General features: G+C 33.0%; 3 protein-coding genes and 2 non-coding genes across 5 annotated transcripts; 2 read left to right on the plus strand and 3 right to left on the minus strand.

The window, feature by feature from the left end:
* Nucleotides 1-6,909: 6,909 nt before the first annotated feature.
* On the minus strand, nt 6,910-8,756 carry LOC107919689 (aspartic proteinase CDR1). Its single transcript, XM_016849086.2, has one exon. It carries the CDS (start codon nt 8,411-8,413, stop codon nt 7,115-7,117), a length of 1,299 nt encoding a protein of 432 aa, XP_016704575.1. The 5' UTR covers nt 8,414-8,756; the 3' UTR covers nt 6,910-7,114.
* Nucleotides 8,757-30,409: 21,653 nt separating this feature from the next.
* Nucleotides 30,410-30,516, plus strand: LOC121225970 (small nucleolar RNA R71). Its single transcript, XR_005923872.1, has one exon. It is a non-coding gene; the product is annotated as a small nucleolar RNA R71 (small nucleolar RNA).
* Nucleotides 30,517-43,845: 13,329 nt separating this feature from the next.
* Nucleotides 43,846-45,262, minus strand: LOC107919715 (aspartic proteinase CDR1). The gene has a single exon (XM_016849103.2). It carries the CDS (start codon nt 45,260-45,262, stop codon nt 43,883-43,885), a length of 1,380 nt encoding a protein of 459 aa, XP_016704592.2. The 3' UTR covers nt 43,846-43,882.
* A 4,422-nt stretch (nt 45,263-49,684) lies between these two features.
* On the plus strand, nt 49,685-55,462 carry LOC121224952 (uncharacterized). The gene is made up of 3 exons (XM_041108605.1): nt 49,685-49,709; nt 54,695-54,821; nt 55,149-55,462. Exons 1-3 carry the CDS (start codon nt 49,685-49,687, stop codon nt 55,297-55,299), a joined length of 303 nt encoding a protein of 100 aa, XP_040964539.1. The 3' UTR covers nt 55,300-55,462.
* An 8,653-nt stretch (nt 55,463-64,115) lies between these two features.
* Nucleotides 64,116-64,222, minus strand: LOC121225993 (small nucleolar RNA R71). Its single transcript, XR_005923893.1, has one exon. It is a non-coding gene; the product is annotated as a small nucleolar RNA R71 (small nucleolar RNA).
* Between the last annotated feature and the right edge of the window lie 6,959 nt (nt 64,223-71,181).

Below are 71,181 nucleotides of genomic sequence, written 5' to 3' on the forward strand. Positions count from 1 at the left end.
ATTGATTTGTGCCGCACCGAGGAAGAATTGTGCACACTTTTAAATCCTACTAGCACAAGAAACAAGAAGGTGTTAAATAGTGTAAAGGAAGAATAAAAGAAAAACAAATCAAAACCTACAGCTAAGAATCAATAAAAATTGCTGACACCCAAAAAAACTGCGGAGTAACTTGACAACTTCGTTCGAGGTGTTCCTGATCTCCAAAAATCACGAAATTTAAACTAGAAGGTCCTTAAATATTGTATATTTGATCTGGAAAGATTCAGCACTAAACTCAACCCGCTGATTTTTTACTTTTTGTTTGATTTCATCTTTTTCAGTTTTTTAACTTTTTCTACTGATTTTTTTGCTGGAAATATGTTTTAATATTCTATCAAAGTGCCACAAATATGCATATAAAATTTCAGACCAATCAGACAACGTTTTCCCACTCAAATGATTTTTTTTCCAAAAAATTTTCTGGGTAAAAAACTGCTATTTACTATTTTTAAAAGGCGATCAGTTTAGAAATCAACCAAGAAAACCCAAAATGCCAAAAATCTGATACCAAATGATAGAGAGTTGCGCGCGGCCCAAGATTGAATTGTCAAGTCACGGGAAACTCCTACGAGAATGATAGACACTTGGATCTGGAATGAAACAGAAAATTAACTTAGAACTAACAGATCTGAAACAAAACACCCAAAACAAGAAAGAATCAGCCAAGAATCGAAACACTTATTAATATCGTTGATTGGAAACAAAGAAACAAATATTTAGTTTCAAGAAAAGACTCACCCAAGCCGAACTGCAAAGGAGAACACAAAACAGAGAAATAAACTCAAAACCCAGCAAACCGAATTGAATCAAAATTAGGAGGCTTGGGCGGCAAGATCTATTGAAGAGTATGACTAAGGGACGTTTCTTTAATACCAAGAATGGTGCCAAACAGATTCTTGAAGATTGGAATGGCTAAAAATGCAACAAGAGAAATTAAATCAAGTTAATCAACCAATCGGCATAAACAGAAACAACTAAAGAAGAAAGAATAGCAAGAAAGATGAATAAAGTCCTAAGAAGCCTTGAAATCAAGAAAGATTTCACAACTCCCTTCAAACGGCTCTAATCTCCCCTCCAATATAGGACAATGGCAAGAAGAAGACTGAAGATGGCTCCCACAATCAAAAAGATTGTTAAAACTACTTCCAAAGAAAACTCAAGAGAAAATTCTTGGAGAAACTCAAAGAGAATTTTCACTCAACAAAAATCTAATTTCAATGTGTAATTCAATGTAATTGTATATAAGGTGGCCGGCCATGCCTTATTATAGGCCTTCTATCTATTTTCCTAACCCTATTAGGAAAACTAAAAAAAACCTAATTATTAACTTCAAGGGAAATTCAGCAAAGGCTTTTAATGGGCTTCTTGGGCTAAATTTTTTTACATAGGAATTTAATCATAAAGTCTAAAAATTAAACTAAGTATTAAAAAAATAAAATTTTACAAATTGGGCCACTTTGACAATTTGGCCTGATTTCAACTAAGTCTAATTTAAATTTCTTGATTGGGCTTGAACATCTTATTGGGCTGTTTCTTCAAGAATTTGGGCTTGTAATCCGTTCTCTCCCGAAATTGGTTCGTTGATGCTCGTAACTGAGATCCAATGCGCCTTAGCTGTAAGATTCAGTTTCTTGGGCCAAGATTTCCAAGATTTGAAATATTGATTTTCTTGATTCTTGAAATCGCTCAAAGCAGCAAGATTGGACCAAGATTCGGTTTCTTGATTTTTTTGAAAACAAGAAAGTGAATCTTGATTTTCTTTTTCCTTTGTATACGCATCTAAGGCCTTGCTAATGAAGTCTTGAATGATTCCATTTAGTTTCGTACGCATTTGCCTAGCCTTTGACCTCGTTATTGGGCTTTGTGGTAATTTGAGCCCATCACGTTCTTGAGCTTGAGTTGGGCCTTTGTGACTCGTATCATTTATGCTTTTATCACAAACAGGTATCTGCAAACAAAGTCTCGCATATTCATAGTGAGACCAGCTTGTAGAACAATACTTCTTTTTATGTTTTATTTTGAGCATGCTGTGTTGTTCCTGTATATTCACTGAGTTCTTAAACAACTCACCCACTCCTCTCTCACTTCGCAGATAAGTAGATCGTGTGGAAGGCAGTGGTAAGGTGAACGATCCAAGTGAGGCTAAAATCAGGATAGTTACTAGTAAACCCGGTACAAAAGGTGATGTGAATATCTCCTTGGGATTAGTGATAAATTGTTTAATGACTTTGCCATTGTACTAGGACTCAATTTTCCTTATGTTTATTTTATTTGCTAACCAATAAAGTTATGTAGTACTTGTTTGTTTGCTTACGTTAATTTTCTTTCAGTATGAAAGAAGTACCAAGTTACATCACTCTTCCTTGCATGTGTGCTCATGATAATGTTTTTAAAATCTTATGTAAAATATAAATTAACCCCATAAGCGAGCCTAATTATTATAAGGTACTTAAGCATATGAACCCCAATAAGTTTGTGACGCTAATATAAATTTGCATCCTTGTAAATAGAACCTTTATTTGTAAGCCCGGTTAAATTTTGTGAACCCTTATATGAATGTGTAACACCCTAGGTCTGGTGGATCTAAGGTTTTGGCGTATAGTAGTAAATAGTCTGTCTGGCGAAGTGTAATTCGCCCAATTTCATATTGTGGCATATATGTTCAAGCGTATAGTCATAGCCACATAAGTATGTAAGTATTTTATTCCATGATATTCTGTTGTATTAAGGAGAAGTCTATGTTAAGCGATAAAAGGGTATGTATGGTATGAGTTTTCGCCATAAGTATAGTGCACTTTGTTTTTCTGGAGTATTGTGTTAGTTAGATTATAAGTCATCTGGTTAAAAATCAACTGGATAGTCTAGCCTGATAATTATGAATGCAGGGTACTTATTTATGTTTATCTTGCAAACTATAGACCATTAAGAAGGCAAATTCTTAAACGTGTGGCACTTGTTAAGTTCCACTAAGTAGGTTGGGTCATATATATATATGTGTGAGATGGGTTCTGAAAGAGATTTTTCTTCTTCTTTACATGTTGTTCTCTAATTATTTTTCATAAATCAAATGGTATATATTCCTTCTTAAGTTGGAAGCTACAATTCTGAGTTTAATCAGTGGTTATTTCATTTTCGGGTAAGTGTTTCAGCTTTGCATGTTAAGTTCTAAATGAGTAAGATTGTAAGAGTTATATGAACAATAAAACTTTAAGTATAAGGTTTTTACATGAGGTTGTTAGCGATTGAGGTGATAAGTAAATTGTTTGTAAAAGAGTTATAATAGTGAATTTATGTCTCTAAGCAGTGGTTGTCGCTAGTTTGAAAGGGATGTCTGAGCCTGAAGCTTAGAACTGTAGTAGGTGAGAATTAAGTGAGTGTCCATCCTGACTCTTTTATATGAACTACTCAAATAAGAAGTATAAATATATATACACATACATAAATGGGATGATGATGTCTACGGAGAATGGTAGGGGTATGAGTGCATTAAAGATGAGAGGTGTGATGTATTAGTATGTATAAAGTTCGTGTGTGTAAGACAATATGGTTAAGACCCATGGCATGATATGATATGTTTGTATGTATTGTTCATGGTGTAGCCTTCGATAATGTATAGATCGAAATGGCAAATCACGATACATGAAATTTTGTGTAAGTCCATAAGGGAAAAACCCATGGCATCCTATGTAAAGCCCGTCGAGACAATAAATATGAGATTTTGTATGATGCATTTATGACTTGTTTTGTTTGGCCCTTGTAATGTGATTTGTCATTTATGTTTGGTAAGATGTGTATATATGTTTTTATGGTAAATTATAGATAAATTTTGTTAGTTTTGTAATAAAGTATGTCTATGATAAGATACTAATATGCTCAGGGTTAAGGGTTGAGCAAGATTTGTGAAATAATTGAATAAGTTTTGAAAAGAACTGTGTATCTGTATGTTAATAAAGGTATTCGCCATGATGGTCTGATAATGTTGGATATGGATATATTCGTCTCTATGTGTGACCTAAGAAATTGTCATTTTGGGTTAGTTTGTGTTATGAAATGGTTAAATCAAAGTTATTTAGAATTTTTCATTTTTAGGTGATATAATGAATTCATCTGAAATCATATGAAATCTTATATGATTATTGATTATTTTAAGCATCTGGTGTTCTGAAGTAAAATACCATGAAAGTCATCTTATTGATTTACGTAATATATTATCGGTATGGGTTGTGTGGCACTGCTTTAGATTATGATTTGATTAATAGCTTGATGGTACTCAGATCTACATATGTATTCGCCAAAATATGTATTTGCCCATGAATTATGTTTGTGATCAACTGTTTTGAGATAAGTATGGGTATTAGGATATGGTCTGTGTGAAATATATTTTGAAGGTATGTTCTGTTGATAAGTACTTATGTAATAAAGAGAATTAAGAAATGTATGAAAGAATCTTCAATTAGTTCTATAAGAAAGAATTAGTATGTAAGGGTATGCTAATTGGTGTATATGTGTGTATCAAAACTGTAATGGTATCCACCTAATATAAGTGGTTCAGAATGATGGTTGACGTGTAAATTTTCTTCCAAGAATATAAAGTATTCACCAAGGTATGATGTGATGAAGCTCACTAATTACTCTCGTACTCATAAGGTTTGTTATTGTTTTCAGGTGTTTGGAAAAAGATAATGCCAGGAGTACATTAGAGTAGTAGCGAAGTGGGTCATTGTGCATACAGTGAAAGTGTGGCGTAGTTAGGATACGTCGGTTGTGTCAGTAGTTAACCAACTTCTATATTGTAATGATATGTATCAAGACTGATGTAATAAGTTATTTTAAACACCTCCTTGTATTTAGATATTAAGCTTTTCATTTAAATTAATAAATAAAATGTTTTAAAGAAGTGAGAAATTATAAAGTGTTTTGTTAATTTGTTAAGTATTGTGTGTAGTAACCTCCTGAGATCTGGACCCGGTGAATTGGGTCAGGTTGAGGGCATTACATTACGAGCCTTTCCATTCGCAAAGCTCATATTATGTATGAACATATGTTGTTATATGAACCTATATTGCTATGCAAACCTTAGAGGAAAGTTCTAGGTACTTTTGTAATTATGTATAAATATGTGAACCCTATTGTTTTTCTGTTTAATGTCACACGCAAACCCTTCTTACCTATCTGATATGTATGTTGTGAGTTCGCATGTCTTGCCTTGTGTTCTTATATGCATGTTTGTGAGTTTGCTACTCAGTGATAACTCTTTGCATACTTTCTTTATGAAATTAATACTGTGAACTCGTATGTTCTATGTTTCTTGCATGATAATATGTTATTCTGCTGCACTACGATAATTTAGTACATTTTTGGTACTAAAAATTATGGTGTGTTGGAGGTAAGGTTGGGAGTTAATGGATAGTCCTTTTGGTGGATAATTTGGCACGCCAGATTTGGGTCAAACCAACTCAGCCGAGTTTGGGGTGTTACAATTTATGTTATTAGGCTTAGTCACATGTTTATTAGAAGTGGTTTAATGTAAAACTATTTTATTATTCTTATTGCGAGTCACAAGTTGATTAGAGGTAGAATAAGATAAATTTTCTTCTTCTATTTCAACAAAAATATGTTTTTTTTCATTTGTTAAACTTGGAGAATTGAGTTTTTTTTTCTTCCAAATCTTATATTCTACGTAATCAATTATATGCATTTTTCTTTTCAATTCAACAACTTAAAGAACCTTGTATATGTATGAAAAAAAATGTCTATGGCAAGGGTGAGCTAGACTCAAGACATTTATTTTTACTTACACAATTTGGACTACCTAAATTTATAAAATTTCATTTTAGTTTGATCAATTGATAAATCCAATAGATAGATCACAAAATGAATGGCTTAAAAGTAGAAATTTTGAGGTTTCGTTAAAAGAAATAAACGGAACATTAATCACAGTTATCTCAAAGCAGCAACATACTATTTCCCATTTTTTTACTATAAGGTTGCATAATGTTTCTTATAAGATATATGCCAAAGTGAATGTCAATCCCCTTAAATAGATTATGAAGAATCATATCACTTATTTCACATAAATAACATGATTGACACTAAGCTTAATGATGTGTTGAATAATGGATTAAAAAGTAGTATTGTGTCTCAGGACATCGAATGTAAAGTCTATCATTTGGGTTCGAATTCGATTTAGGTTAGGGGTGTTACAAAGATAGCCTAAAAAGCCATCGTTGGTGGGAGCGCCTCATCAGGTACCTAAGTAGACGAACCATGTGCACATGATTGTACTTAAGCTCGTGCCTTATAATATATAGGACAGATACAGGTGAGAATGCTAGCTAGCCCAAGTGATAACATTCTTACCTAACAAAGCCCTATATGTTATAATGCATTGTTTCAAATCCAACCAAGCGTGAATATGAAAATTTCTTGGTGAATGGCCATGAACAACGTGTACAGTTCACCTTCTCAGACACCCCCTAACAAGGTATTCCTGCTTTCTAAACCCATCGCCTCTTCAAGCACTTTGTCTCTTGGTAGAGTTGAGAGATAAAACCCTCTCCAAAGCTAATACGAACCCGTTGAGGGGTCTATCGACTCCCAACATTACATTTCATAAGCTTCTCTTGACAAAGTTGACCTCCCCTCAACATATATTATCATTATCTTAGCTTTTTATCGAAACAAATTAGTTTTTACTTTACTTTTAAGTAATCTATTTTATTCTCATCCATAATTCAATTGTATTATTTAAAAGGCTTTATAATTTATTCCAAACCTTATTCAAAATAGAATTATGTCAAACCAAAAGAAAGTTAAAGAAAATAAAAAATCAATAAATAGAGAAAGGATCCTTAAAAGAATAAATAGATCTTACACGAAATACTTCAACAAAGACAAAATACTCAAAAAAAAAAAAACATGTTACATTATTGGAAATAAAATTTTAGATTTACTGAATGCCAGCTCTTAAAATAATTGCGTAAAGCAATTAAATTAAGTTCCATGTTCATAATTATGTGTGTTCAAAGTAATAAAAGTAAAGTCATACCAGAAATTGCAGGAAACAATTGTCAGACTAATTGTTGGAGCAATCCGTGGACTTGAACGACACCGTCTGCTTAATAGTATCATATCCAACCAAGAAATTCATCTGAGCCAAGTTACCATAGATGGCGAAATTTGGAAGGGGACTGAATGTAAAGCAAGCAACTGTTTCAGAAATCAAGACGAAGGTGTTCAATGGCTGTAATTTTACATCGGCACCACTGAAATGAACTGTAATATCTGGCACTGCAAACTCTATTGTAGCATCGTAACATAAATTCAGACCCTCGGGACCATTAACCTTCGTCGCATTGATCATGCTAGACACCACTGATTCGAGGTCCGAGTAAAAATCATCTGGTAAAAGAGTCAATGTCGTACCGGAATCGATGATGATGTTCCCTTGGTCTGTTCCAAAAGGTTTATCCGTATACTTTATTCGGTTGGTTCCCACACTGATTGCTTCCAAGGTGAGGAAGTAGAAAGTTTGAGGGGATTGTTTGGTTAATGGAGTCGACACAACTCCGTTACCAGAAACAATGGCATCGGAACCGAAGTTCATCTTGCTTGAATTTCCAGCTTCGGAAAAGGGCAATAAGCAGTAGGAGAATTTGCCATCAATTGTAAATCCCAATTGGGAAATCAGCGAAGAGTCGCCGCCTCCAAGGCCGATGATGCCAGATGTATTCTCGTCGAAGCTTCCATCATTATCATGTCCGCAACCCATAATAACGTTCGGAATCACGACTGGACTACCCGTTGTCGAATCCAAGGTGAGTGTATCAGCAGCAACTTCGCCATTTGAATAAGATCCATCGCCATAAGAGACTGAATATTGGCAAGAACCGTTACTTGAACAAGATGTTCCTTCAACATCGCCACATTGAGTTGTTCTGCAAGAAAACGTTTTATATGTTGATGATGCGGTAGGGTCGAAAAGAGGGGCGTTTTGCGGGAAACACTGAGAACAGGGCTTGCATTGAGTCCAAATAAGATCACTTCCAGTATCAGCAATGGCGACAATATCAAAAGCTGGAGTTCCAATTGATATATTCATCAAGTATTCACCCGAATCTGCAATAACATCGGCTTCGGCTTCCCTTGTTGACACAGAAGTCGGTTTGAAACGATGAACTCTATTAAAAGAACGACGCAAGGCATTGGTTACACGATTGTAGGTAGTATCTAAATGATTGTATAAGGGAGATTTCGGGGAGTCACGGTGGATTAATTCAACACTGAAACCACCCTTTTGAGCTTGAATAAGGGAAAGATTAGAGAGACCAACAATGGCAAAAACAAAGGCGAAAAGAGAGACGATGGCAGCCATTGTTAGAGGAAGAAGGTGAGTTAGTGATGGTTTGAGTGTTTAGAATCATGGTGAATTTATGGGGTTAAATGAGAGAATGAGACAAAACAATTCAAAGGCCTAGCATATAATTTATGAATATACGAATAAATTTTAATTTTGATTTAATATGTAAAGGGTGGTCGCATGAATTTTAATTAATGTAATTATAGGTATAAAATTTTGATTTAATTACTTCTACAAGGATGGAGCATTAGTTTTGATTTATTGTACATATTTAATCTAAATGTTTTCGTATATAATTAGTAAACCCTAAAAGCTATCACATTGGTATCAGTATTAAAATTAAATTTTCATTTACAAAATTATACAAAATCGTCTTCAAATATTACAACAGTCATCGAAGCAAAATCATATATGATTATTCCAATAATTATATATATATATTCTATTATAAAGTATACAAATATTTAAAGAAATTTTTTACCTGACATAGTTATTTTTGTTAAATTAATGTAATCCTTATTGTTGAAAAAATAAGAGAAATTATTTAAATCATAAAAAAATTTAAATAATTAATTACACTTTAACAATTTAACTATTTTACTATTATAAATTAATCGACCTGAAATGTATAATGTAAAAAAAAAGAATTTTAAGTAATTAATTATATGGAGTTATTAAAAATATTTCATTTAATTCTAAAATATTTTATCTATGAAATATTATGTGTAATTTTTTTACAATGTTTTATAAGAAATTTATATAAAATTTATAAAATGATTTAACATATTTTAATTAATAGACACAATTAATTAGTGCATTGAAGAAATTAGTTTACAATAAAATAAACGAAACGTTTTCCATTTTCAAATTGAATATTTAATTTTATTAATTTCAATGTGTCCAGCTATTGTAATACAAAAATGGGGATTTAAAACCAAGATAAAACAGTTTGGAAATCAATTTTGATTCCGGTAAATTAATTAAAAGGGAATATATATATATCTATATAGATATAGATATAGATATAAGAAAAAGGAAAAGGAACATAATTGAAAAAAGAAACAAAAAATCAATATACACGTATATATTTGGAAGGATATAAAGTAGGTCCAACGAAGACTTTCCTTGGAAATAATCGCTTACAAAAGAGGAGATACTCACAACGAATGCCGGCTTTTGGCGATTTATAATCATATATACCTACGAGGGAAAATGACAGAAAACAAATGCAGTCATGTTTTGGTTAGTCTAAGAGCCAGCTGCCATCCGATTGAAAAATAACAAAGGTAATGATAAAATTAATTTAGAGTAAATTCTATCATTAATAGACTATACCTTTAATGGTTTTAAATAGGAGTTTATCTTATTTTGGCCATTTTAAATTTTTATTTGTTAATTTGGTTATCTCAATAAATAAAATGATTAAATTGGTCACACAACCGTTATATGACAACAGGAGACTAACAACCATTATATGGCAACAAGAGACTAACCGTGCATTTGTTTTAAAAAAAAATTGAATTGACCAAAATAGGGACGACTCCTATTTAGAGTGACTAACAGATAATTTACCCTAATTTTAGAGTGACTAATGTGGAAATGCACTGTTACACTTCTATTACTATTTAAGAGTTGAGTGAATAATTTGATCATTTTTTTTGGGTAACCAAATTAACAAAAAAAATTAGGTTGATCAAAATAAAAACAATCCTTATTTAGATTGACCAATGGGGTAGTTTACCCATGCTATACCTTGTGTAATGGGCTCCATAGACCTTACAGCGTACCTCTCAAACCTGACCATGTATCCAAAGAAAGCTGAACATGTGTCTCCTGTCGCGTGTGAATGCGTAAAGCGAATGTGCAAGTATAGACATCAAAATTAAGTAATAAAGTGATGAGTGAGTATCGTCTCCACAAGGATCGGAATTATTAAAATAATTGGTTATTTATTATGAAATTGACTAATTAAACTGCACAAAAGAAACAAATGACAAATTAATAAAGAAATTTAATGAATGACTTAATAAAATCAATTATGAATGAAAATATGATATGGCAATTTAAATGTTGCGGCAATTCTCAAAGAATAAGTAGGGAATATTTGTACTATTGAATGATAAAGGTTAGAATTACTCAAGCCTTATTTTTATATCAGAATTATACCATGGTAAAATCTTGACCATTATACTATTCAATGACTTTCTATTGTAGTTTGCTTCTTTCAAGAGCTAGACTTTAAGCTATCATTCTAAGTTTTTGTATGTTTACAAAACTCTAGAATGAAATACAAATTGTTCTTCCTTTCCCTATACAGATTGGAACTTCTACGTCTAGAGTGTTGCAAATATTCTTTCATATACTTGCCTATATCATCTGATAATAATCCAATCTATTTAATCTTTCAAGAATTAAATCAGATCTAATAACCTAACATACAATCATCTATGTCTAGAGCTTTCATCCATGCATTTAAAGTAATCACTAATCGAATGAAATAATAATCTACTCAAAATCAAACCATGGGCATTAAAGATAATAAGAATTCACCCAAATAATTCCAACCTAATGAGATTTAGCTCATGGGTTGGACATCCAAGTCCAAAAACAAAACCATTCAATTTCTTCATTTAAGTTTATGAATCACAAAGTTCAAATCAAAAAATAAAGGCAGAACTACAGGAATCTCTCACTACTCCAGCTTTCACTTTAACAATGAGATTTGATGTAAAATTTAGGGCAGATTTCTCTTCCCTTTCCTTGCGTCAGTGACTACTCTGCTTTGTAAGCTGCTACCCTCTCCTCTCTTTCTCTCTGAGATTTTTCACGAGAATTTGATGTAGAGAGAAAAAATTGCTCTCCAATTCTTTTCTCTCTCCGGGTCCCCTTTTCTCTTCTCTCTTTCCTTCTAAATAGGGTAGGTCCCTCCCTCTCAGCACACACCTTTTGCTTCCTCTTTTTCAGGGTGGTTTATCTGGTACAAGTACAGCTGGCTAAGAGTGATGTGGGCTGAGTGTTGCATCATCTTCTTGGAATTGCCATGGCGTTTTCGGTAATTTAACCATTATTTTGTCATGGCAATATTTCACTTCATTTTCCTACTTTTTTTTCTCTTTTTTTCTTCATCCTGCACCTGCTGCCAACCACAACCAACACCTTTCTTCCCCAATAATAAAAGTAGCAAATAATAACATGTATAGCACAATCCAAGCTTTGTTATGCAATGTTCTAAAAATATCTAAAAATGCAAACATATTTACTTAATTACAAATAATTAATTCAATCTAGAAGCTTGAAGTATAACTCTTTTCAAAAGTTATCACACCCCCAAACCTAAATTATTTCATGTCCTCAAGCAAAATATATATGAGTATGCATGAATGCATGAAATTTCCAAAACATACAGTTACCATTTGCACTGTTGAATCATATGAAGTATATTTAATACATCCATTCTCAGCAATATTCTATTAAAAAAATTGGTTTGAGTTTTATAGGCTTGTTTAGCGAATGAAGTGTAGAAAACATTTTCTAAAAATAAAAGTTCCTAAATAATTATGCAATTCTGACTATAGCAAACCTCTCCTAATGTATTTAGGATATCTTTCCTCTAAACTCAATTTCTCTATTCTCACTTATTCATTCATTTCAAAATTTTAATTACAGATATTATTTTTTCTAAGGAATTCATCTTGTCACATGGTTTTTTTCCTTGACAATCTCAATGGAGCATACACTAGATTACCAGGTAGTATATCATGCCACAACTTGAATGTATTTAACTCATGAAGCTAAGGCTTTTAACTAAAGAGATGGATGGAGCAAACAACTAACTCATTAGCTAATCAGCCTATTACTACAGTGGAGTGTCCTTAAATTATTATTAATAAGATTTTTTTACTCACTTTTATTTGAACTCATTTTTCTGATCAATAATACGATGGATCAAATAAGGCATTACTGACCTACTCAACAGTTTCAAACATTGAAGTTTAAAACTATTGCTTGCATATTTCTTATTATTCATAACCAAATTATTGAATTTAGGTTTAAGAAATTCTAAATGCATTAAAAGAACCCTACTACAGATTAAATTGGATTGATACTTAATTTCTTCTACTTTTATGAATCAATTTTCAAACAACTATCCTAAGCTAAACATGCTTAATCAATTGTCACAATTTTCTAAATTAATCGAAGAGTTATTATCCTCATCGAACATCACTGATAACAATGTACTCAGCATAGTTTGACAGTTATTTGGCATTTGTATGTAATGGCAAAATGAATGACAAAATGTTTAAATATTAAAGCATCTATTTACAGCGCACTATATTTACAACACAACACGCCCCCAAACCTAAGGGATGTGTTGTCCTTAATGCATGAACAATGAAACAAGTCAAAATGAAAAAACAACAGTTGAAATTATAAAAATGCAATGACAACCAAATATGAGTGTATAAAACATATGTTATAAAATGAAAGAAGAAAAAAAAAAGCTTGAAAGGAATTGTGGTTACTCTAATTGGGGTGGGTTGATTTTTTGTAGCACGTTTGTAACACTGTTTCCTTTCTACTTCACCAACATCATCTTGAATGGATTTTCCAGCAGCTCTCTTACAGCGCTTCCGTTTTAGCTTATTAATAGCCATCTCTTCATCATCATCAGTATCTGACTTCGTGAGATCATCAATCAATTGATGAACTGTACGTTCTTGTTCGGTCATAGGTGTAATAGTTTGTGACAGCCCAAAGTTGACCCTAGTCGGGAAGTGGTTTCGGGACCGCTAAACCGAGTCACCGAAATGTTTGAATGTGATACTTATTGTGTAGAATATGTAATTATGAATGTGTGAAAATTTCAAGCTTCAATTTGGTTGATTTCATGTGAATTTAGTCAATAGGACTTATGTGAGAAAATTCTAAAATGTGATAGGTCAATGTGTGAGGACCTATTAGTGCATGTGGACAAAGGGGGGGACTTGCATGTCAAATTCCCCCCCCTAATGAGTAGTGGCCGGCCATGACAAGGAAGGATGGGTAAAACATGTCATGAAACATGTTTTGTTAGTGGAAGAATAAAATAAGGAGTATGGGTAATAAAGAAATGGAAAACAAAAGAAAAAAAAATGTGTGTGTAGTGTTTGTCCCCCCATTGCCGTGAGCTAAAGAAGAGAAAGGGGGGATTTTGTTCATCCTTTTCTCATCTTCATGCTTGCCAAAAACTAGAAAGAAAAACAAAGAAAAATTTTCTCATCCTTTCGTTCATCCTTGGCCAAAAATTTTAAGGAGGAAAGAAGAAGAAAGGTGAAGAGATTCGGCCATGCATGTAGCTAGGCTAAGGTATGTTTGATGATGTTCCATGAGAGGCATGCATGTTTTAGTTGTTAGCTTGAGTTCTACCTAACCCATGGTCTAAATCTTGCTATGTGATGGAAATGGCACTTGACCATGGATGAATCATTCTTGGTTGATGTTTGATGTTGTGGTGATGAGGCATGAGGATGAGTTAAGATTCGGCCTAGGTGGAGGTTGTGTTAATGCCATTGCATGCAAAATATGAAGCTTGTTAATGATGCATGTGATGATGGCTTGATGATTCTTGAACCTCCTTTTTAGCATTTTTTTGTGTGAGCACATATGTGCATTGGTTGCTAAATGGAGAAGAATCGGCTAGCAAGATGTGTGCTAAGGCCGAATGTAACTTTGCATGTTAATGAGCAATGCATGTGTTAAATTGATGAAAAGGGGGAGGATGCTTTACTAGTGTGTATATGTGTGTATTAAGTGTTGAAATCGACCCCAAAAATGGACATGCATATTCGGCCAAGGGCAAAGAAATTAGCTAATATGTTGTGTTGATGCATGATTTTTGCATGTATGAGACTTTAATGTCTAATGTATAAATATGGGCTAAGTGCCTTGTGTTCATCTTTTGATGTCTAAATGATGAAATCAATTTATTTGTTTGATTAAGCTCAAGAGCAAAGGGGAAATAAAACCGATAAAGGGAAGGAAAAAGTGGTTGAATAGCTAGCGGAATCGTTCGACAACACCCGAGGTAAGTTCTTGAGTAAGAGAGCTTAAATTTCGATGTGATTAAATCATGCTCTATGTGTGGCTATTGAGCCGAATGTGCAAGGACAATATGTGCCTTGTGTTTGAGTTTCGTAAACGAAAATGAAATATGAATGTACCATGAATTATTGTTAGATGTGTATGATTAATTGAATGCTGTCCGGGCTAAGTCCCGAAGGCTTTGTGCTAAGCGAATATATCCGGACTAAGATCCGAAGGCCTTTGTGCGAGATACTAAATCCGGGTTAAGTCCCGAGGGCATTCGTGCGAGTTATTAAAGCCGGGTTAAGTCCCGAAGGCATTCGTGCGAGTTGTTAAATCCGGGTTACGTCCCGAAGGCATGGTGTGAGTTACTAAAACCGGGCTATGTCCCGAAGGCATTTGAACGAGGAGCTATATCCGGTTAAATCCCGAAGGTACGTGAATTGGTAACGAATGAGCTTGCTGTAAAATTCCAGTGAATACTCGAAAAACATCCCAATATGGGGATATGTTACGTATGTGTTGAATTAAATCGAGCCCTTACAAATAAATGTTCGCTCAGTTGATAAACGAGCTATCGGCCTTCGGCTAAGTTAGTCTATTGTGTATGTGCATAAGGGTTGTTAATGTTGTGAAGCAAGTTTAATATCGATAAATTGCGTATTATGAAATATTCCGTTTAGCTAAATGTGTGATATTCTTGTTTATGCTGGAATTCCTTGCTCAAACTTACTAAGCATAAATTGCTTACTCGTTACATTGCTCCTCTGTTTTATAGATTTTTGGTTCTCCAGCTATCGGACTCGGGATCTTGAAGTCGAAGTCGCCCACACTATCAAAGGCTCTTTTGGGTACTATTTTGGTTGAATTTTGTTATGGCATGTATAGGACTACCCATTGTTGTCTTTCGAGTACTTTATGAAATGTATAAGTGTACAGCCATGCGAAAATGGCTTGTAGAAGTGGAGTATGGCATTAGACCATTCGTATTTATGAATGTATAGATGGTTTCATGATGTAACTATGTTGGAATGGAAGTGTTGAGCAAATGATCAGCCACTAGAATGGCTAAGTATGATCATATGTGGGCTTATGTATGACAAGGCCCTAGTTGGTCCATGAAACCCCAAATTAGGTAAGGTTCACTTTGAAAACAGAAGCTGATAGCAGCAGTGGTGTGGATTGGAAAAATCACAAAAATTCGTAGGAGTGGAATTAAATAGTGAATAAATTATGTAATCGAACTTTGATGAATCTACTTTCATATGGAAGTAACGAAACAATTATAGGAACAGTACAGAAAGAGATATTCGGGTTCTTGTGGAACAGGGCCAGAACAGTTTCTGGATTCACTGTTCCGCCTTTGGAAATTCACTATAAATTGACCAGAGATAATTAGGGGTCATACCATATATGTATGGATTCCTCTCTGAGTCTAGTTTCCATAGAAACAAACGGCATCAGTATTGAAGCTCTGTGCAGAGAGATATCCCAGTCGTAATGGGAAAAGGTCAGTGTAGTCGACCCCTGTAACATGGGAGACTTTGACTAATAAACTGTACTAATTGGCCCAACCAAAAATTCTAGAAAAAAATCCATAGGTGGGAACATGAGTCTAGTTTCAGGGAAAAATCACAAAACTGATTTTTGAGTTGTGAAACTCAAAATATGATTTTTGAAGCGACTAGTACTCAGACTGGGCAGTGTCTGGAAAAATTTTTCAAAGTTTGTTAACATCTCGTGTCCGACTCCGGTGTCGGTCTCGGGTTCGGGGTGTTACATTTTATTGGTATCAGAGCTACGGTTTAGTCGATTCTAGGACTACCGTAATGTTTTGGGTCTAGCTATACATGCCATTTTATGTGATTACTTGATAGTGTGGTGATTTCTGACAATCGTAAATGTGTTTATTTATAGTAATGGATCCCGATCGTGACCGAGAAGTAGCTGATGATCTTGAGAGTGTAGCGCCTGCTCCCGCACAAGGGACAGTGCCGGCGGACTCTCAACCTAATGCTAGTAATCAGAATGATGAAGCTAAACAAGCATTCTATAGCGTGATGAATGATTGGTTTAACCAATACATTCGAACTAATATGGCTGTTCCACAACCTCCATTCCCGACAAATACTACCCCCGCACCTACAATACCACCGGTAACGGACCAAATAAGGTCAAATAAGCCCCCAGTTGACAGAATCCGAAAACATGGGGCTACTGAATTTAAGGCTATGGATAGCGATGATGCCGAGCAAGCTGAATTTTGGCTGGACAACACTATCCGGGTACTCGATGAGCTATCTTGTACACCCGATGAATGCCTAAAGTGTGCTATCTCCTTGCTACGTGATTCTGCCTACTATTGGTGGAGTACTCTGACTTCTATTGTGCCCCGAGAGCAAGTAACTTGGGAGTTTTTCCAAACTGAGTTTCGGAAAAAGTATATCAGTCAGAGATTTGTTGATCAAAAACGGAAGGAATTTCTTGAGCTTAAGCAAGGCTCCATGTCGGTTACTGATTACGAGCGAAAATTTGTTAGACTTAGCAAATACGCTCGGGAATGTGTTTCGTCCGAAGCTATTATGTGTAAACGCTTCGAGGATGGGCTGAATGAAGATATAAAAATGTTCGTTGGCGTTCTTAAAATACAAGAGTTCGTGGTACTTGTTGAACGAGCTTGTAAAGCCGAAGAGCTTAGAAAAGAAAAGCAAAGAGTTGATGAGGGAACTGGAGAGTTTCGTAAAAGATCCTCGGGGAGGTCTCTTCAACAGACATCGAAGAGATTTCGAGATGATGCGGGCCAGTTTAGAGGCACTTCGGGCCTTTTTGGACGAGATCGTGATCGACCCCCTGTGGGTACACGAGGCACTTCGGTCGCCAGTGTTGGGAATGAACGTCGAGACAGGATGAAATGCCGATATTGCGGTAAATGGCATTCGGGGAGTTGTAGATTTCCTGACCGCTCCTGTTACAAATGCGGATCAGTGGACCACTTCATTAAAGATTGCCCGAGGTTGTCGGGGCAGAATGCAAATCAGAGTGGGAGACCGGGTGCTACCACTGCTCGAGGTAGACCATCTGGAAATATGGGCAATGCTGGTGGTGGTCAGAGAGGATCTAGAGATGATATAACCAGATCCGAAGCCCGTGCGCCTGCTAGAGCTTATGCTATACGTGCCCGCGAGGATGCTTCTTCGCCTGATGTTATTACCGGTACATTCACCCTCTTTGATACTAATGTAATTGCTTTGATTGACCCCGGTTCTACTCATTCTTACATATGTGAAACCTTAGCATCCAGTAAGACTTTACCTATTGAGTCTACTGAGTTCGTAATTCGGGTGTCAAATCCCTTGGGTCGTTACGTGCTTGTCGACAAAGTGTGTAAGAAATGTCCCCTGGAAATTCGAGGTTCCTGTTTCCCGGCGAACTTGATGCTCTTGCCGTTTGATGAATTTGATGTTATCCTTGGTTTGGATTGGTTGACCACGCATGATGCGATTGTGAATTGCAAGAGCAGGACTATTGATTTGAGATGCGCAAAATACGAAGTAGTCCGAATTGAGTCTGCGGACTTAGAGGGGATGCCAGCTGTAATATCAGCAATGTTGGCACAGAAATATGTAAGAAAAGGGTGCGAAGCATACCTTGCGTATGTACTTGGTGACAAAGAATTAGAAAAGAAACCCGAATCTGTGCCGGTGGTTTGTGAATACCCGGATGTTTTTCCGGAAGAATTACCGGGTTTACCACCTGTTCGGGAGGTAGAGTTTGGTATTGAGCTTGTACCTGGGACTACGCCGATTTCGATAGCTCCGTATCGTATGGCACCAACCGAGTTAAAGGAGTTGAAAGCTCAGTTGCAAGAACTGACGGATAGAGGTTTCGCTCGACCAAGTTTCTCACCTTGGGGTGCACCAGTATTGTTCGTGAAAAAGAAGGACGGAACCATGAGGTTGTGCATTGACTATCGTCAGCTGAATAAAGTGACGATAAAGAACAAATATTCGTTGCCTCGCATCGATGATTTGTTCGACCAACTGAAGGGAGCCTCAGTGTTCTCAAAAATAGATTTGAGATCGGGCTATTATCAGTTGCGAATCCGAGATTCAGATATTCCTAAAACTGCCTTCAGAACGAGATATGGTCACTACGAATTCTTAGTGATGCCGTTTGGGCTCACTAATGCCCCTGCAGTATTTATGGATTTGATGAATCGGATCTTCAGACCGTATTTGGATCGGTTCGTAGTGGTGTTCATTGATGACATTTTGGTCTATTCAAGAGACGAGACCGAACATGCTGAGCATCTGAGGCTAGTGCTGCAAATTTTGCGGGATAAGCAGTTATATGCTAAGTTCAGTAAGTGTGAGTTCTGGTTAAGAGAGGTTAGCTTCTTGGGTCATGTGGTATCCGCGTCGGGTATTCGAGTTGACCCGAATACAATTTCAGCCATACTTGACTGGAAACCTCCGAGAAATGTTACTGAAGTTCGGAGCTTTTTGGGGCTCGCCGGTTATTACCGACGATTTGTGAAAGGTTTCTCGATGATAGCCACACCAATGACGAAGCTACTTCAAAAGGATGTTAAGTTCGAGTGGACGGAGAAATGTCAGAAAAGTTTCGACCAACTGAAAACTCATTTGACTGAAGCTCCAATTTTGGTGCAACCCGAATCAGGTAAAGAGTTTGTCATTTATAGTGACGCATCCCTACTTGGGTTGGGTTGCGTATTGATGCAAGAAGGTCGAGTCGTGGCCTATGCGTCGAGACAATTGAAGCCACACGAGAGGAATTATCCGACCCATGATCTCGAACTAGCTGCCATCGTGTTTGCTTTAAAAATATGGCGACATTATCTGTTTGGTGAGAAGTGCCATGTATTTTCAGATCACAAAAGTCTCAAATATTTGATGACTCAACGAGACTTGAATCTGCGACAAAGACGTTGGCTTGAGTTGTTGAAAGATTACGAGCTTGTCATTGATTACCACCCGGGAAAGGCTAACGTGGTTGCGGACGCCTTAAGCCGGAAGTCATTGTTTGCTTTACGAGCGATGAACGTGCATTTGTCTGTTCTACCAGACAGTGTGTTAGTAGCTGAATTAAAAGCTAAACCATTGTTGACTCACCAAATTCGTGAAGCTCAGAAAGTCGATGATGAATTGGTTGCAAAACGGGCTAAGTGTTTTCCGAACGAGGAATCGGAGTTTCAAATTGATGATGATGATTGTTTGAGGTTCAGAAATCGTTTGTGTGTTCCAAGGAATTCGGAACTCATTTCGATGATTCTGAACGAAGCCCATTGTAGCCGAATGTCAATTCACCCGGGGAGTACGAAAATGTACAATGATTTGAAACGTCAATTTTGGTGGCATGGTATGAAACGGGACATCTCTGACTTTGTTTCGAGATGTTTAATATGTCAACAAGTGAAAGCGGAACATCAAGTGCCTTCAGGATTACTCCAGCCGATCATGATACCCGAGTGGAAATGGGATCGAGTCACAATGGACTTTGTGTCCGGACTGCCCTTGTCAGCAAGTAAGAAGGATGCGATATGGGTTATTGTTGATAGACTGACTAAGTCGGCTCATTTCATCCCCGTACGTACGGATTTTTCATTGGAGAAACTAGCTGAATTGTACGTTTATCAAATTGTGAGATTACACGGGGTACCTGTTTCTATCGTGTCGGATAGAGATCCAAGATTCACCTCACGATTTTGGAAGAAATTGCAAGAAGCTCTGGGTACCAAGCTGCATTTTAGCACTGCTTTTCACCCCCAAACCGATGGTCAATCCGAGAGGATAATTCAGATACTTGAGGATATGTTGAGATGTTGCATCCTCGAGTTCAGTAGTTCATGGGAACGGTATTTACCTTTGATTGAATTCGCTTACAACAATAGTTTTCAATCAAGTATTAAGATGGCACCTTACGAGGCTTTGTACGGTCGTAAATGCCGTACACCATTGTTTTGGACCAAGCTCGGTGAAAGCAAAATTTTCAGAGTTGATTTGATTAGAGATGCTGAACAGAAAGTAAAGGTAATCCGTGAAAGTCTGAAGGTAGCCACGGATCGTCAGAAATCGTACGCAGATTTGAAACGAAAAGACATCGAGTATCAGGTGGGAGACAAAGTGTTCCTTAAGGTTTCACCTTGGAAAAAGATACTCAGGTTCGGCCGTAAGGGCAAGTTGAGCCCAAGATTCATTGGGCCGTACAAAATCTCCGAACGAGTTGGTCCGGTTGCGTATAGATTGATTTTGCCCCCGGAGCTTGAAAAGATTCATGACGTCTTTCATGTTTCGATGCTTCGACGCTATCGATCTGATCCATCGCATATAATTAGCCCATCAGAGGTTGAAATTCAAGTCGACATGAGCTATGAAGAAGAACCGATGCGTATCCTAGCTCGTGAAGTGAAGGAGTTGCGAAACAAAAGAGTTCCGCTAGTAAAGGTGTTATGGCTCAAACACGGGATCGAGGAAGCAACTTGGGAGACCGAGAGCTCGATGAAACAACGATACCCAAACCTATTTACCGGTAAGATTTTTGGGGACGAAAATTTCTTAAGTGGGGGAGAGTTGTGACAGCCCAAAGTTGACCCTAGTCGGGAAGTGGTTTCGGGACCGCTAAACCGAGTCACCGAAATGTTTGAATGTGATACTTATTGTGTAGAATATGTAATTCTGAATGTGTGAAAATTTCAAGCTTCAATTTGGTTGATTTCATGTGAATTTAGTCAATAGGACTTATGTGAGAAAATTCTAAAATGTGATAGGTCAATGTGTGAGGACCTATTAGTGCATGTGGACAAAGGGGGGACTTGCATGTCAAATTCCCCCCCTAATGAGTAGTGGCCGGCCATGACAAGGAAGGATGGGTAAAACATGTCATGAAACATGTTTTGTTAGTGGAAGAATAAAATAAGGAGTATGGGTAATAAAGAAATGGAAAACAAAAGAAAAAAAAATGTGTGTGTAGTGTTTGTCCCCCCATTGCCGTGAGCTAAAGAAGAGAAAGGGGGGGATTTTGTTCATCCTTTTCTCATCTTCATGCTTGCCAAAAACTAGAAAGAAAAACAAAGAAAAATTTTCTCATCCTTTCGTTCATCCTTGGCCAAAAATTTTAAGGAGGAAAGAAGAAGAAAGGTGAAGAGATTCGGCCATGCATGTAGCTAGGCTAAGGTATGTTTGATGATGTTCCATGAGAGGCATGCATGTTTTAGTTGTTAGCTTGAGTTCTACCTAACCCATGGTCTAAATCTTGCTATGTGATGGAAATGGCACTTGACCATGGATGAATCATTCTTGGTTGATGTTTGATGTTGTGGTGATGAGGCATGAGGATGAGTTAAGATTCGGCCTAGGTGGAGGTTGTGTTAATGCCATTGCATGCAAAATATGAAGCTTGTTAATGATGCATGTGATGATGGCTTGATGATTCTTGAACCTCCTTTTTAGCATTTTTTTTGTGTGAGCACATATGTGCATTGGTTGCTAAATGGAGAAGAATCGGCTAGCAAGATGTGTGCTAAGGCCGAATGTAACTTTGCATGTTAATGAGCAATGCATGTGTTAAATTGATGAAAAGGGGGAGGATGCTTTACTAGTGTGTATATGTGTGTATTAAGTGTTGAAATCGACCCCAAAAATGGACATGCATATTCGGCCAAGGGCAAAGAAATTAGCTAATATGTTGTGTTGATGCATGATTTTTGCATGTATGAGACTTTAATGTCTAATGTATAAATATGGGCTAAGTGCCTTGTGTTCATCTTTTGATGTCTAAATGATGAAATCAATTTATTTGTTTGATTAAGCTCAAGAGCAAAGGGAAAATAAAACCGATAAAGGGAAGGAAAAAGTGGTTGAATAGCTAGCGGAATCGTTCGACAACACCCGAGGTAAGTTCTTGAGTAAGAGAGCTTAAATTTCGATGTGATTAAATCATGCTCTATGTGTGGCTATTGAGCCGAATGTGCAAGGACAATATGTGCCTTGTGTTTGAGTTTCGTAAACGAAAATGAAATATGAATGTACCATGAATTATTGTTAGATGTGTATGATTAATTGAATGCTGTCCGGGCTAAGTCCCGAAGGCTTTGTGCTAAGCGAATATATCCGGACTAAGATCCGAAGGCCTTTGTGCGAGATACTAAATCCGGGTTAAGTCCCGAGGGCATTCGTGCGAGTTATTAAAGCCGGGTTAAGTCCCGAAGGCATTCGTGCGAGTTGTTAAATCCGGGTTACATCCCGAAGGCATGGTGTGAGTTACTAAAACCGGGCTATGTCCCGAAGGCATTTGAACGAGGAGCTATATCCGGTTAAATCCCGAAGGTACGTGAATTGGTAACGAATGAGCTTGCTGTAAAATTCCAGTGAATACTCGAAAAACATCCCAATATGGGGATATGTTACGTATGTGTTGAATTAAATCGAGCCCTTACAAATAAATGTTCGCTCAGTTGATAAACGAGCTATCGGCCTTCGGCTAAGTTAGTCTATTGTGTATGTGCATAAGGGTTGTTAATGTTGTGAAGCAAGTTTAATATCGATAAATTGCGTATTATGAAATATTCCGTTTAGCTAAATGTGTGATATTCTTGTTTATGCTGGAATTCCTTGCTCAAACTTACTAAGCATAAATTGCTTACTCGTTACATTGCTCCTCTGTTTTATAGATTTTTGGTTCTCCAGCTATCGGACTCGGGATCTTGAAGTCGAAGTCGCCCACACTATCAAAGGCTCTTGTGGGTACTATTTTGGTTGAATTTTGTTATGGCATGTATAGGACTACCCATTGTTGTCTTTCGAGTACTTTATGAAATGTATAAGTGTACAGCCATGCGAAAATGGCTTGTAGAAGTGGAGTATGGCATTAGACCATTCGTATTTATGAATGTATAGATGGTTTCATGATGTAACTATGTTGGAATGGAAGTGTTGAGCAAATGATCAGCCACTAGAATGGCTAAGTATGATCATATGTGGGCTTATGTATGACAAGGCCCTAGTTGGTCCATGAAACCCCAAATTAGGTAAGGTTCACTTTGAAAACAGAAGCTGATAGCAGCAGTGGTGTGGATTGGAAAAATCACAAAAATTCGTAGGAGTGGAATTAAATAGTGAATAAATTATGTAATCGAACCTTGATGAATCTACTTTCATATGGAAGTAACGAAACAATTATAGGAACAGTACAGAAAGAGATATTCGGGTTCTTGTGGAACAGGGCCAGAACAGTTTCTGGATTCACTGTTCCGCCTTTGGAAATTCACTATAAATTGACCAGAGATAATTAGGGGTCATACCATATATGTATGGATTCCTCTCTGAGTCTAGTTTCCATAGAAACAAACGGCATCAGTATTGAAGCTCTGTGCAGAGAGATATCCCAGTCGTAATGTTAAAAGGTCAGTGTAGTCGACCCCTGTAACATGGGAGACTTTGACTAATAAACTGTACTAATTGGCCCAACCAAAAATTCTAGAAAAAAATTCATAGGTGGGGACATGAGTCTAGTTTCAGGGAAAAATCACAAAACTGATTTTTGAGTTGTGAAACTCAAAATATGATTTTTGAAGCGACTAGTACTCAGACTGGGCAGTGTCTGGAAAAATTTTTCAAAGTTTGTTAACATCTCGTGTCCGACTCCGGTGTCGGTCTCGGGTTCGGGGTGTTACATAGTTAGCAAGTGTAGTAGCTTGAGTCACATCAGCTTCATCCTTATCAAATTCAACATGCACAAATTCAATTTTTTCCGCTTCTCCTTATTCTATGGTTCTCTTCTCCGTAGTGGCTTCTTCACCATCTTCATCATCAGCATTTGGCACCAACAAAAATTCTGTAGAAAAAATAGGAAATGTAGGCATAGGTCAGGTAAAGTTCTTCTGAAGAGATTTCTTCATGGATTTATCTTTTCATCAGACATACCCTCAAAATAGAGCCATTTCCACTTAAGCTCGACCATGATCAGTGGCTAGCCTTAGTTGGTGTTTCACTATCATTCAAAATTGTTGTTGCAACATCTCAAGTGCATCAATCACTTTCTACTCAAAGTTACTGTGAGATGTTGATAAAGTAGCATCAGTATTCATAGGTGGCGACGATGTAGATGTGGAACCCGGATGCCTTGGCATTTCCTCCCCAGAAAATCTTAGGGCGAGTTGCATTGATATATATCCTTTGTTGGGGATTGTGTCTTCATTCGCTTGAATAGGAACCTTCGCCATTTGACAAAGTGTTGTAATAAGTGACGAACAATTTAAGGTATCGACATTATTTTGAGAGCAACGGTAGACTTATATAAAGATAATGCTTCCAATATTGATCTTTTTGCCCATCATAATCGAGTGCAATAATAACAGATTTTTTTTTTTGAAACATTTGAGTTGTGAGTAGAAGGGATGAGGCGAGTTTTAAGGAAATGATACCAAACTCTGTAGTGAGGCTTCAACAATACACGGCCAATGATATAGCAATCATTTTAAGAAATTGTCCACTTCGTGCCCTTGACACATAAATCTGTCAGAACTTGGTGGAGTCCTTCAGTTGTCATAGTCTTGACAAATTGGGCGTGTTCATCAGGGCTATCAGATAACCCATATTGTGCATTGATGGAGTCTTCATCGAACATCACTGAGGCACTGCGCACATATATAAAAGCATTATCAGGAGAGGTGAGATAAGTACAAAATTCCTTCACTACTTTGGTGAGAACATCATCGGGGTGGAGATAGAAAATTTGCCATCCATGTTTCTCCATTATAGAAGAGATTATTTCAGAATAGCCCATAAATGGTACATCTTGGAAAAGGAAACCTTTTTCCAGACAAAATGGCCTCTTTGATATGTTCTGGGTATACTTTTCTTCTGCGATTTTGCTAAAGAATGTTCGAAGGCACAAAAGTGGAAGAAGATGGTGCTTAGCAAGCCATTGGAGAGACAATAGTGACTGGAAAATAAAAAAAAAGTGATACATTTATATTTTTATGGAGTAAAGTAGAGAAAGTTGAAGAAGATGAAACGAAAAATAAGTTAGAAAAGAAGTGAATCGACTAGGATAAAATGTGAGAGAAAATATAGCAATGACGTGGAGGCTAAGATTAACCTAAGATTGTGCCCTGGCATAGAAAAAATAAAAATTGAGCGGGAAAAGAAAAATAATGGAAAAATTAGTAAATTAAAATTAACTAATATATTAAATGGGCTGATTTCTACAAACCTAGGCCACAATGTACCTGTAACAAAAGAAAATAACAGTTAAGTAAACTTATTGAAGAAACTAAACAAAGAAATTAAAAGAAAACTAAATGAATAAAACAAAATAGGAAAGAAATATTAAACAATTCAAAACATGATGGAATTTTTATCACAAATTATAAAGGCTCCAAAGTAGTGCTTTAACCGTTGGCCATTAACTTTGAAAATGGAACCAGTTTTGTTGTCTTTAACTTCTACAGCTCCATGAGGATAGACATGCACTATCTCGAATGGGCCAGACCAACTAGATTACAATTTGCTAGGAAACAGTTTAAGCCTGGAATTGAATAACAAGACCTGTTGTCCAGGTGTAATTGTCGTGGAAAAATTTTATGTTTGTCCCATCATTTTGTGTTTTCTTTGTACAGCTTGGCATTCTCATAGGCTTGTGCTTGACATTCTTCCATCTCATTCAACTCTAATAGGTAGTTAGTACTAGCAGCATCCAATCCATATTCAATTTCTTAATTGCCCAATATGTCTTGTGTTCAAGTTCAACGGGCAAATGATAGGGTTTCCCATAAACAAACTTGAAAGGCTACATCCCCAATGGTGTCTTGAATGCAGTGTGATATGCCTATCAAGCTTCATCCAATCTGGATGACCAAATCTATGCGGCTGGGATTAACTACCTTATCCAAAATTTGTTTAATCTATCTATTAGAGACTTCCACCTATCCATTTGTCTTTGGGATGGTATGTCATGACAATTTTATGTTTAACTCCATACCTGTTTAGAGCATTAGCAACTAATGTGCAATCAAAGTATGAACCTTCATCACTAATTAGAGCATGAGGGGTACTGAACCTAGTAAAAATATTCTTATCTAGAAATTTGAGTACCGATCTAGCATCATTTATTGGTAAAGCAACATCCTTAACCCACTTGGAGACATAATCAACAGCTAAAAGTACATATACATTGCCCCAAAAAGGTGGGAATAGACCCAAAAAATCAATTCCCTAAACGTCAAATAGTTCCACTTCTAAAATAGTTTGCAAGGGCATTTCATACCTCCTCGATAGATTTCCAATTTTTTGACAGCAATCGCAAACTTGGAAAAATTCATGAGATTTTTAAACATGGTTGGTCAATAAAAATCAGATTGGAGAACTTTTGCAGCAATTCTCATGCTCCCCAAAGTGTCCTCCATACGGTGCTGAATGATAATGAAATAAAATACTTTGAATCTCGTCATCTGGAATACACATTTGAATTACCTGGTCTGCACAATATTTGAATAAAAATGGCTTATCCCAATAATACTACTTGGCATCATGGAAAAATTTCCTTTTTCTTTGATTGGTTAGGGCAGGTGGCAACTAACAGTTGCTCATCTAAGAACTCATCCTAAATGTGTTGAATTTTACCGTATTCATTTCTTGCTTCAGTTTAAGACAAGTGATTAGCCACTTGATTTTCTGTGCCTTTACTATCTCTAATTTTCAAATGAAATTCCTGCAGTAGTAGTATCCATCGAATTAATCTAGGCTTTGTGTCTTTTTTGGCCACCAAGTATTTAATAGCAAAGTGGTTTGTCTACACAGTAACTTTGGTTCCTACTAAATAAGCTCTAAATTTGTTGAAGGTAAATTCCACAGCTAAAAACTCCTTCTTAGTGGTGGTATAATTTAGTTGTGAATCAGTTAATGTATGGCTTACGTAGTAGATAGCATGAAATACCTTGTCCTTTCTTTTCCCAAGTACTGCCCCTACGTCAAAATCACTAGCATCACACATAAGTTCGAAAGGTAAAGTCCAATCTAGTGCTATGACTATTGGTGCTGTGACTAGCCGCTTTTTCAACTCAAATTCTTATCAGCACTGCTCATCAAAATTGAAAGATCTATTGTGTTCTAACAATGTACGTAAGGGTTTTGATATTTTTGAAAAATCTTTGATGAATCGTCGATAAAATTCTACATGGCCAAGAAAACTGTGAATACTTTTAACTGTTGAGGGTGGTGGCAATTTCTCAATAACTTCTATTTTTGCTTTGTCAACGTCAATCTCTTGCTAGGAAATTTTATGTCTGAAAACAATGTCTTCACAGACCATGAAGTGGCACTTCTTCCAATTGAGAACAAGGTTGGTTTCTTCACACCGACAAAGAACTAACTCTATATTTTTTAAACAATCTTCAAAAGTATCGCCAAACACCAAAAAATCATCCATAAAAACTTCTAAAAATTTCCCCACTATGCCCAAAAATATTGCATTCATGCAATGCTAAAATGTTGCAGGGGCATTGCATAATCTACATGGCATTCATCAGAATGCAAAAGTTTCATAAGGATATGTGAATGTGGTCTTCTCTTGATCAATAGGAGCTATGGCAATCTGGTTATACCCTAAATTACCATCTAGAAGACAATAGAATGCTTTCCCTAATCTATCTAACGTTTGGTCGATAAATGACAGAAGAAAATGGTCCTTCCTTGTTGCTTTGTTGAGTTTCCAATAGTTCATACAAACCCTCCATCCCATGACAGTACGAGTAGGAATGAGTTTGTTGTTATCATTGTTTACCACGATGACACCCCCTTTTTTAGGTACACATTAAACAGGGCTCACCCAAGAACTATCTTAAATTGGGTATATGATTCCAGCATCCATCCATTTGATAATCTTCTTTTTGGCAACTTCCTTCATATTGGGATTCAGTCTTCTCTACTGCTCGATAGATTTTCCATGGCAATCCTCTAGTAATATCTTGTGCATATAGATTGATGGACTGATTCCTTTGATATCCATAATCATCCATCTCAATACTTTCTTAGATTTCTTTAAAACTTTCAATAATTGAGCTTCTTGATCAAATGAGAAGGTTTAAAAAAATGGTCTGATAAATTTAATGGTTCGAAACTTCTCCTTGATTCATCCTCAATTTGCTTAACTTCCATTAGTTCACAAAGCTCTTCAATCATTTCTGCTTTAATTAACTCAAATGAGTCTACATCATCATTACAATTATTGTAATAAACTTTTGAAAATTCTTCCTGAACTATTGTGTCAACAATCTCAAAAGCGTGTTTTCATCTATATCTGCACACTCCATAGCATCGAAAACATTAAAAATTATCTGCTGATCATTAACTCTCATAGTTAGTTCACCTTTTTGTACATGAATTGATGTTCTACCGGTTGCTAAAAAAGGTTTCCCGAGTATGATTGGTACCTCTTTATCAGCCTCACATTCCAAAATACTAAAACATACTGAAAAAATAAATTTGTCAACTCTTACCAACACGTCTTCTATTTTACCTTCTGGATGTGCATATGAATGATCAGCTAATTGTAAACTGACAGTTGTAGGTCTCGCCTTCCCTATTCTTAGCTTCTTGAAAATAGACATAGGCATTAGATTTATACTTTCACCTAAGTCGCATAATGTTTTGCCTACATAATGGTTTCTAATAGAGAAAGGTATAGTAAAACTTCCTAGATCCTTCAGTTTTGGTGGCAATTTATTTCTCAACATTCTTGTGCATCCTTCAGTGAGAGCAACAATTTCAAACTCCCCTAACCTTCTTTTTTTTGATAAGATATCTTTCATGAATTTCACATAGTTGGACATTTGTTTCAATGCTTCTAGCAACGATATGTTGTTATGTAATTTCTTTAGAACTTCCAAGAATTTCTTGAATTGAAAATCTTGCTTAGATTTTCAGAAATGCTGAGGGAAGGTGGCAGTGCCTTCCTTCCATTTATTCAGGTTGTTGTGCCGTGGCATTTTTATTGGCAACACAAGATGAACCTACTTCAACATTTTTTTGGTTACTCTTTTCCTTTGCAGCCTGCTCCACTACTGGTTCTAAATTATTCTTATTTGTGAAAACTGAAATACATTCTTCAATAGTGGTGTCATTAACAACTCCTAATAGTTGCGTACCACTTCTGAGCGTAATGGCTTGGCACTATTTCTTTCCTTAAGATCATGAATTTTTGGTATCACTCGGCATTGCTCCTTGTAGTCTTGAGCTTAATGATTTGGCAATTTGCCCCACTTGATTCTCTAAAGATCTTAAAGATACAGCTTGACTTTGAATGATAGTATCATTCTTGGTCATGTATTCCTTCAATAGATCTTCCATCGATGAAGAACTCGAAGCTAAATTTTGCAGAACATTTTGTCGTGGCATGAGTTGATCGTATCCAGGTGGTACACTCGCAACAATCTATTGAACAACATTGCTGGAATTTCCCACCCCTAGATTACTCCAACAGAAGTTGGGATGTTGCTTCCACCCCGGATTATATGTGCTAGAATATGGGTTGTTGTTGCGATTAAAATTTCCTATATAATAAACTGAGGCTAGATTCAATGGGCATTCATCAAAAACATGATCTTTTCCCCAATAAACACATGCTAACTTGGTTGTTTTTATTTCCTCCACTGCAGCTAGTCTTTTCAGTGTTTTAATCAAATTCATTAAAGATGATACCTGAGTTGTTAGGGAAGTAATCATGTCAAGTTCCATTGCTCCAGAAACTCCTCTAACAGTCCATACTCTTGTAGTAGGGTATTGATAATCCTTGTTTGCTATCCTTTCCAGAATTTCTTATGCCTCATTATATGATTTATTGAGCAAAGTCCCATTGGCCGATGCGTCAACCACCATCCTTGTGTGCGCATTCAATCTATTGTAAAAAATTTCCATTTGAGTCCATTATTAAAAGCCATGCAACGGACATTTTCTAATTAACTCCTTGAATCACTCTTATGCTTCATATAATATTTCATCCTCAAATTATCGAAAGAACATAATAACGTTCCTTATTTTCGCATTCATGTTCAAAGGATTATATCTCAGCAAAATCCTCTAACAAAGTTCATTCCAAGATGCCACCGTACCTAACGGCAATGCATTTAACCATGCTCTGGCACGATCTTGCAATGACTAATATGCGGCCTAACAATTCCTAGATTCAGATCATCTACGATCGGCACTACATGTTCTCTGATGGATTTGTCTTTGTCATCTATTATTCGAGGAATATCAACATCCCTTCCTTCCTGATGTAATGACTCTTCTCTAACTTGATCATTTCTAATTCTTTCAATTTCTAAATCAGAAGAATACTCTTCAATTGCTAAAATATCTGTACTCATGCACCAACAAACAAAAGAAATCAAAACAACTAATTAGGCTAAACTAACAAAATAAAAAAATAAAAACACACCAAACTTTTTCCAATGTTGTCGATCCCCAGCAACGGTGCCAAAAATTTGTCGCATGTGAATGTGTAATGCGAATGAGCAAGTATACACGTTGAATCAAGTAATAAAGTGATGAGTGAGTATTGTCTCCACAGGGATAGGAATTTATTAAAATAATTGGTTATTTATTATGAAATTAACTAATTAAACTGCATATAAGAAATAGATGACAAATTGATAAAGAAATTTAATGAATGACTTAATAAAATCAATTATGAATGAAAATATGCTAGGGCAATTTAAATGTTGTGGCAATTCTCAAAGAATAAGGAGGGAAGATTTGTACTGTTGAAGGATAAAGGTTAGAATTACTCAAGCTTTTTTTTATATCAGAATAATGTCATGACAAAATCTTGACCATTATACTGCTTAAGGACTCTCTACTACAGTATGCTTCTTTCAAGAGCCAGACTTTAAGTTGTCATTTTGAGTTTTTGTATTCTATAGAACTCTAGAATGATATATAGATTGTTCTTCCTTTCCTTGTACAGATTACAAATTTTATGTCTAGAGTGTTGCAAACATTCTTTCGTATACTTACCTATATCATTTGAAAATAATCCAATCTATTTAATCTTTCCGGAATTAAATCAAATCTAATAACATATAACATACAATTATCTATGTCTATAGCTTGCATGCATGCATTTAAAATAATCATAAACTGAATGAAATAGTAACCTACTCAAAATCAAACCATGGGCATTAAAGATAATAAGAATCCACCCAAATAATTCCAACCTAATGAGATTTAGCTCATGGGTTGGACATTCAAGTCCAAAGCAAAACCATTCAACTTCTTTATTTAAGTTTATGAATCACAAATTCAAATTAGAAAGAAAAGGCAGAGCTATAGGAAGCTCTCGCTACTCCAACTTTCACTTTAATAATGAGATTTTATGTAAAATTTAGGTCTTATTTCTCTTCCCCTTCCTTGCGTCTACGACTACTCTGCTCTGTAAGTTGCTATCTTTTCTTCTCTTTTTCTCTAAGATTTTTCATGTGAATCTGATGTAGAGAGAAAAAATTGCTCTCCAATTCTTCTCTCTTCGGATCCTCTTTTCTCTTTTCTCTTTCCTTCTTTATAGGGTAGGTCTCTCCCTCTTAGCACACACCTTTTGCTTCCTCTTTTTCAGGGTGATTTATCTGGTACAAGTACAACTGGCTAAGAGTAACGTGGACTGAGTGTTGTGTCATCTTCCTGGTATTGCCATGGCATTCTTATTGGCAATCTAACCATCATTTTGCCATGGCAATATTTCACTTCCTTCATTTTCCTACACTTTTTTTCTCCTCTTTTTCATCCTGCACCTGCTGCCAGCTACAACCAACACATTTCTTCCCTAATAATAAAACTAACCAATAATAACATTTATAGCACAATCCAAGCTTCGTTATGCAATGTTCTAAAAATATCTGAAAATGCAAATTTATGTACTTAATCACAAACAATTAATTCAATCTAAAGGCTTGAAGTATCTTTTCAAAGGTTATCATCTCCCAATTGAACCAACCACATTGTGAGCCTAGGCTAGTTCAAAAACCCTAACTTTGCAAACTTTGAAAAGGGATAGCTCTACTAAGACTATGTGAGGACCATGTAGAGACCTAGAGTATTTGATTGCTAGTCGCTCTAACATGTCACATCCTAGGACATCACATCATTGTCATTTTCAAGGGTATTAAATTACACTTCCACTCAACGGTCATAGGACTCCTACCTAAGCTTGTCCCCCACTATTAAAGGATCATACAAACAACTCACAAGCGATTTCTTCATCTCCTGAATCTCTAGACTCTCTCCAAGAAAAATATTGATCTTTTCTCAACTTTCATCCTTCTCTTTCATATCCTACCTTTATCTTATTTCCTTGTTCACCTCACTGGTTAACAACCCACTAAACTATGGGTAAGTTTTCTTTTTGTTCTTTTAACTAAAAAATTGCAATTTTGTCTCTAATATTTTTAAATTATTTTTTTGTCACTTGACTGTTAAGTGGTTTTTTTAGTTGTTATAATAACAATTTTAGTCCTTAACTTTTATATTTTCTATCACTTTAAATTTGATTCTATATAAAAAATTATGAAGAAAACTCAAAATTATTTAAAAATAGAAAATTCTATATAAATATTGTAGAGAAATAAATTCTTGAATATGTTGTTAATATGGAAAAAGAACTTATCATTTAATAGAATTCAATAACAAATTAAAAACAGAACAAAAAAAAATAGATCATTATGTACTTTTCAAGTTTTTCTCGAAACCATATTAGTAATATCTTCAAGTCAACTTCCATGTCCTTGAAGAACATCTAAATTTGATATTACAGAGGCTTGTGAAATCAATTCTAATATCATTTTTTAGGCAAAAAATACAAAATATACTTGAATGTTTTTTCAAACTCAATTTATAATTCCAATTCATTTAATATATTTATCAAAACTCAATTTGTAAAAATAATTTATATGCTAAATTTTTTTTTATTTTCTTATAACGAAAAAGCCATGTCAAGAGACAGAAGAGATAAAACTAAAACAAAAACAAAAAAAGTAAAACAAAAAAAGTAATAATTTTTGCTTATGTTATGAATATCTAATTAAGTGGATGTTCATCAAAATCAAGATAAGTTTTGATTTACTTTAAACTCTAATAGTAATTAGAAGTAGATCTCTACTTCATTTATACTTCTTATGCCTATAAATAGAGATTTTGGAGAAGTTTTGAAAATATCCCAATTGATCAATAAAAATACGCTCTCTCTTTACTCTCCATTCTCTTTATTCTTTACTCTCTGGATTTTATTTTATAATATGCTATCAGCACGATTCTCTCTTAATTATCTTAGTTGTGGATTAAATCAGCGGTAACTTTGCAAACCATTAAGCCTCATCCATAATACGAAAATTTAGCCTTCGACCACTAAAATTACCCTTATTTTTTTGTTTCGTTGGCTCCTTTGCTTCTTTACATGGTTATTTATTGCTACTGTTGCTATTCAAATTGAGTGCTTACTTCCCTGATTCTCCATTACTTGTTGCTTTTCGCCTGCTGTTATTTGTAACTCTTCGTAGAAAATTTTTATCTATTTAGTGTTTTATATCTAGATTAATTTTCAACTAAGTTAAATTAATTTGATATTATTTTAATTAACTTATTTTACTTCTTATTAAAGTTGGTAAAAGCATCTTACTCCGGATGAAAGGTTTGAGTATACAGAAAGAGGCTCAACACCAAGATGGACACTGTAGTCCATTGCTTTGGATAGTGAATTTTATTTTATTTTTTTACCTCAACATGGATTTTGGATTTATAGAGCATAATTTAAATTGGTAAGGAGCTTCAATATTTTTGAGGTATAATTATTATTTATTTGTTTTAAGTCTAATCAAATTATTAAGTTATATTATTGAATATCGATGGGTTCATAAGGTTTTCTAATAAAATTTTATAATAAATTATTTTTAAATGATTGTTTAAAGATATATTAATTATCGACGTAAAATATAAGTTTTTATGATATTGGTCCCCTTTAAAGAGATTTTTTATTATTATTTATGAATAATTGGATTATACCTTTTAGATTGAATTATGAAGTACAAACAATATATTAAAGCATCATAAGATTCTATAAGTTATATGTAGTATGTTCTTATGAAAGCATAGTTATTTTAGTACTAGTAATAGTGCTCATGATAATAGCCAAGGTGACGACGATGGTGTTAAAGATCTTCAGGTATGTTTTACTATGATTTATTTATTATATCATGTTTATTATAATTGAAGACTAATCATGACAAACACAAATAGATAGGTTCTGATTTGAAATCCATGTATGTTTGCGATGGTGATTATGAAATAAAGAATCAATGGATGTATTTAGAAGTCTGTCCTACTAGATTTGTTGCATTCCCTGAAGTGAATGCAAACATAAAGAAAATAAAAGATATAATCATGAACCACTAAAAGTGGGAACATAGTAATAAATAAGAGAACAATGAGAGTTCTCAAGATAACTATTCAAAGGGTAAAGATAACTTATGTTATCAATGTGATATGAAAGATTATTGGCTACATATGTGGCGTATGCCCAAATATTTTGTTTTTGTTAATATTCTTTGAGGAAGGATATGATAATGTAATAATGAATTCTATCATTACAAATAGAAAATATTTATCTTATTTGGTAGTGAAACAAACAAATATTATTCCAAAATTTAATAGTACAAAATTAGTTGAAAGCTCTAGAAGAGCTAATATATCAATACCTAAAAAACACAAAATTTGTGATGGTTAATGCATTAGTTTTAAAACATATTCATTATAATGGATATCATATTGAGATTGTGAATGAAGAAAAGATTATATTTCATATGAATCACTATTACTATAAATATCTATTTTGAAAGGATGAAAAAAGGGAGGATTGAGTTATTGATTACTCTTGTTATTAAATTGAATTGATTGTGACTATCTTTGTGATATTTTTTCATCATTCCCGTTAAAGGGTTGAAAGTAAAAAAATTTGACTATGAAAGATCTACTTATGAGCAATAGAATATGGTAATTCTATCTAAAGCACGTTATGGTTGGATGCATCTGAAGTTGCAAGTTTTTTTTTCTTAATTGTGAGTATAACTCTATAGTATTCAGAATAAGTTCTCAATTAAAATTACATGGAAAAATATTAGTGATGAGAACTTGCAAGAGAGAAAACTTATATATGAAAAATCATTGGTTATGTACCTGTTGTATACCTGGAAAATAAGATTCACTCTCAAAGTTTGCTATTAATATATTTTTAATGGACTCAAAGTCTACTACTGGAGTTTAATTTTCTTACTTCTTGATAAAATCGTCAAGACTCAATAGAGAAAAAAAAGGGTACATCTTTAAATATTAAATCTACTTGATATATGGTTTAAATATTTAAGATGGTCTTCTTTTTAAGTTTTGATTACATGGGTTACATATTGTTTTAAGCATCTCATTTGTTCATGAAAATGAATATTAACTAATTTAGTTATGTCGCTATAGTAGGTTTTATAATTAAATAATATATTTGATTAAAACATATCTAGTATTCAAATTTGTGTTAATAAACCAATGAATTTTATGGTTATTTGATTTGATTTAGTTCAAAGAATTGTTAAAAATAGTAGTTCATAGTTTTTTATATTATTTTATTTGCTAATTATTTAGAGAAATGACATGAGCAATTGTAAATGAAAAGTTTTATGAGCATGAATGGTCGAATTTTGAATTAAATTTCATGCATGTTTGAGATGTGACTTTTATTGATATATTTAGTATGGGCTTGTTTCTATACATGACCTAGGCAGTCATTCTTGAAAGTTAACTGATTATGCAAAACTCTTGTTAAAAGGGTTTTAAAAGTATTTTGAATCGAACTTGGGGCTCTTGCACCTGAAGTGAGAATCATACCACTAGACCAAATGCCCTGCATTTAAATATTTTGGCATATTCTCTAAAGAGAACATTGCATATAATTATTTGAAAATTATATTTATTGACTTAATGGCAATATAGACTTCACATTGTTTTAGACATTTCCAGTAGTAAATGTCACAATAGTACTTATATGTGGATACAAAGTAAAATGAGTGATAGTAAAAGTATCAATTTGTTACAAATTAGTACAATTAAAATGCATATTAAAGTAAACCAGAAGTTTACTGATACAAATACATTTACTACTTGGTGTGACCAATTAGACCATCCTGGATCATATACGGTGCATAAATAATTGAGAATTCATATGGACATTCATTAAAAAACCAAAAGATTCTTTAATTTAAAGAATTCTCATTTGTTGCTTGTTCTCAATGAAAATTGATTGTTAGAAACTCACTAGCTAAAGTTGAGATTTAATGTCTTACATTTCTGAAATGAATATGAGCTCATTCATCCATCATGTAGATGGTTTTGATATTATATGATTTTGGTAGATGCATCTACAAAATAATCACAAATGTCTTATCAACTTGCGACCTGTCGCTTGCAAGATTACTTGTTTAAATAATTAATTTCAGATCATGCAATTAAGATAATTCATCTTGTTAATGCTGATGAGTTTATATCTCAGTCTTTTATTAATTGAGTTTGAAATTTTTTTGTAAAAGTCTGTTATTTATAATGCGCATAATGGTTTAGAGAAATTATTGATTGAACGCCTCTAGTTAATGTCTAAACCATTACTTATGGGAACTAAACTTCCTATTTCAACATGAGATTATGTTGATCTACGTGTTGTACGCATCAAGCCAATAAGTTATAAATACTCCCCATGACAATTGATTTTTGGTCAATAGCTAAATATTTCTCATCTTTGAATTTTTGTATGTGCGTATATGTTCCAATTGGTCCACCACAACCAAGATGAGTGAATACTCAAAGGAAGTTGGGAATATATATTAATTACGAGTCTCCTTGTATTATTATATGTTTTAAATGTATTGAAGATTCAATTATGACATGATTTGTGATTACTATTTTGATTTGATAGTTTTCATGACATTAGAGGGAGAGAAATAATAACTTGTAATGAGTTAGGGGGACAATAATTTGAACCAGAAGTTAAATAAGGACAACTCATTACAAGCTCCAAATATAAAAATTCTCAGAAAAGAAAATAATAAATCTAGATGGTCATATAGTGAAGGCGGGTGATCCAAAAAAGAATCAAGACATAACTAATAAGTAAAATTTCAAAAGAGATTCAGGTACCTAAAACTGAAGATTAAAATAGTGAAAATAAGATATCTCGATAAGTTATGTCAATTTGAGAAAATGTCGAACCGATAATAACAGTGGTCGACAATGATTTTGCATGCAATATTATTGTTGAAATAATAAAATATAAGGAGGATCTTGAATAAACCTATTGAGAAATATAGGTATGGGATAAATTGGTCAAAATAGAAAGACGCAACTCAAGTACAATTAAATTTATGGAGTTTTAGACCATTAGTCTAAATATCTAAAGGTATAATAAAGCTAGTGAGGGTGCAAATGAAGTAGTTTTGCAAAATGGAATAAATATGAAATTTTTGCTAACTCTTGACATTGATTATGAAAAGATATAATATTCTTTTGTAGTGGATACCATAACCTTTAGATATATTATTGAACTAATAGTTCATAAAAGATTTAACTTGCATCTACTGGTTGTTGTTACAACCTTTTATGAATCACTATATAGTAAACTTTATATTAAAATCCATCAAGAATTTAGAATGCTGGAAGCATATTGAAATTAATGAGAAATTTTTCATTTATATGAATTGAAAATAATTGATCATATGTGATAAATTTGACTTAGTCAATAGTAGTTGAAAGAGGATTATAAAATGATCCAAAATTCATATTTTTATTTTTATAGAGAGATCATGATTAAAGTTTGTTATGATTATTGTTGAAGCTCCTAAAGAGATCAAAATATATTTCCCCCAAAATTTTCCCTCATTCATGACTTTCAAAAAAATGTTGATATAAATGCTTAGCAAATAAGTTCAAATGGTCCTTTGAAAAGCTAGTATTAAAGATTGAATACATAGAATATGAGATAGTATGTGATGTTTTCATGAGGGGGAGTAAATACACGTTGGACTCTGTTTTCCTTAACCAAGATTTTGTCCCATTGGGTTTTCCTGGTAAGGTTTTTAATAGCATATTATGCATATTATAGATATGTATACTCTTTTTCCTTCAATAGGAATTTTTTTCCCACAAGTTTTTTATCTTAGTAAGATTTTAACAAGACATATTATCTACCAATGGAGACATCCAAGGGGGAGTGTTATGAATATATTATTAAGTGGACGTCCATCAAGATTAAGATAAGTTTTGATATGCTTTAAACTCTAATAGTAATTAGAAGTATATCTCTACTTCATTTATACTTCTTATGCCTATAAATAGAAACTTTGGAGAAGCTTTGTAAATATTCGATTGATCAATAAAAATACGCTCTCTCTTTACTCTCCCAATCTCTTTGTTCTGTATTCTCTATCTTTTATTTTATAACAGCTTAATGTTTTTATGTTTTTTCTATGTTATTTTAAGGATTGAGTATTGGATTTTTAAGGATTGAGTATTGGATATTTCTATACATATAATATAGAGAGAAATTTTGGAGGGTTTAAAATAATTTTCCCTCATTTTCTCTCTCATTATTTATTTTTAAATTTTTATTTACTCTTATATAATTTTTAATTTTAATGATTTTTTAAATTTTTAAAAAGAATTTCATTTTTTATCATTTTATATATAATTAGGGTCAAATTGGTATAAAGTATAGAAACTGATGACTAAAATTGTTATTATACTAACTCAAAAAGTCCACTTAACAGTCGGGTGACTAAAAAAATCAAAAACATTAGCGACTAAATTGTAATTTTTTTAGTAAAGTGACAAAAACAAAATTTTACCCATAGTTTAGTAACTAATAATATAATTTACTATATAATTAAATGTTTATATGTTTTGTTAAATTCGCTTTTTTTTTTTAGCAAGAGAAATTATTGTGCCTGATTGAGATTATAAATAGTGTTGGACATTTTCATTACAAAGATTAAAATTATACATAGTAATAATATTTTTCCAATGGACGTGTGATGGGTATAATTAATTAAATTATATTTTAAATGACTAAAAGATGTAATAAGTTACTATATTTTTTGTATTTGAAATTTAGTTTTTTATTTTTATTTTAATAAATTTAGTCGCTCTATTAAGGTAGTATTTTTATTTTTTTGATAAAATTAAAGTAGTATTTTTTTAAATTTTAAAATGTCATACTTGTAAAATTAACAGAAGAATTTTAATGATGTTACAGTTGTACTTGAAATTTTAAATATAAAAAATATAAGGACTAAATTTAAAAAAAAAGTTGAAAAATTAAATTCCAAATATATAAAGAATATAGAGGCTCGAAACATATTTTAATATTTTTAAAAATATAAAATTTATATAAAAAATTCTTGTTAAATAATGATAAATATTTTTGTAATAAAGTTTTAAAACAAATAGATGTAGTTATTTAATTTAAAAAATTATAAATTAATTAAAATTATCACTATAAAAAATTAAAATTACCTTAAATATAAATTGAAATTATAACCAATGTTTTAAGAAATATATCATACGCACAAAAGAAAGCCTTTAACTTCTACTTCCCCGTTTTTCCCTTCCGTCCTCCTGCTAAAGCCGCTCATTTGAGAGAAAAGTACTCTCCACCGTTCAGTTCATCCACTCTTCACCGTTCAGCTCTCTACCGCATCTCATCAACTCTTCATCATTCAGCTCATCATTTCTCCATGTACTTCGTTGATTTTTAAGCCCTCTTTTTTTATATGAGTTCTTTACGTCTTTGTTTTTTTTTTTTTTGGGAAGGTTTTCGTTGTTTTGTTTACTGACGATGGGAGTTCTGCTATTTTCATTGGGTTGTTCTTTCTTCGTGGAAGCTATTGAATATTGATTTCAAGAGCAAAACTTTTTGAACCAATTATATATTTTTAGACCATAGAATAAATACATGAATATATGAATTTTTTTAATATCTTTACCTGGGAAATAATTTAGCGATGGATTGGTCCCAAACTCCCAATTTCCTTTAACGTCGGTGAACAGTGCTAATGTCATGCACATGCAGGGACGCAAGTTGTCCCAGTTTTTTGCCGCTGATTATTTTCAACTTTGCTCTGCAATTTCCCCCAAGAATGTTGCAACGTTTTTAAAATATATATAGTATTCTAATAGTTGTAAATGAAAAATTACAAGCAATCAAAAGTTATGCCACTTGATAATTATTAACAAATAGTCATAATTATTCAAGTAGTTATGTCCTTATGAAGAGATATGAGACCTCGTATAAATAGAATTGAAATTTCATTTATATGACACACAAAAAAACATAGAAACAAAGTTTCTTTCTATTCTTCTACCATCTTTTATATTCCTAAATTGTTCTATAAATGATTATTGGAGAAATTCTTTATAGAAACTGATATCCTTGCTATGCTCCACTTAGTGCTCAAAGAACTATTTTTGACAGTGCAAAACGTAAATAGTCATTGGATTTTATTGTATCCCCGAAGATCATTTGCCAGTAACTCTTTTGCACAACATAATATATGTGGTGCGAATAGAACCTTAAAGAAATTGACATTTATACATGCATTGAAATCTTTGTTAATTTCACATAAATTTATTTGTATCCCCACATATCAACAATTTTAAGGTTCTATTTTTTGTAATTTATGAGAAATTAAAGAAGGCTTATCTATAATTTAAGGATGGATATCGGAAAATGTGGTCGCATGAAAGTCAATGATCTTGTTAAATTTTGATTTAGAAGAAACCTTTATCTCAAGAGAAGGTATGTTAAATTTATTGTTTTACTCTTATTGCATGAATTATATTTCAATTGTTATGTGTTTATTGAATTGCACTACGCAAAAGATGTGGGTGTCTTATGCATCAATTATTTCACAAAAATCAAATGCTAGTTTATTGTGTGCATGTCATTTTAAGATGCATGATTATTATTGGTATAGAATTATATAATATATATTATATATCATAAGAAAGAAAGAAAGAAAGAAAGAAAGAAGATGGATGGAATGAAAATGTATGGTTTGGAAATGATTTATTACTGGATCGAAATAATATTTTTGTTTTGAATGGTGACGACATGGTTCAAACATTAGTTGAAGACTTCTATCCAATAGAAGCATTATGACCATTCGAGACAACCTTCCTAAGCCAAAAAGTAGTGCTATTGAATCCAACAATTACTTTTAAAAGGTTGAATTGAAATGGTTTCTTAAAACAATAAAATGCAACTTGAAAAGTGATTTTTTTAAAGAGTCACTTATGCAGTACATTATAAATAAACAATAAGTTTGGAGAATTAAAATTTAATTCATTCCATCCAATTTGTGAGTGAATTTTTTAGTCCAAAAGTATTATTTCTTTTTTATGATATATATATTTAATTTGAGATATAATATTATTTATTTATTTAAATCATGATATTAGTAACTAGCATTTTGGATGATATTGATGAAACATCATTTTCATTGCTAAAAATGAAAGTTTGTAGGTGATCATGTAATATAAAATAATTTTGGTTATTTTTTTGTTAAATAACCTTAAGCTAAATGAGTTTTATATATGATTACACATTTTTTATTCTATGTTATAAAATTTGGAGTAAAAGTGATTTTGATTAGAAATGAAATAAGCTATATGCATAGCATGGTTAATTTTTCTAGTACATGTAGAATAGTAGAAAGTATTGACTTATATAATAAAACCACTATTCTGGTATAAAATTTCCTGGTGAGAATATATAATGTGATAATAATATATTTGAAATCGAGATCATATTGTGCATATTTACGATGTGTATGTCATTTTTTATATATGGCTTGGATATTATCTATAATCTCGTGGTTCTATAAAATTTTGATATGTAGTAAATTTTGAAATTTACTTTGGAAGCCATGAATAAAAGATCTCGTGAGTATTAAAATAGCAATATGAATGCTATTTGACCCATTTAGGTGATGGACATGATTTTGATCATAGTTAGTTTATAATATCCATGGTGAAGGGTGAATAAATGTGTAATTTTATAGTCACTTGATTGGACAATTGATTATCCTCTAATATGACTGTATATGTTATACCATTATACATGCATGGTGTGTTAAAACAAATAATGTTATTTAACTATGAATGCAAAAAAAAAGGTTTTAAAGTCATGTATTGAATTTGAAAAGAAGCTATAACAAATAGCAAATATGTTGTCTAGTTTTACCAAGGGATTCGAGGCCTCTTTACAGTAACTTACTTGCTGAAAAGGACATGATGTATGGTTTTATATATTTGGTGTTTGTGAAATTAATTTCTTGGATATCAAGAAACAAAAATAAAGTAGTCAAATATGAAATTGTCATAATTTAGAAAAGATAAAGTGATCACTATAATTTGACAATAGTAGAAAGGATATCCTTGATAGCATTCTTTTGCAAAAAAATGGGTAATTGAACATGGTGCGGATGCTGGTCTTGTGAATTTTAAAAACACAAATAAATATAAAGTTTTACTATTTTGTATTGATAATTAACATAGCTATTTTGAAAATTCGGAAATTAGGGATGAGGGACAAGCCAATAATATTTGAATTACTCATGATTTAAACTCATCCCAACGCTTGGTATAACATCAAGTCTTAAGTTCAATGAGACAAATTACATCATCGGTATGTGACTACTAGCACTATAAAATAATATATAATTATCACAAGGTAAAAGTGTTAGGTACCCGTAATGATAAGGGGAAGGATGAGTATTATACTCTTAATAGACCCATAACATAAATATGTTAGAGTGTTATAATTACGGGAACACTCTTGATGGGATCTACTTATGTGAGTGGAAGTGTGGTTGCTTCTAGAAGCTCAAGGGCTTGGCTCTAATGACACTTATGAAAAGAAGTTACAAACACATGACCATAATAACGTCTCTAGATATTGTGCATTGACTGGTGTTGGCATTTTTGTGTACGATTTGTTTGGTAAATCAAATACAATAGTTGGTTCAAAGCATAGTCTACCATAACATTTCGATTAAATGTTTTCAATCAGTGAAGGTTCAATTGTAAGACACCTTCATTTATGTAATTGATTTCAAGAAATATCAAAATCTAGAATATTTTAAAAATGGGGGAAGATTGTTGGAACAATTTTAGAATATATATAGTATTCCAATAGTTACAAATAAAAAATTATAAGTAACCAAAAGTTATGTCACTTAATTATAAAACCCTCAAGTTATAAATAATCAAAACTTACACATATTTTGGCACATACTTTATTTAATAACTAAAACTCAATAAACTTTAACTAAATTAAATCACTTTTAATTTGAGTTAATAAATAATAACATATAATTATGCTTATTATATATGTAATGTCTATATTTTTCCAACAATTAGAGCAAACCGAAGGTTTGAACCACACCGTCTGTTTAATAGTATCATATCCAACCAAGAAATTCATCTGAGCCAAGTTACCATAGATGGCGAAATTTGGAACGGGACTGAATGTAAAGCAAGCAACTGTCTCAGAAACCAAGACGAAGGTGTTTAATGGCTGCAATTTTACATCTGCACCACTGAAATGAACTGTAATATCTGGCACTGCAAACTCTGTTGTAGCATCGTAACATAAATTCAGACCCTCGGGACCATTAACCTTCGGCGCATTGATCATGCTAGACACCGCTGATTCGAGTTCCGAGTAAAACTCATCTGGTAAAAGCGTCAATGTCGTACCGGAATCGATGATGATGTTCCCTTGGTCTGTTCCAAAAGGTTTATCCGTATACTTTATTCGGTTGGTTCCCACACTGATTGCTTCCAAGGTGAGGAAGTAGAAAGTTTGAGGGGATTGTTTGGTTAATGGAGTCGAAACAGCTCCGTTACCAGAAACAATGGCATCGGAACCGAAGTTCATCTTGCTTGAATTTCCAGCTTCGGAAAAGGGCAATAAGCAGTAGGAGAATTTGCCATCAACTGTAGTTCCTAATTGGGAAATCAACGAAGAGTCGCCACCTCCAAGGCCGATGATGCCAGAGGTATTCTCGTCGAAGCTTCCATCATTATCATGTCCGCAACCCATAATAACATTTGGAACCACGACTGGACTACCCGTCGTAGAATCCAAGGTGAGTGTATCAGCAGCAACTTCGCCCTTTGAGTAAGATCCATCGCCATAAGAGACTGAATATTGGCATGAACCGTTACTTGAACAAGATGTTCCTTCAACATCCCCACATTGACTTGTTCTGCAAGAAAACTTTTTATATGTTGATGATGCGGTGGGGTCGAAAAGAGGGGCGTTTTGCGGGAAACACTGAGAACAAGGCTTGCATTGAGTCCAAATAAGATCACTTCCCGTATCAGCAATGGCGACAATATCAAAAGCTGGGGTTCCAATTGATATATTCATCAAGTATTCACCCGAATCTGCAATAACATCGGCTTCGGCTTCCATTGTTGACACAGAAGTCGGTTTGAAACGATGAACTCTATTAAAAGAACGACGCAAGGCATTGGTTACACGATTGTAGGTAGTATCTAAATGATTGTATAAGGGAGACTTTGGGGAGTCACGGTGGATTAATTCAACACTGAAACCACCCTTTTGAGCTTGAATAAGGGAAAGATTAGAGAGACCAACAATGGCAAAAACAAAGGCGAAAAGAGAGACGACGGCAGCCATTTTTAGAGGAAGAAGGTGAGTTGGAGATGGTTTGAATGTTTAGAATCATGGTGAATTTATGGGGTTAAATGAGAGAATGAGACAAAACAATTCAAAGGCGTAGCATATAATTTATGAATATATGAATAGATTTTTATTTTGATTTAATATGTAAAGGGTGTTCACATGAAATTTAATTACTGTAATTATAGGTATAAATTTTTGATTTAATTACTTTTATAAAGATGAAGCATTAGTTTTGATGTATTGTACATATTTAACAGAATAAATAAATCTAAATACCACATTGGTATCAATACTAAAACTAAATTTTCATTTACAAAATTATACAAAATCATCTTCAAATATTACAACACTCAATGAAGCAAAATTGTATATAATTATTCCAATAATTATATATATTATATGTTTTAATGTATACAATTATATAAGGAAATTGTTTACGTGACATAGTTATTTTTGTGATACGAGAATAGTTTCATTACTTGACACATCATCATCTTTTATGTTAAATTAATGTAATCCTTATTGTTGAAAAAATAAGAGAAATTATTTGAATCATAAAAAATTTTAAATAATTAATTACACTTTAACTATACTATTTAACCATTATAAATTATTAATCGACCTTAAATGTATAATGTCAAAAAAAAATTAAGTAATTAACTATATGGCGTTAGTAAAAATATTTCAATTAATTCGAAAATATTTGATCTATGAAATATTATGTGTAAATTGTTTTACAATATTTTATAAGAAAATTATATAATTAATAGTGCATTGGAGAAATTAGTTTACAATAAAATAAACGAAACATTTTCCATTTCCATTTTCATATTCAATATTTAATTTTATTAATTTCAATGTGTCCAGCTATTATAATTCAAAAACGGGGATCTAAAGCCAAGACAAAAGGGTTTTGGAAATCAATTTTTATTCCGGTAAATTAATTAAAAGGGAATATATAGAAAGGAACGTAATTGAAAAAAGAAACAAAAAATCAGTATACACCTATATATTTGGAAGGATATAAAGTAGGTCCAACGAAGACTTTCCTCGGAAATAATCGCTTACAAAAGAGGAGATACTCACAACGAATGCCGGCTTTTGGCGATTTTTAATAATATATACCTACGAGGGAAAATGACATTAAACAAATGCAGTCATGTTTTGGTTAGTACACGAGCCAGCTTTTAGTAAACTATATTGTAATCTATATTGTAAATTGTTTTAAGTAGGAGACGTTTTTATTTCGGTTACTCCAACTTTTTAATTATTAATTTAATTATCTAAAAAAATTTAAATTGATCACATCACTGTTAAATAATAACAGGAGAATTAACAATGCATTTGTATGAAATAATTTTGGATTGACGAAAATAAGGACGACTCCTCCTTAGAATGATTAACAAGTAATTTACCCTAATTTTAGGGTGACTAATGTGGAAATGCACCGTTAGACTTCTCTTACTATGTAACAATGGAGTGACCAATTTAGTCAATTTCTTTTTTTGGTAACCAAATTAACAAAAAAAAATTAGGGAGGTCAAAATAGGAACGACACCTATTTAAAGTGACCAATAAGGTGGTTTACCCATGCTATACCTTGTGTAATGGGTTTCACAGACCTTACAGCATGTATTGTGAACCTGGTCGTGTAGCCATAGAAAGTTGAACACATGTCTCCTAATGGAACCAACCACATTGCGAGCCTAGGCTAGTTTACAAATCCCAACTTGGCGAACTTTGAAAAGGGATAGCTCTACTAAGACAATGTGAGGGTCATGTTGAAACCCAAAGTAATTGATTGCTAGTTGCCCTAACATATCTCATCTTAATACGTCACATCACCATCACTACCAAATGTATTAAATCAAACTTCAACTCAACGATCTTAGGACTCGTAGTTAAGCTTGTCCCCCATAATAAAAGGGTCATTCAAACAGCTCATAGGCAACTTCTTTTTCCCCTGGATCTCGAGATTCTCCCAGAAAAATAGATATCTTTTCCCAACTTTCATCCTTCTCTCACATATCCTACCTTTATCTTCTTTCCTTGTTCACCTGACTAGTTAACAACCCACTAAATTATGAGTATATTTTCTTTTTGGTCTTTTAACTAAACAAATTACAATTTTGTCTCTGACGTTTTTAAAATATTTTTTTGTCACTTATCTGTTAAGTGGTATTTTTTTAGTTGTTATAATAACAAAGTTAGTCCTTAGCTTTTATATTTTCTATCACTTTGACCTTGATTCTATATAAAAAAATTATGAAAAAAGCTCAAAATTATTTAAAAATAGAAAATTCTATATAAAGTTTCTAGAGAAATAAATTCTTAAATATGTTGTTGAAGAATTAATATGTGGGGAAAATAAAGAAAATTATCATTTAATAGAATAAAATAACAAATTAAAACAAAAAATAGATCACTATATATTTTTTCAAGTTTTTCTCAAAACCAAATTTGTAATGTCATCAAGTCAAGTCTCATGCCCTTGAAGAACATTCAAAATTAATATTAAAGAGGCTTGTGAAATTGATTGTGATACAATTTTTTAGGCAAAAAGAAAAACAAAATATTATACTAGAATATTTTTTGAGGCTCAATTCATAATTTCAATTCATTTAATTTATTTTTCAAAACTCAATTTGTAAAAATAAATTATATTCTGATTTTTTTTCTTTTTTTATAATGAAAAAGTTGTGTCGAGGTAAAAAAAAAGTAATAATTTTGTTTAATTTTTTTTCTATGTTATTTTGAGGATAGAATATTGGATATTTCTGTACATATAATATAGAGAGAAAATTTGGAGGGTTTAAAAATAATTTTCCCTCATTTTCTCTCTCAATATTTTATTTTTTATTTTTATTTAATTTTATATAAATTTTGTTTTTTTATAATTTTCTAAATTTTAAAAAGAATTTTAAATTTTTATCATTTTATGTATAATTTAGGTCAAATTGGTAGAAAGTATAGAAACTGATGACTAGAATTGTTATTATACCAACTCAAAAAGTCTACTTAACAGTCGGGTGACTAAAAAAAATGAAAATATTAACGACTAAATTGTAACTTTTTTAATTAAAGTGACTAAAACAAAAACTTGCCCACTGTTTAGTGACTAATGATATAGTTTACCATTTAATTTAATTTTTATATCTATTACTAATTTAACCCCTTTTTTTAACTAAATTTAATTCTTAACTTAAAAAAAAGGTCGAATTCAACCACCAACCATTTAAAAGGAGTCAAAATAATATTTTTATAAAAATACAAACTAAAACATTCACTACTAGACATTGACCTAACTAACAGTGACAAAAAAGTTTTCCATCGCAAGTTTCTATCACTGTTTTAGGTTTTCAGTGACAGAATAGTGACAACGACAAAAAATAACTTTTCAGACTCAACTATTCATTGTGACGGAATTTAGTGATAGACTTGTGACGAAGATTCCATTAGAAATATTAACATTATAAATAGTAACTGAATTTTATGACGGATTTGTGACTAATTTAATTAATGAATTAATTAATTAAATTATTTTTTAGAAAATAATTTTATAAATGAAGAGAAATTATTGTGCCTGATTGAGATTATAAATAGTGTTGGACATTTTCGTGACAAAGATTGAAATTATACATAGTAATAATATTTTTCCAATGGACGTGTGATGGATATAATTAATTAAATTATATTTTAAAAGATTGAAAGATGTACTAACGACCTATATTTTTTTTAAAATTTAGTTTCTTTATTTTTATTTTAAGAAATTTAGCCTAGTATTTTTTTTAATTTCAAAATACCACATCCTTAAATTTAATTAAAAAATTTTAATGATGTTACCGTTGTACTTAAAATTTTAAATATTAAAAGTATAAAGACTAAATTCTTAAAAATAAAAATTAAAAAATTAAATTTAAAATGTATAAAATGTATAGAGACTAAGCATATTTTAATATTTTGAAAAATATAAAATATAAATAAAAATTCTTGTTAAATAATGATAAATATTTTTTGTAAGGAAGTTTTAGAACAAATAGATATAGTTAACTAATTTTAAATAAATTTATAAAATATTTAAAATTATCACTATTAAAAATTAAAATTACCTTAAAAAATAAACTGAAATTATAACCAATGTTTTAACAAAAATATCATACGGAGAGCCTTTAACTTCTACTCCCCCCTTTTTCCCTTTCGTCCTACTGCTAAAGCCGCTCATTTGAGAGAATAGTACTCTCCACCGTTCAGTTCATCAACTCTTCACCGTTCAGCTCTCTACCGCATCTCATCAACTTTTCATCATTTAGCTCATCATTTCTCCAGGTCCTTCGCTGATTTTTAAGCTCTCTTTTTTTATATGGGTTCTTTTTTTTTTCTTTTGGAAGGTTTTAGTACTTGTTTTGTTTACTGACGATGGGAGTTCTGTTATTTTCATTAGGTTGTTCTTTCTTCGGGGAAGCTATTGATTTCAAGAGCAAAACTTTTTGAACCAATTTTATATTTTTAGACCATATACTAAATACATGAATATATGAATTTTTTTTAAATATATTTACCTGGGAAATAATTTAGCGATGGATTGGTCCCCAAACTCCCAATTTCCTTTAACGTCGGTGAACAGTGCTAATGTCATGCATGAATAATTGCTAGTAGACATATGAAACCAAGATTGCTTTGCTTATTACTATTTAACTTTTTCTTAATTCTAAATAATTTGTGGACTTCCTGAGACCATTATGCCATTCTAAACTTTTATTCGTGCTTTACAACCTCATCATTGTTATAGTTCTTTGTGCCAATGCATTAAGGGCACATTTGGTTCGCTGTATTGGATTAGAGGTGTATTGGATTAGAGGTGTAATGGATTAGAGGTGTATTGGAATAGAGGTGTAATAGCAAATCAACTGTTTGGTTGAATGTAATAGAATAGAGGCGTAATAGTAATCTTGTGTTTGGTTGAATGGAATAGAGGTGTAATAGCATAATGGAAAAAACTAAAATGACTAGAATACCCTTAGCATAAATTTGTTTTGGTAAATGATTATTGTTATTGTTATTTAAATTTTAATAAGATTATTAATATCAATAATAAATAATTTAATCATATTTAAACATAATTATTATTAAATATATTATAATTAAAATATATAATTTAATAAAATTCTTAATAATCAATATTCTTATATGAATTTACTCAAATCATAATATATGATACTATAAAATATAAATTAACATAATTATTATTAAATATATTAAAATTAAAATATATAATTTAATAAAATTCTTAATAATCAATATTCTTATATGAATTTACTCAAATCATAATATATGATACTATAATTTACTCAAATTCTTATATGAATTTAATAAAAGATCATTTGAAATAATTAATATTAAAATTAACATGTAACTGTTTGTTACTCATTCTTTGTTTCTTATTCTTTTTGTTTTGATCATGTATCAATCATTTAAACCAAATGCTTGGTTGTATTGGACAGTGTTTTATTACTTTATAAATGCATGATTTTATATACACAAATACATATGTATAGGAAAATTATCTGAATGAATGGTTAATATTTATTATCAGCAAAACTTAGTATATACACACATAAATTAAGGTAAGATAATTAACTCGATATCTAGCTTGAGCAGCTCGAGTTTGTCTAAACAATACATCAAAACTTTTTATTTTGAAGCTTATAAACTTAAACAGCTTAAGTGTCTTTTAATAATTTAATTTGTTGTTTAAGTGCATAGTTGCATGAGTCAGCATACCGTAATGTGTTCTGTTTAGGTTTTAGTTTTGTTATGCTTGGGACAAGCATAGTTTAAGTGTAGGGAAATTTAATGAGATATACAATTTATATTTAATTTGTGTAATTTAATTTAGTGAGATATACAATTTATATTTAATTTGTGTAATTTTTCCCTTGTGTTTTATAGTTTTAGATACTTGATTATTGAATTTTGAATTATATTTAAAAGTTCATATAATAAATGAGAGAATCGGAAAAAAAAAAAGGTTTTATATGAATTTTCACGAGATTTAGATATGAAATTTTAATTTTGAACCCATAACATATCATTGGAAGGACATTGAAAGATCTAACCAGGTTATCACACTAGAAGCTGAAAATATTAGGAAGATGCCCAAAAATGTCATGAAGTTAGCAGTAGAAAATTGCCATGAAACTTGAAAAACTGTTGAAATTCTTACAAGGCGATTTTATCTTTCAACCTTTAGGCGATTTTATCATTGGAAGGGCATTGAAAGATCTAACCAGATTATTTTTTATTCTTTTTTTGGTAATTTGAGGTACTGAAATGTTTAATGATGCAATTCTACATGTACAATGTACTCAAATGGGAAAATTTTCTTAGTATTTAAGTGGAAAAAGGACATAGTATAGGACCAATTTATTAGTGTACAATTAAATTAATTTTACCCATGTGAATAACTTTCTCTATAATTTATGTTTTAACAAACTAATTGATAGATTTTATCAAATTAACTGGAATTGTTATTAATGTAAATTTTTAATTCTTCAATTTTTTTATTAAATCAATTGAAAATATATATTTTCCTTAATTTCTACTTAGTTATTGAAAGTTTATTTAGATGAAAAAATTAGTTGAAATTCAAAATTTACCATTTATGACCTATGTAAATAGAACATGAAAAACTTAACCATTAGATTAAGCAAATAAACTGTACAAAAAGTTGTACAAGTGCTAAAACTTAGTTTTACAACAATACAAGTAGATTTTTGTAGTGATATTTGAATAAGATTGGTTGGATCAGGAATTGTTTGGTATACCAGTCCGAACATAGGGATTAAATTAGTTTTCGAGCAAACCGCTTGGAATTGATAAAATAAAAATAAAAAAAACTAAGACAAAAAGCCGATAGTTGAATCGATTTTATAATTTTTAATATATTTCTAATTTTTAATTATTTTTATAATTTTTAATGAATTTTTCAATTATTGTTGAATTGACAATCAAACTAGTTGAACCAATTAAACAGGGAATCAATTATTTAATTGGTTCGACCACTAGTCTAATTATCAAAACATTGGATTTTTGTGTGGGAATATATAGGAAGCACCAAACCCCCCAAAATGGTAAATTTATAGTTTAACCCTTTTAAAAATTGTAAAATTTTAAGTTCATACAATGATCAAATTAGATTTTAATCCTTTCAAGAATTTATAATTTAGTTTTAATCCCTACAAAATTTCTAGCTACCCTTGTATATATGTATACCCTATATATAAAGTGAATTTACTCACTTTCATAACAATTCCTATGATTAATATTTTAATAATCTAACCATCCTATTTTATGCTCCATTTATTTATATCATGCAAATCAAATCTAGAATGAAATAAAATTTGATGTAAAAAAATTTCAATCGTTATACATGTCGAAACCATTTGGAAAAAAGGGATCGACTTTGAAAATAAAATGGGAGTCGCCACCGATCTTTTATTAAGGTGTGACCGGTTCACCGTTAAAAAAATGAATTTGGTCCACGAAATTTTGAGAAAATAGATTCGGGAGTCGCTTACGCACGAGGAAGGGTTAGCACCCTCGTAACGCCCAAAATTGGTACCAAATTGATCGTTTTATGTCTTAGAGTTGAAATTTTGAAAAGATTTTAAAAGTACGATCCTTGATGAGAAAATTTGAACAAACTAGATTGAATGATAAGACGCATTTATTTTAAAGAAATAAATTGTCACACTCAGTGAGTTAGAGTGTTACGATTCAATCTTTGAAATTAAATGTGTGTTCTTTTTTAAGAAAATCATATTTAGAGAAAGTTACTTGATTGTTTAAGTCAATTGAGAGATCAGAATCCAATGAGTTAGGGTTCAATTTCTCGAAGTTCTTAAGCATCAAACATTGCCTTTAAAAAAATCAGGATAACAAAATATCACATCCAGTAAGTTAGGATGCGACATTTTGAAATTATAAAGCATCAAACATTGCCTTAAAAAAATCAGGATAACAAAATATCACATCCAGTAAGTTAGGATACGACATTTTGAAATTATAAATGTTTAGTTTTAAAATTAAATGATTTTAATAAATTAGACACTTGATTATCTAAATTCATCGAGAAGAATCGAAGCCTAGTAAGTTAATGCCCGATTCTTTCGAGAACTTATGAACATCGAGCTTTCAGGAATTAAGAAATAAAATGATTATAACGCCTTAATGAATTTTAATTCTTACAAACGATATAATTGAAAAGCAATATATAAAATAGATAAATAGCGAGCTAAATTTATACTAGAAGCAAGCAAACAAGTAATATGCTAATACAAACATTCTTTGATCATGTTATAAACACCCACATTAATAATTGCGCAGCCTAAAAAAATTAAAAAATCGATATAGAAAACTTCGAGACAATACGAATAAAATAATAATAATAACAATAAATAACAATAAATAATATGAACATTTGATACAATTTTGATAGTTGGACTAGAAAATAAATAAAGGGTTTGAATAAATTTTCATGAAAGATAAAAGGAATAAAATCAGCAAATAACCCAAAATCAATGCCTACATTTTAATTAATAAAAACAAAATTTTGTATAAATAATAGTATATATATAGTGAGAATATATAAAAGTTAAATAAATAAAATAACAACTTTACAAGGAATAAGGTTTCTATAGATAAAAAGATTTGAAATTAATAACATATAATTATATTTATGTATGTATACTTAAAATACTATATATACACATATATAAAAATATGAAGTATTACTAAAAAATAATTTGAAGTTAATTATATACATTTATGCATACGTGAACCAAAACAAAAAGGTATATATAAATTACAATAAGGTAACTTCTACAACATACATAAAAATATTTATAAAATTAAGTAATAGATGTATAAAATAATAATACATAATAAGAAATTTATAGAAAAATTAGGTTAATTAATATATATAAAGACTACTAAATATAATAACAACAAATGAAATTAATAATAATAGAACACTTAATTTAAGGAAAATGGATCTGCTTTGCATTCAAACAAAATTTTAAGGGTTGATTTGAAATAAATGAGCAAATGTCCACGTTGAGAATCGTTGAAAATCACAAGGACTATTATAGCAATTTAACGTAACAATTTAGAACAGTCAAAATCAAACATAGAAAATGATACCGTTTGATCTTGGACCAAAATGAAATCAAAATAAAATATGCGGTGCAAATTAAAATAAACTGGATAAAATCAAATTGAAACATCGCAAAACGGCGAACGTAAGTGCGCGGATCCTGCCCTAAGGTCGGGTCACCGCGCGGGTCTCAACATCAAATGACGTCGTTTTAATAATCTGCCTAAAATGAAAAAACAAAACCTAAACTAACCTAATCTACCATTTGAAAGAAAAAAAAAACCTAAGCACTCTCTCCCTCTGCGCCGCTCGACGGTTCATCGCCTCCTTCGAAGGCTCCCTGAACCTTGCCCTAAACTCCGATGACAACGGAGGAAGAGCGAAAGGTCCAATCGTGAGGTACACATTTTTCTTTCCTTTTTATTGTTTTTCTTTTAAACAAAGATTGATGAACATAAAAACAAGAAAAAGAAAGCAAAGAAAAGAATCAATTCCAGCCAAGAAAATAGAAAAGAATAAAAACCCAGAAAATCACCTTCCTCTCTTCGATTTTTTTGTATTCTCAATCTTTGTATATTGAATGCGTAAATTTTTACAGGCGTTTTTTGGTTCTTATATCTGTATTCGACAAAGAACCCGAAAAATCGAATCAAAAGTAAAAACAAAAATAAAATAGAAAACCCCCATTGGTTTGCTCTTTGCTCGTTGTTTTCATTCTGTTTGCAGGCCTGGCGTACGGCGGGGGACGTGGCGTGTACAGAGACGAGGGCGCGCGCATACAGAGTCTCGTCACATGCGGAGGGAGGGTGAAGAGGTGCTTCTACTGCGGCGCTGGGAACCCTTGCTGCTAGGGTTTCTGGCTTCTGGTTTAGGCTAGTTGTTTGGGCTTGATTTTGGGTAGTAATTTTGGGCCGTGCTAATTTAATTTATTGGGCCAGGTGTTAAGTTTGGGCTTCTGTTAATTAGACTGTTTAACAAACTGTGGTGTTTGGTTTTTTTATTATCTATTGGGCCGAGCAAATATTAGGCCTTACAATACATATTGACAATATTTTATATTGATGTGATAAAATCGGGCTAATTCAAAAAAGTACATGCATGATAAGTATAAATAATTGATAAGTATATCAGCTGGATTGTTAATATATAAATCGTACGAAAAATTATAAAAGTGTCTTTAGTTATATATATACTAGAAATATTATTACACGCTCTTATGTGTGGAAGCCACATATTTAGAACGGATTTGAAACTAATTAATGAAATGTATATAACACATTAAACTAATTAATAATAAAATTCAATATTAAAATAATGAAACCACATATTTAGTTATATATATAACATTCAATAAGTAATAAAATGTATGGTTTGAAACTAATTAATATTAACACATGAAATATGTATAATATTAAAATAAAAAACTAGATTAAATTATAATTATAACAAAATATAAACACATAAATACATTATATTAACAATAGTAAATGCATTACAACTATTTATCATGAATTTGTCATCAATTATTAGTTAGTGTCGAGTTGATTTGTGGCACCAATTCAACTAACAACATTATTGATACAATTAACAATTTTATTTATACTAGAAATCCTATCACACGCGTATGTCTGTGGAAACTATGGATTTTGAACACAGATGTGTGCTTAAAAATAACATACAATAAATAATGAAATGTATGGTTTGAAACTAATTAATCATAATAACACAAGAAATATGTAAGATATTAAAATAAAAAATGATTTAATTGTGAGTAAAACAAAATTTAAACACTTAAATTCATCATATTAACAATAATAAATGCACTACGATTATTTATCATAGCGTTGTCATCAATTGTGAGTTAGTGTCGAGTTGACTTGTGACATCAACTCAATTAACAAAATTATTAATATATACAATTGATGGAGATCATAAATTGTGCTATTAAAAAAAATGTATAGAACTTATCAAGATGAAGTTTTGGTTGAGTGGTAAATTTAAGTTTTTACCAATCCAATTGGTGCACATTTGATAGAGGGTTGTATGCAGACCAAGATCGAGTTGTCAAGTCACGGGAAAAGTCCTGCGAAAACTATCGACACTTAGATCTGAAACGAAAACAAAAAACAGAAAATTAAACTTAAAAGACCAAGAAAACCAAATTGAAATAGAATGGTACTTGGGCGGCAAGAAAGGATGAATAAAGAACGTTTCTTGATGCCAAAGAATGTTGCAAAACAGATCCTTGAAGTTTGGAATGGCTGGAAACGCAACAAGAACAATTAAACCAAGTTAATCAACAATTCGACACAAACAAAAATAATTAAAAAAGAACAAACAACAAAAATATGGATGAAGTCCTAAGAAGCCTTGAAATCAAGAAAGATTTCACAACTCCCTTCAAACTGCTCTAATCTTCCCTCCAATGTAAAAACACGGCAAGAAGAAGGTTGAAGATGGCTCTCACAATCAAAAAGATTGTTAAAACTACTTCTAAAGAAAACTCAAGAGAAAATTCTTGGAGAAACTCAAAGAGAGTTTTCACTCCACAAAAAAAATCTGAATTCAATATATCATCTATAAGGGTGGCCGGCCAAGCCATATATATAGGCCTCCTAACTACTTTCCTATCCCTACTAGGAAAACTAAAAAAACCCTAATTGTTGCCTTTCAAGGGAATTTCATCCATGGCCTTTAAATGGGCCTCTTGGACTGAATTTTACATAGAAATTTATTCATAAAGTCAAAAATTAAAACTAAGTATTTAAATAATTAAAATTTTACAAATTGGGCCACTTTGACAATTTGGCCTGATTTTCAACTAAGTCAAATTTAAACTTCTTGGTTTGGCTTGGAACATCTTATTGGGTCGTATCTTCAAGAACTTAGGCTTGTAATCCGTTCTCTCCCGAATTGGTTCATTGATACTCGTAACTGAGATCCAATGCGCCTTAGCTGCAAGATTCAATTTCTTGGACCAAGATTTTCAAGATTTGAAATCTTGATTTTCTTAATTCTTGAAATCACTCAAAACAGCAAAATTGGACCAAGATTTGGTTTCTTGATTTTCTTGAAAACAAGAAAGTGAATCTTGATTTTCTTTTTCCTTTGTATACGCATCTAAGGCCTTGCTAATGAAGTCTTGAACAGTTCCATTTAGTTTCATACGCATTTGCCTGGCCTTTGACCTCGTTATTGGGCCTTGTGGTAATTTGAGCCCATCACGTTCTTAAGCTTGAGTTGGGCTTTTGTGACTCGTATCATTCCCCCCTAATATATGCAACTTAGGGAGATAATGAATTATGCATATTAAAATAAAAAATGTATAAATTATATTAAAATGAAGCTTTGGTTGACTTGTAAATTTAAGGTTTTACTAATTCAATTGGTGTAGGTTTAGATCCCATCATGTGCATAATTTTATTGGTTTTTGTTAAAATGAAAAGACTAAAATACCCTCGAATAATATAACTTATTTTAATTATAGAAGGGCATTTGTGTAATTTCCCTAATCGAGTTGGTGCCCGATTGACTCATGATATAAACCCAGTTAGGAGTTTAAATAATAGTATAAACGAGTTGCTTTCGTTTGACTTGTGACACCAACTCAATCAGGAGCTTAAATAATAGTATAGATATAGAACTGATAGAAATAATAAATTGTGAATATTAAAATAAAAAAAGTATAAAATATACCAAAATGAAATTTTAGTTGAGTGGTAAATTTAAAATTGTACCAATTTGATTGGTGTGGTTTCAAATCCTATCATATGCATATTTTATTGATTTTTGTTTGAAATAAAAAGATTAAAGTACTCTTAAATAAGGGTAAAATTCCTAAAAATACCAATTTTTTAGAAAATTTACTGAATTAGGCCAAAAAAATAAAAATATGTCCAGCTGGAAGCATTTTCCTTCTCTCATCATGGCCTAGGGTTATTTTATTGTTTTAGGCTTGTGGTTTAAATTTTTGTTAAGGGCTTTTGGCTAGGGTTTTCTAATGTTAAGTGTTTTATGGTTTATGGGTTAAAGGTTAAGGGATTAGGATTTTTTATGCTTTTAAAATTTTTATATATTCTTTCGAAACTTTTTATAATTTTTTGAGTTATAAAGTTTATAGTATTTTTAATATTTTGAAATTAATTAAAGCCCAATTTGGTGTAATTTCTAAAAATGACAGGTACCAAAAGGGTATTTACAACAATCGTATTTACACCAATCGTATATTCGAATTGTAAAATTTCATTCAATTAAAATTGAAACTCAAACTACTCGATTCGATTAACTCTTTTTTTAATTTTTTATTATTGATTTTTTTTCAAATGAAACTGAGTTTTGATCACCCGTAGTTTACTGCAAGTTAAGGCCGATTAGAATTTTTCAGAAAATATTATCCCGAGAATCCCGGGATATTTGATGGGTGAGTGGGAAATTTGTAGGAGTTGGATTTGTCAGTGGGAAAACGCTACATGTAGGGCGCATTTTTAGTGCAATGTCAGAAAGATGCACTGAAAGCATGTCCAGTTGGATGCGTTTTCATGCCATGTCAACTAAAAATGTGTCTAGCTGAACGCGCTTTCAGTGCATTTTTCTAAAATTGCAATGAAAACTCTTCTAGCTAGACGCATTTTGAGTTAATATTTTTGACATATCACTGAACACGCGTTCTACATGGAGCATTTTCCTTTTACCAATTTCAACGCGTGCAAACATCCCACTCACCTGTAAGATATCCCCAAAAAATTTTCTAAATAAATTGCCACTCACCCTGGCTCTATAAAAGGATGGCTTTCAGCATTGAGTGCCATAAGGCAACTTCAAGCAAACAAGATTGCAAGAAAAATTGCAAGAAGAGGAAGTTTGCTAGGCATTTCATTAGGCATAATTAGGAGCAAACACGTAAATGCATCAAGTAAGGTTCGATTTTTTTTTGTTCATATATAATTACAACTCTATGGGAGATTTGTGGGAGATAACGGACCTATGATTGTGGGAGATTTGATGCACTTTTCTTTCCATATGTTTATGCAATTGCAACATGTTCCTCCGTACGTTTAGATCACATGAGCTTTGTGGATGAAGTGTACAAACTCCAACACATGTAAAATGTGTGGAGATACGGATTCCCACCAGCCCCAAATAAAAGTATGTGGCCACTGATACCGAGCGCTCCATTCAATTTGTTACCCAATAATTCATTGCATATCAAACCAAAAAGTTGACCGACATCTACTCGAATATGTGACAACATGGATATTTAGGAGAACACAAACCAACCAAGGTTATATGAGTTTTGTAGGAACCCAGGGCATAAATTGCTGTCATGTCCACACTAACAGGATACTATAAATTGGCTAAACAACTAAAATTTACATGAGAAGTACAAAAAAAATCATTCATATCGTTAAGTAGAATGTATGCCACAACATGGTGGTTGTTGGTTGCGAGCCAGATTTCTTCTTCGTGCAAGCTGTATACCAGCCTTCATCTTCATTGTCACCTTTACCCTTAGGTACATGTTGTGGTCTCGACCTCTCATCTTTTTCACCTTCATCCATGGTTGATTGCGAAGTTCTCTTCTGTTGCCATCATCTGTCCTCCATTCTACAAACAGGTGGTTGCGAAGATGGTCCACCTTGGTAGAACAATGATCCCAGAGCTATTTGTGACACCATCGACATAGACGTATAACCATATTGTGTACCATAAACCGATGATAGAATAATTGGATTTCCAGTCAATTCCCCAAACATAGTCGGCCTATGCGTCATCATCGTCTGAAGCGTCAATGGCATTGACGTGTAATATGCTGGGAGGGAGGTGGTGGTCCAAAAATAATACTTGGAGATGATGTAGAAACAAACAAATGTAGTGCAATATGTGGTGCTTGTATAAAAATGACAAGGTTAGTGAAAGCATCAAAATAAGTCAAGTAAGTCAACTTATACTGACTGAAGGGTGGTGTAGCGATCGATGCCTATTCTTGTGTTGGTGTAGATGATGGACCCTGTTGGATCACCGGCACCCCTACGGCGCAGCGGAAAAATTTAATAATCAGTGACCCTAACCACGGATCCATGCGTGAGGAACGAATCGGGGTGAAAAGGAGTGAAAAGGGTTACGAAATTACCTAATGCTGTTCTGAGTAGACAACAACTTCTCAACAATGTGTAGTCTGATCTACAGTCGAACTAAACCGCAATCTATCGAGACTCCGACCTCTACGTGATCCACCCAGTTGACTACGAATGGAAGAAATCCCCAAAACAGTTTTGAGAGTGAATTTTCTTTGACGGCTGCTAGACCAAAACAAAGAAAAACAGGATACTTATATCCTTATTATTTATTTTTTAGGGTTTTTTATTTATGAATTAAAATAAATATAATAATATTTTAAATCGAAAATTATAATTACATTAATTATAATATAATATCGGTAAACCATATATTTATTTGAATTCATATGCTAACCTCATTATGTGTACAACAACCATGTACATAATGTGTTGGAAATAGAATTAAATTAATTCTATAATTAATTTAATTCAAGTGACACCTAAAAACAATACCAACTATGGTTTATTCCGTTCATTTTAACTTTAGGGTGTGACCCTGTAGGTTCTTGTAACATTAGCAGTAATACTAGAACGATTCCAATGTTACAAACAATGAGTGGCATCTAGCAATGCATCATTGCTACCTAAGTCACAAGAGATCATGATTCGACATAACCTTTTATGATTAACCTTTTATGCAATAATCCTTAAGTCCTTTATCTCTGGATTGGACACAAGTCATGGAATAGTCACACTTGTATAGTCCATTCCATGTTCCTTGATATTTTAAGCAGACTACGATATACAAATAAGTATGACATCTCATATCAACTTATTTGAGCATGGCCATGCATTTCTAGTCACATTTAATCAAGTGGCCTAAAATATTACTCCCATTATGTAGGAGGGACTTATTCTATATCGACCAACCATATCCCTCTACATCGATTGTGGTATATCCAACACCAGCCTTTATAGAACAACCAGTTACGGTGTATGTTTGACTGTATCAAAATATACTACTCACGATGTTGGGATTATGATGATCTCAAGTCTGAGGATCATATACATATTAATCACTATGAGTAATGTCATGACAATCACATAATAATCCAAGAAACATACTCATAATGGGTCAGTCTAATATGTTGTTCTCTAACACACATATTCATGCATCGATTCTGATATTTCATATCAATGATAACTCTTTATCATCAATCAACTACATGTTAGTCTTAATGCATTATTGTTGTCCTATCCAACAATAATACTTGACTAAGGATCTTTTAAGAATAATTATATTATTCTTAGGACATTATTAGAAAACAGTTTATTTATACACACAGAAAAGAAACTGAAATAATAATGGTAATGCCTTATATTAATAAACATGATAAATCAAGTATGTTATTACAACCATCTCGTGATTGATCTTTGGGCATACTCTAACCTTCGAAGTTGCCCCAAGCATTGGATTCCTAGGCACTTGTCGTGGCCTCTTCATATGACGTTGCCTACCCTTCACCTCTTCTATTAGTATATATGGCTTGCTATGGTGTCTAAACCATGATATGTACTTCGAATCGCGGGCTAATTCCCAAGTGATAATGGGTTTGTGATTAGGTAAAAAGTCACACCTATGGTTCCAAATGTTGATATATTCCACGTGGAATATAAACCAATTGATAAGTGATAAAAGTAACATATTTTAATCTCGTTCTTAATGCATTTTTGGATGATTATTTATGCAAATTGGTGAATTTTATGCTCCTAATCTTTTAAATTCATGTTTCTATACTTAGGAGAGAATTTGGGAGCTAAAGAGCAAAAATTCTAACATTTGGAGCAAATTTCAGGAGCCACACGGGTTGAGCCTTCTCATACGAGCTGGACACACGGCCGTGTGAGCCACACCGGCTGGACACACGACCATGTGTCAGACCATGTCGATTTCGTAATTCACATCCCAAACACTGGAATAACATAATTTTTAGGCTTTCCGGGCATTTTAAAGTCTATAAATACCAAATAGAATAAGAGAAAAAGGAGCCATCAGAGAATATTGAAGAAAATAACTTGAAGAACACCATTGGAGCCAACTCTGAAGTAGATTTCCTTTAAGATTGAAGACCTTCTTCTAATTTCTTTTGAAGTTTTTATGAGTTTCTTTATTTCTTGTGGTTATTCTATCTTTAAGATGTTTTTATTAACAATTATGAACTAATTCCTTGGATACCTAGGGAAGATAAACCATATGTATGTGATAAATACTTTATTCTTGTTCTCAGTTATCTGTGCTTATCTCTTGTTTTAATATTTATGGTATATTAATTCATGTTTTATGTGCTTAAATTAGAGGAGGAAAAGTCCCTGTTTAAGAGTAGATCTAATAATTGAGCGGAGTTGCATGCAATCCTTAAAATAGGACGACATAAATCTACCAGATTAGATTCAAATCTAATAGGAGAATCCATAGATCGACTTAATGCGACAATAGGGGTTTTAATTAGAAAGAAGTTTCAATTAATCAACCTAGAGTCAGTTGCTCTTACTCTCGAAAGAGATATTAGCATAATTTAGGGATTTCTACGGATCAAGATACCAAGTGAATAAATTGTTTAATTCATATTAATAATAATAGGTGAAGCCTAGGTGGATTCTTTCCTGAGTATTTTTTCTCTTATTGTATATTATTCAATTATTTTCCTAATTTATTCTCTGTTGAGTTCTTTAGTTAAATTAATTTAGTAATTTTAGTTTAAACCAATCACTCCAATTTGTCGGCTAAATAATAGGAAAACAATAATTACTAGTACTTTTAGTACTCGTGGATACGATATCTTTACCCACTATAGCTATACTATTTATTGATATGTGCACTTGCCTTTGTCGTTTTTTTTGTTAGTCTCAAGACACATCAAGTTTTTGGAGCCGTTGTCGGGGAATGAAATATTAGGAAAACTTTATTTCTATTAATTTATCCATTTTTATTTTATTTCATTTTTATATTTTTTTTAATTTAATTTTTACATTTTAATTTTTCTTTTGTTTGCTTCTGATAGGTTCTTTTGGTTTATGACTATAGGAAACTCGTCTGGACCATTACTTTTTTTATAGTGAAATTGAAAGTACTGCTCATAGAAATTGTAGAGAGGTTAGATAAGTAAGGCAAAGTCAACTGAATATAGTAGACGAACAAGAGGACAACAATATTACTAAGGATATGGGTGATAATCAGAATATTCAGCTACCTCCTATAGATCTTATTCCTTGTACTATGTACAATTATTGCAAGCCAACTCTGATTGAGACTGAATCGAGCATTGTGAGACCTACTATTGCTGCAAACAATTTCGACCTCAAGTTGAACACTATTCAGATGGTACAACAGTATGTTCTGTTCGATGGTTTGCAAGATGAACACCCCAATACTCATTTGGCTAATTTTCTTGAGATTTACAACACTTTCAAGATTAATGGCATCGCTCATGACGCCATTCACTTACGATTGATCTCATTCTCGTTGAGAAGCAAGGAAAAACAGTGGTTAAATTCTTTACCACGTGGTTCTATCACAACATGGGCACAAATGACTGAAATTTTTTTGTTAAAATATTTTCCACCAGCTAAAATAGCTAAGTTGAGGAATAACATCTCTCCTTTTGTTCAACTTGATATTGAGACTCTTTATTACACATTGGAGAGATTTAAGGATTTATTGAGAAGGTGTTCTCACCATGGACTACCTTTATGGCTCCAAGTTCAAACTTTTTACATTGGTTTGAACCCCTCGACTAGACAGATGATTGATGCAGCAGTTGGCGGAACTTTAAATAACAAAACACCTAAAGTAGATCAAGAATTCATTGAGGATATGGCACTAAATAATTATCAGCAGCAAGTTACGAGGGTGAAACCTATCAAGGCAGCAAGAGTTTTTAATCTTGATGCAGTTTCTATGTTGGCTAATTAGGTTGAAGCTCTTGGTAAGAAAATTGATAGTTTGAATCTTTCTAAACAGGTAAATCCAGTGATGCAGTATGATGCGAATGGAATGGGGATGCTTAATTCAGAATTTCCACCCTTTATGTCTAATATGGAGCATTAGCAAGTTGACTTTATGGTAATAATTCTAGATCTCAAAAAAACCCCTATAGTAATACATATAATACAGGATAGAGGAACTATCCACATTTTTCATGGGGTAGTCAAGGAAATCAAAGATCACAACCCCCTCTAGGCTTTCAACAACTTTATCAGTAAGAGAAGAAGTCTAACCTTGAAGAGATGTTGGAAAAATTTATTTCGGTGTCAGAGACTCATTTTCAAAACACCAAGACAGCTTTGAAAAATCAGCAAGCATCAATTCATAGGCTCGAAAATTAGATTGGGCAACTTGCTAAATTGGTTTCAGAAAGACAGAAAGGTAGTTTACCTAGTAACACCAAACCTAACCCAAATGAGCATGTGAAAACAGTTACATTGAGGAATGGGAAACTATTGGCTGAACTCAAAAAGAAGCTGCAATAAGAAACTGATAAGATAATTGATAAGGGGGTAAAACCCAAAGAAATTCAGACACCAGTGCTTAAAGAATATAAACCACCTATCTCATATCTAGCAAAGTTGAAGAAAGACTGCATGGATGAACAATTTGGTAAATTTCTTAAACTTTTTAAACAATTTCATATTAACTTACCTTTTCTTGAAGCTATTTCATAGATGCCCACATATGAAAAATTTTTAAAGGAAATATTAAAAAATAAAAGGAAGTTTGAAGAGCTATCCACTGTGGAATTCAACGATGAGTGTTCAGCCATTCTCCAAAATAAATTGCCAACTAAGCTGAAAGATCCAAGAAGTTTTACTATTCCCTATTGTATAGGTAGTTTAAACATTGAGAAAGTATTAGCAAATTTAGGTGCTAGCATTAATTTGATGCCTTATAAAATGTTCAAGCAAGTTGGTCTTAAGGAATCAAAACCCACTAGGATGAGTATTCAATTGACTGATAGATCTGTTAAATATCCTAAGGGTATTATTGAAGATGTACTTGTGAAGGTAGATAAATTCATATTTACTGTTGATTTTGTTGTGCTTGACATGGATGAGAATGTTGAGGTGCCTTTAATTTTAGGTTTCCCCTTTTTCGCCACTACTAAGGCTATTATTTATGTGGGTAATGATAAACTTGTGCTTAAGGTAGGTGATGAGGAGATCATTTTTCAAATTTATGATGCCATGCGATTCTCTAGAGAACAAGATGATTTATGTTATTTTATTGATTCTATTGATCACGCTATTAAAGATTTATTGCACGAAATTATTCATAAGGACACGTTGGAACTATGTTTTGCTCAAGGAAAGGATATGGATGGTGATAATGCTGTGATAAGTGAGACAAAAATTAATTTAGATACTAATGAGTCTTCATTGAGGCAAAAAATTATAAGGACATTGAGGTAAACAAGGAATTGAAATTGAAACTCTCTATTGAAGAACCTCACAAATTGAAACTGAAGCAATTACCAAATCATTTGAAGTATGCATTTCTTGAAAATAATTCTACATTACCAGTAATTATTGTTCAGATTTAAAGCCGAATGAGAAAGATAAGTTATTGCAAGTGATAAAGGAACATAAAAGAGCTATAGCCTAGAAGATTTCTGAAATTAGAGGGATCAGTCCTTCTTTTTACACCCATAAAATTTTAATGGAAGATGAGTACAAACCATGTGTGCAAACTTAAAGGAGGTTAAATTCCAACATGAAGAAAGTTGTTAAGGCTGAGGTTATTAAACTTCTAGATGCTGGAGTTATTTATCCTATTTCTGATAGTACTTGGGTGAGTTCTGTGCAGGTTGTTCCTAAGAAAGAAGGCATGACTGTTGTGACCAATGAGAAGAACGAGTTGATTCCAACGAGAATAGTCACGGGATAAAGAGTTTGTACTGACTATAGGAAGTTGAACAATGCCACAAGGAAAGACCATTTTCCTCTACCATTTATAGATCAAATGTTAGAGAGATTATCTGGTCACATGAATTATTACTTTCTAGATAGACTTTCTAGCTACTTCTAAATCTCGAGGATCAAGAAAAAATGACATTTACATGTCCATATGGTACGTTTGCTTATCAAATAATGCCTTTTGGGTTATGTAATGCTCATGCTACTTTTCAACGTTGCATGTTAGCCATCTTTGATGAACTTGTAGAAGATATTATTGAGGTATTTATGGACGACTTCTCGGTATTCAGTAATTCTTTCCATCTTTTCCTTAAAAATTTAAAAAGAGTTTTAATGAGATATGAGGAAACAAACCTTGTGCTTAATTTGGAAAAATATCACTTCATGGTTCAAGAAGGGATTAAGTTGGGCAATAAAATTTCTAGTAAAGAGATTGAGATTGATAAAGCAAAAATTGAAACCATCAAAAAATTACCTCCCCCTTAATTCAGTTAAGGCTATTCGAAGTTTCTTAGGACATGTTAGGTTCTATAGAAGGTTTATTAAAGATTTTTCTAAAATAGCTAAGCCTTTAACTAATTGCTAGAAAGAGATGTGTCATTAGATTTTTGTTAGGAATGCTTAGAAGCATTTAATGTTCTGAAGGAAAAATTAATTAATTCCCCGATTGTGGTTGCACCTGACTGGAATTTACCCTTTGAACTAATGTATGATACGAGTAATTTTGTTGTAGGTGCAGTTCTTGGACAGTGAAAAGACAAGCATTTTCAGCCTATCTATTATGCTAGCAAGACTTTGACAAATGCACAAGAAAATTACACTACTACAGAAAAAGAATTACTAGTTGTAGTTTTTGCGTTTGATAAATTTATACCGTATTTAATATCGTCTAAAGTTGTTTACACTGGCCATCCACTCTTCGCTAACTAAATCGGATGCAAAACCTCAACTTATACAGTGGATTTTATTATTGCAAGAATTCAATTTGAAAATCCAAGATAAGAAAATAGCTGAAAATCTTGCAGTAGATCACCTTTCAAGACTCAAGAATCCCCATCTCAAGGAGCTTAATGAGAACAAGATAAATGGATCGTTTCTTGAAGAATGACTCTTTGTTGTAACCGATTCTGAATTCCCTTGGTTTGTGGATATCGTGAATTATTTGGTTGCTAACATTCTACCAAAAGGGTTGACGCATCATCAAAAAAAGCGATTCTTTGCCAATGTGAAAAATTATTTTTGGAAGGATCTTTTTCTTTTTCGTGTATGTGCAAATCAAGTAATTCGAAAGTGTGTTACAAAATCAGAAGTGAATAAAACTTTAGAACATTGCCACTCGAGATTGACAGAAAGACATTACAGTGGGATTAGGACAGCACATAAAACACTTGAATCAAGTTTTAATTGGCCCACACTGTTTAAGGATGCTAATAGGTAAATTGCTTCTTGTGATAGATGCCAGAGAATAGGTAATATTTCTAAACGTGATGAAATGTCTCAAACTTATACTTTCGTGTGAAATTTTTGACATCTGAGGAATTGATTTCACGGGACCATTTCCTAGATCTTACGGTAATAAATACATACTAGTAGCAATTGATTATATGTCAAAATGGATAGAAGCTCAAGCTTTACCTACTAATGATGCTAGGGTGGTAATTCGATTTCTTAAGAAGCTCTTCTCTCAATTTGGAACACCTAGAGCGATTATTAGTGATAGGGATGCACATTTTTGTAACACTCAATTTGATAAGAACCATAAGAAATATGGAGTACATTATAGAATAGCTAACTCTTATCACCCTCCAACTAGTGGTCAAGTTGAAGTTGCGAATCGCGAACTCAAACACATCCTAGAAAAAACTGTAGAGTTAAATAGAAAGGACTGGGCTTTAAAAGTAGATAATGTTTTATGGGCTTATAGGACTACACATAAAACACCCATAGGAACATCTCCTTACAGACTTGTTTATGGGAAGAGTTCCCATTTGCCGCTTGAACTTGAACACAAAGCATTTTGGGCAATAAAATTTCTAAACTACAACCCTAAACTTGCAGGAGAGAAGAGATTGTTATAGCTAAATGAGTTAGATGAGTGGCAAGCTAATGCTTACGAGAACTCAAGACTGTATAAAGAAGCGACAAAGCGACGCCACGACGCTTGTTTGAAATAGCCTAAGCAATTTACCGTTGGGGATTGTGTCATTTTATACAATTCAAAGCTCAATTTTTTTCCCAGAAAGCTAAAATCAAGATGGTCAGGCCCATTCGTGGTACAAACCATTCTCCCATATGGTGCAATAGAGGTAACACATCCTGCATATGGTTCATTCAAGGTAAACGGACATTGACTCAAATTTTATAGTGGTTATGGTTTTAAAAATGATAGAGAGGAGTTTTGGCTCCAAGATCCGAACTAACCGTACGCATACAAGGTAAACTTGAGCCTAGACTCTAAATAAGCACTTCTCGGGAGGCAACCCGAGTGTTTAAATTTTGTTAATTCTTTTAATTTTATTGAATTGTAATTTAAAATTAATTAAATTAAATTTAAAAAAAAAGTTTTGAACCACACAGCCGGGATATACGAGTGTGTCCCAAGTCGTGTGCACAATGGGGTAATCTATAGTGAGTTACACGGTTTGAAGACATGGTCGTGTAGGTTACACGGCCTGGACAAACGGGCATGTCCTGGGACTTGATTTTCTCAATTTCAATTATTACATGACTTGGCGACACGGTCGTCCGACACACACGGCTGGACACACGGACATGTCCAAGGCCGTGTGAATGTTGGAGTTGATTTTTCAAATTTAATTACAAGTTAATGAGTTGCACGAGCCACAGACACGGTCGTGTACGAGATACGGTCTCGGACACAGGTGTGGGAGAAGTGAATGAAGATCACACATGGCCTGGTACATGGATGTGTGTGACACACGGGCATGTCTAAGGCTATGTAACCACTAGTAAATCACACACAAGTTGAGGAAACATGACACAGGCCTGTGACACTGTCGTGTGGCCCAACACAGGTCTTTACACAACTGTTTCCCCCTTTCTAACCCAGAAACCCTAATTTTTTATACTTTGTATTCTTCCTCCCAACCCTTCAAAAAACCCTAGCCATCGTTTTCCCCTTTCCTTACCATTCCGGCCACCATCGCACATCTCCTTTTTCCTCTCCCTTCATCGTCCATTCTGTGAACCACAAACCCTTTCCCCTTTTCCCTTCCTTCTTCTTTTCTTTTTTTTTCACGACCAAGCCCATCGTCGTTTGTCCCTCATCGCGCCTCTACGTCTTGTACCACAACTACAAACACCTCCCTCCCCTTCTTCCTTCCACCTCGTCCCCTCATCGACCCGATCTCTTTTTCCCTTCTCCCCGTCACCAACCTATTATCATTATCGCCCGTCTTACCATTTTAGGAGCCCTATGCCTCGTCGACCGACCCTCATCCACCATTTGGCCCCTCCCCTATTATTATTTTATTTTATTTATTATTTATTATTTATTATTTTTATTATTACTGTTATTACTAGTGTAATAGGCCCAATTTGCCCGGCCCGTAATAAAAAAATATAAACCAAACAAATTAATAACAGTCCAAAATAGTCTAGTTACACGGCCCAGTAAACTAAACCCATTAACCCCAGCCCTAAATTACCAGCCCGATGGCCCAAAACAAAGATTAACAAAAAGGTGAAACCCTAGCATCAGCCCCAACCAGCGCCGCAATCACTAGGCCTTCTCCTCGCACGTGTTGCGCCTGCACTCGTGTAGCCGCTCCACGCCAGCCTCTGTGCTCATGCAAGCCTCTGTACGCAGACATCCGTGCCTCCGTACGACTATAGTACCTGCAACAAATACGACAAATGAGCCACAAGAAAAAATAACAAGCAAAAATAGCGAAAAGGAGAACAGAAAAGAAAAATTTTGTATTATTTTTTTCTTTTTATTTTTAGGTTATGAAAACCCAAAGATGTACTCGAAAAAGGGGGTCACGCATATTGTATAACAAAAACACAGAATCAATAAAAAACGAAAAAAATTGAAAGAAAAAGGTGATTTTCATATTTTATTTTGAAACTTTTCTCTCGATTCTTGGTTTCTTTCTTTCAATCTTAGATTTATTTTTCTTTTGATTTGCTATTTAAGAGAGAAAACAGAAGGTGAGTGATTTTACTTGAGGGGAATCGTTGTTTGCTCTGTTGTGATCGGAGTCGAACGACGGTTCAAAAGATCGAAAGAACTCCCTTTTCTGAGTGGCACAACTTCGAAAGGGAAAAGGGGAGCCTTTTTTTCTTTCGTTTTTTTCTTCTGATGGTTTAAAAGGGGAAATCAGATATTAGGGATTTTTAGGGTTTTGTTTTCAGTTTTTGCAAGTGTAATAAACGGCGCCGTATTGTCCATTGCCCAGCAACCCGCGAGCGACCCGCCTCGCTCCATGAGGGATCCGCGCTTCATTGGTTAAATGGGTTATTCATCCCTCCGGTCCCTCCGCGTTGGAAATGTGTTCCAATTCGGTCCGTGTCAAGGCGCTGCATTTTGAGGGAAGGGAATATTTCCCATTCGGTCCTCATGTTATTCGCGCGTCACGTTTTTCCCCTCTATTTTGATTTATTTTCGTTTTTCTTCTTCCGGTTCTGTTTTGATTTTAATTTAATCCTTTACTTTGTTTGAGCTTGTTTGTTTCATATTTTATTTAATTATTTGCTACTATATTATTCTT

Source organism: Gossypium hirsutum, chromosome D13, assembly GCF_007990345.1.
Source record: "Gossypium hirsutum isolate 1008001.06 chromosome D13, Gossypium_hirsutum_v2.1, whole genome shotgun sequence".
NCBI lineage: Eukaryota > Viridiplantae > Streptophyta > Magnoliopsida > Malvales > Malvaceae > Gossypium > Gossypium hirsutum.

What these genes read in the sequence shown, in the direction of transcription:
- LOC107919689 (XM_016849086.2), bottom strand. Translation starts at nt 8,413, where the DNA reads ATGGCTGCCATCGTCTCTCTTTTCGCCTTTGTTTTTGCCATTGTTGGT.
- LOC107919715 (XM_016849103.2), bottom strand. Translation starts at nt 45,262, where the DNA reads ATGGCTGCCGTCGTCTCTCTTTTCGCCTTTGTTTTTGCCATTGTTGGT.
- LOC121224952 (XM_041108605.1), top strand. Translation starts at nt 49,685, where the DNA reads ATGGGAGTTCTGTTATTTTCATTAG. An exon ending in AGTTCTGTTATTTTCATTAG is followed by an intron (nt 49,710 to 54,694) that starts GTTGTTCTTTCT and finishes ACCATTTGAAAG; the next exon opens with AAAAAAAAAACCTAAGCACT. An exon ending in GCGAAAGGTCCAATCGTGAG is followed by an intron (nt 54,822 to 55,148) that starts GTACACATTTTT and finishes TTCTGTTTGCAG; the next exon opens with GCCTGGCGTACGGCGGGGGA.